Below are 72,089 nucleotides of genomic sequence, written 5' to 3' on the forward strand. Positions count from 1 at the left end.
CTTTCAGACGAAGAACAGCAATAAAAGCGCTGTTCCTTTGTTTTTTGTGTGTTTTTTGCTGTGCATAACTAATTTTGTGTCATGGATGGATATCCCATATCCCTTGTTTTTCAATTTTATATGAAAAATTTTCACAATAATATAGCATTCCTACTGCAGTAGAATATTACTAGTTTTTTGCTTGTTTTTTTTTAAGTACTTGTACGGCCAATAAAATGTATATAGTAAGAAAAGTTAATATATAATATATTCCACTAAGACTTTAGATGTCTATTACAGTTCACTTGTATTGTTGGTCTGTTGTCTCAATGTTTTACACTTTTTCCTCTACAATATTTTCAAAAACAAATTGTCTTGTTACACTGAGACAATGTTCAGGCCTTGTGGTCATAAAAGAATTGAGTACCGATTTTGATACTCAGACTCAGAAATCAACCAATCTAATTACCTGATTTGGCGTTTCGAGCACAAGTTTTGTACTTCTGAGTACTGAGTTAAGTTTTAGGACCCGAAGCCCTGATATATCAAGCATCTTTTGGCTATTTTTGTCATTGGGTTGCTGTCTCATTAATGTATACAGCACATCTCTTTTTATTTATAGGTACGTCTAGAAAGAAAATTGTGGTGTTTTAATGTTACTGCTAGACATACTTGATTACTTCATTGATATAATCTTGACTGAGGGTTAATAAGGTCACCTGTCAATATAAATGTACAATAACTTATATCTTTTCCATATTCTAAAATAATAACAAAGAGATTCAAATTTATTTAACTTTTATTTTCATCATTTCATGTGATAACGATTCAACCTTCATCAGAAGATCTGAACACAAGTACTACCACATATATATATCATAATATATATAATATTTATATAAGCCGATATCGACCTATCACAGGCAATTCACCCCTCCTGAACCTCAGCACCACACCCTATGAGGTAAAAATGATTATGATTTGGTAAGGATTTGAGTGTAATGTCTCCATATAACATGACAGAATTTGAGGCCCAGGAGGGGTTGTCATAAAAAAATAATAAACTGATACTGGCAGTGTCACCTGTTGCACCAAATATAATGTCATGATTTTACAGGTAAATGAGGTCACCAGGTGTATTTGTCTTAAATCATCTATGTATTACTGTATTGTCCAAAACTTTACTATTGATGGATAAGGCATATAAATCACATATATTTAATTTTTTTTAATAACAAGTGTAAATGTATTCTGTTTTAAGTTTTAAGAAAATTCCTGATTTTTATCATTTAAAATGGAAAAAAATGCAAGAAACTATATATCATCCAGTCATCCTATGAAAGTCTGTTTTGTAGATTTAAGTACATACATTCAATTTTTAAAATCATTCATTCATTCAAATTCTGGAAAAAAGATGGACAAATCATCCCTGATTAAAGGGATATAAGTAATATGGGTGAACACTAAAAACACAAAAAAAATATTATTATATAGTTGTAATTTTTGACACTTTCTATATATTTTGCATGTTGAACAATAAGTTAACAACCCAAATGAAGATCTTGTGGTTAAATTCATTCTGGATCAAACTCTATTTTCCTCAATTAAGTGTTAACAAATTTTACTATTTCTTATTTTTCCCCACATTAATGAATTTTCAGTATTCAAGAATAACAATCTGTGTCATTATTTGCTTAAAAGAAAAGAGAATTGTTCACATGTATTGCTAACTCCCACTAACAGCACCAAAACACAACTTGCGCACACTTACACAAAACCCATATACACTACACATCACTCATACACATCCAAACATATGATAACAATACATTTTAGTACAAATAAATATGTTTAAAGCTTTTGCACCATGGTAAATCAAATTTATTGTAGCACTAAACATAAGAATGATACTGACCAATATCATAGCACTTAATTTATATGTAAAAGTTATCTAATGCAATAAAATTGATCTAAATTCACACTGTGCTTTGAACATGAATAGTAAATTGTTGATCTGATTCAAATATTCAACCAACTTTTTTTAATAAAATTGATCAATGCGATACAAATACTTTTGTACTGCCCCCTCTCCCCAAAAAAAGTGTCAATAAATTAAATTTTCCATCATCATTTGAAATATTTGTGTAAAAACTTTGTTAATACCATAAGGCTTTTTCTGCTATAATTATCTGAAATTTCCCTAATTAAAGCTTTTAAGAGTTCTAATAATTTCATTTTTAGAAATTGAAAGTATAAAGTGTGCATTTCAAAATATTTTGAGTTAGTAAGTAAAGGATTTACAGAAGGATTTCATATTTCTACCCTGATGGGGACTAACAACAGCGCCTGAGTTACAATTATTTCATCTTTGGCTTTCTAACAACATGAAAAAAAACCCAATGCCATGTGGAAATTATGTCATTAATTTTATATTTCTTTTCTATCAATTATTTTACTGTTATTTTGAGTTAGCTTTTAAAATCATTGACCTGGAATGTTTTTTTATGAAAAATAAAAAAAAAATTTAAATTCTAAATACAATCCATTTTATAAGTTTTGCCTTCAATGCTTTAACGAATTTCTGTTCACCAACTCATTAAAATACAATTACTATATTTGAATAGAAGATTCCATGCCCTTTAATTCTTAAATTGAATAAGCTTCTATAGCCTTAGTCCTAAAGTTGAATAAAAGTTCATTGCCTTTAATCCTAAAGATGAATAAGCTTCCATAGCCTTTAATAAAAAAAATTGAATTAGCTTTCATAGCCTTTAATCCAAAAATTGAATAAGCTTTCATAGCCTTAAATCCATAAGCTCAAAATAAACAAAGATTGAATATACATTTGATGTTTTAAATAATGTAAAATATATGACAAATTTTCGCATGGCATTAAATGAATGAGCTTTGGACAAAGTTGGAAACTTTTTACCATCATCTACAACAACAGTATATGATATGTACAATGAAAGAACATCAGGCTTTCATGGAAAGTGACTAACCCATCTACTGACAGATAGATTTTTTCCAAAATTCTAGAAATAATATTATGTACCCTGAGCTCATCTACACATGTCTATGTCAGCTTGAGGTATGGAAATAATGCTGAATAATTTCTAATACTAACACTGTTGAATTTCTTCTCCATTCAAATGATATACAATGAATAACAATAAAATGTTACGAGATTTAATCTCAATAATGTAAATGATGGTAAACATTCAACAATCAACAGATATTCAACAATTATTTTACATCACTAACATATTTACAAATTATAATAATTAGCTAATTACAATATCTTACAAAACAAGAAATCTGTACATCAGTAACATAAAAACAATGCTTAACATTTAAATAAACAAGAGTAACTTCCCCTTGTTCAATACAAATAAATACTAAATCACAACTCGGCCCTGAAGAGGATGAAGAATAAATCCCGTGAGAGAATACCCGTAGTCAGCCGTCCCATCTTCTGATTGATACAAACATTGTTCCTGAGTGATAACTGGCCTTTAGCCGCCATTTACAAATGTTTTTGTGTCATGGATGATCAAACACTCACACACAGGCAGCCATACGCACAACCATAAAATACTGTATAAATAATAAATAGCACCATCACATTTCTAGAAGAATTTAAGTCTGAAATGAAAAGAAAAGATTTACTTTAAAGTTAGTTTTAAAATATGTATATTTACAATCATTCATAACTACAGTGCTGAATACAGGATGTTTAAAATGTAAATACTTTATTTCTTTAAATTTTTTTAGTACAATGTGTGCTTTTCTTTGTTTAAAAGATTAAATAAATAATTAAAAAGTCAAAACAAAATTCTGCATATCTGCAGTTTAAGCTAATATAGAATGATCTGACTAAAATAGCTTAATCGGGCTATACAAAATTATCTCCCTTGGCATTTTAAAAATAAATGAAGAATGACACAGATGCCCTGCTAGTAAATATGCAAATTCTACAATTTTTCAATTTACAAAGGGACATAACTCAAGACTTGGGAAAGTGACACCACCCAAATTCGAATTTGATTTGTGTTTGGTGGTATTAAGCATTGTGTATAAGTTTCATAACATTTGGTTGAGGCAAACTATAGTTAGATTGCGGAAATGGTAAAATTTAGCAATTTTTCCATTTTTAAAGGGGCATAGCTCGAGAACGGTGCAAATTCAAACTTGATCTGTGTTTGGTGGTAATAAGCATTGTCTATAAGTTTCATAACATTTGGTTGAAGCAAACTAAAGTTAGAGAATAGAAACTTATTTTGGAACGAACGAACATACTGCAAGATGGACAAGAATAAAACTTAATGCCCACTCGACTGTGGCAAGGGCATAAAAAATGAAATTTCAGTGTCTCACTTATCTACTATTTTGTAGACATAATAGGAAAGAGCTTATTATATTGCAATAATTTTTGACTGTAAATTGTTAAATTCACGATAAAAGTTAAAATTTGATACCTAAATATTCAGATTTCTTTCTTCATTATGCCTGTAAAGTTTTAGATTGTATTTCCAAGTATTTTTGCAGATATTGAAATTTTATTTGACAAGTGTCAAATAGAGATAATAATCAAGCTATACAAACTCCATCTATGGAAATAACAGACCTGAAAAAGTGTATGTTTTTCTATATTATGTATTCTTTTCCATAACATTTTAACAATCAATTACATGTGTTAGCTTACCTGCTAGGAATTTGAACAAGAGTCTGAGTCTGAACTGTCCAATTCTTTCCGCCGTTTACTTTTGTAAACATGATCATGATCTACACTTTGAACTGAACCTAAAAATGCAAAAAAAATACTTAGAATTACAAAATAATGTATGTTATAAATTGTCTACCTTGTAAGAAATAGTATCATTTTGAATTGTTTTACTATGATATATAATTTCTTTCATTCAATTTGTTCTGTTATACTTAATTGGAAAGAGAATAAGCATGAAAGACAGTGAAACTATGTGACAAACACTTCTTATCTCCCTTTGATAGTAATTTTCTATTTACCTGGAATAGGAGTATGAACTTCCACTTTAACTGTTGCATGAGCTGTTACCCTGGTAACATGTGTTGATTGAGGTGTTGATGATACAGAGGCTGGTGGTGTAGTCTAAAATTAAAGAAAATTTATTAATTTTTTTTAACACAATTTTATAAATGGATGAATAAAACTGAAAAAAAAACAACAAAGGTTTATTTGATTTTGGATAGAGAAATCAACATTTTCATTGATATGGGATAAGATAAGAATGAATGAAACTTGACAAAATTGATACTGACAAATCAATCTTTTGATGCTGTAGCACATGATCAGTTCTTCGAATATTTGATTTAAAGTATAATTACATATAATTTTGAGTTATAGTGTAATTACATATAATTTTGAATTATAGTGTAATGTCATATAAAAGTTCCAAAATCATAATATAACTCTAAGATCATAGTACAGTTCTCAGACCATATCACCAGTACCACTAGGAGAATTATTACTTGTACAATTCATTGAAAACATAGAGCTACCACTGTTTGTTTTCTGTGGATAATGTGGACTGAATATCATTGGAATGACTGCTCATTCATCAAAAATAAATACCTACAATGAAACAGATCATCAAATGTGTACTTATCAGGAGCAACACAACAGGTGCCTTTAGTGGAGCAGGATCTGCTTACCCATCAAGAGAAACTGAGATCAACCCCAGTTTCTCTTCCAACTTAACAGGTTTGAATGTCCATTGGTATCTTCTGCCTCTTTTTTTACATGACCTTTTATGACCTTAAAATCCAATGTTATACTTACATGTCTACTACTGCTGTTACTGCTATGAGTCCCGCCCATTGGGACTGTTGTTGTTTCTACCACTACTTCAGGTTCTACGATTATTTCATGTGATGAATACTGTGTTGGTTCTTCTGATATTGTGGTCAGAGAAATATCAGATGGTATCCTTGGATACAGTCGCCTGCTAGGTCTACTCTTTCTGGTCTTTTTGATTGGTTTAGGTGAAGGTTCAGGAGATGGTGTAGGTATTCGATCCCCATCATCTTTTGGTCGAACCTTTAAACAACAGATTTTGTGTGATTAATGTCATTCTGACCTATACAAAAAAATCACAGTGAAATATTGAACTTTATTCCAATAGATGAAATTCATGAGCAAGAAAATTTTCTTTGAAAAGTTATTTTTTTCTTATCTATTTATTTCTCCATGTGATATTTTCCTGTTTATTCTCTTAATTTACAAATGATTTATGACATGTCTATGAAACAACATACATATCTTTTTTATTTAAAGGATCTATTTTAGATAATATTAAAAAGAAAAGATAACTAAAAAAAACAAGAAAATGCCCATAAATTAGAATATACCAAGACCTATTAAAATTATTTTTATCTCAGCTTATGTAATCATCACTTACACTATCTGCATGTAAAAAATAACCATAAAGTGTTATTAAAGTATTATTTTTTTACTGAAAAAACCTAAAATAAGGTCATGACATTTATTTGTACTTACCTCCCCTTTTGGTCCCAAAATAGACAGCAAAACAGGAAGAAGCACCAGTCCATTCAAAAGACCAATTACAACAAGACCAGCCAATACATTGAAGAAATATCTGAAAGACAAATAATATAGTATGAAACTTGATGAACTTTAACGTGTTATAGTATACAGAGTAAAGCATCTCCTGCAACAGCAGAAATGTTAACATCTACACAGAGCTAATGTTCTAACATGTTAAAGTATATAGAGTAAAGCATCTCCTGCAGAAATGTTAACATCTAGACAGAGCTAATGTTCTAACAAGTACAGCATTGCTATGCATACAACAAGGTTATTTCTGTATACCCAAAATTTTTCAAATTGTATTTGATTTTCATTATATGGTACACATATTAAGAAACAAGTTTTAAAAATAAACTAATAAATTTAGTTGAAAGCAGTTTGTTATAAAAAATAAAACTAACATTTCCAAATTCCTTCACTTGTGTACACACTGACAGTAAATACATGACCTACTGCAAGAAAACTGGATCTGATATTTTATGTTTTTTTCCATTTGATTTTATGTTTCCAATTGCTAAGCCAAGGTCACCAGTATAGAGTAACATGGCAGTGTACTAGGGGTTAATGTAGCGAGAACACATCAAATCTACATACAAATGTTTACAATAAACACTGGAGGCATATTCACTCAATGAAAGAGAAATTTATTACCAGCAACTAAATCATATGTTTGACAACCAAAACTTCTTATTAAATAGAAAATTAACCCAAATAGTGCCTCTATTCCATCAGAATTTGAAGGCAACATTTTTAAGACATTAAAAAGTGTGTTAAGAGGTAGTTTTGACATTGATAGAGACCATGAAGGTATCTAGTATAAACAGACCACACAGTTTTCTACACAGTACAATATTAAATGCCATCCAAATCGCATCATATCATGGCACATTGCCAAACGCCCTCTATCTGATTGTTGATTAAACTGAATAATTCAACTACAGATTATGAAAATACTTATGATCAGTAGACCACCCTAGTCAATGCACTACTGAATCTAAATCACTGCAAATTACATTGCATAAATATTATCTGCTTTAACATTTTTCTTAATTTGAAGACATCTAGTGGAAACCATTTAAACAATTATCTCTCTGAAAAAAGGGGGGAATGTGGTGGGATATAAAAGGCAACACTTGTTTTCTTATCTTAGTTTGACTTTTTATGAAATAAAATTCTTTACTTATATTTTCTGCACCTGTCAGAACTTTTTGCATTTAATAAACCTTATGAATCTTTATGCCTTGTTTTTATTATCATTTAGCATTATTTTTATTCATTTAGAAAACAGATAAAGAAAAAAATCTTGCAAGTGACTAAAAACTACAATTGCAGGCAGGTTTTACACTTGTTTGACATAATCGTGATTTACCTAAATAATTCAACTTTTTGTACTTTTCCTTTTTTTGTCAAAATATAGGAGTTTTCTTTTTCTGTGCAAGTTAAACCTTTTATATGGGTCAAGCCTGTCTCTGTCTGACAATGGGAGTAGTAGACTAAATGGCTTTTAATGCGACCATTGTAAAACAAGTGTTCTCCATAATTAATGTGAAGGATGAATATCCGGCGTGACCCTTCAGGGCACTGATCACCTGTGGACCAGTTGTCACAAAGTGACCACCTTGATTATATGACCTCTACAATGCAGGTGAAAATGTTGAAGAGATAAAATATTACGACTGTCATACTATGATGATCATATCTATAACATGAACATGTTAAGAGACCTGACATACATTCCACTGTCATGAAATATTAATGTAAGGCAAGAAGCAACTATGTAGAGAAAATATTTCAGTATCTCAATATATAACATCTATATTAGATCTATTCATGTATTAGAAAGTTCACAAGACAAACTGATTAATGGGAATTGCTTCAACAGTACTTAGTTTGAACATTCATACCTAAAACTTTCTAATTCTTTAAAAAAAACCAAATCAAACAAAAATCCTGTCTTCCTATATATAACAGGAGCAAACAAGAAATTTTAACCAAATAATTTCAATTATTGAATTTAGAGAAATCTACATCTGCTTAAATTATTTTTTATTTAAAGACCTGCTTATATCATAAATTTGCATGTACTGTTTAATTTTCATAAAATTAAAAGTTGATCAGCTGTACTAAACATGACCCTTAGCCAGAAACACGGTTAATAATTGTAGTCTGCAGTAATTGAGAAAACATTAATTTAATAAAAGTAAAGACCTCCAGGTATAAGCTTATGTTCAGCAGGTAGAAACAGGATAAGCCATCACATACTTTATCATCAAAACCTAACGTGCAACTTCTGCAGATGTTGAATAAACAAATTACTTTTTTGATTTGATGAAGAAACTCCCATCTGTTTAAATGCAATGTAAATTTCTGGTAATTTCATTTCCATTTTAACCTTTCCCTAACAATTTGTGTATGTGTGTGGTCCTATTCAGTCCATATCTTAACATGGTCCAGCTAAAAACATAACTTTTTTTTATATCTTCTTGATTTCCCCAATAAAAAATAAACAGTAATATTTTAGTACAAGGTAATATAAAACATTTGGTAGAAGTTTAAGTACACATAAAAAGTTCAAAGTGCTTACTTCAAAGGAAAAAATAGGTTTTTTGGACAAAATAGTTTTCTTCATTGCCTTCATTAAAAAAAATTTTTAGTATTGAATATTTATATAAATTGACCTTGTTTAAAATGTTCAGTTAAACTTAAAAATACACCTTTTCCAGAAGTTACAATAAGTGATGCCCCTTTTTTAGGCTTACCTTTTTTATTGGGGGTAACACCACCATGAGAATTGAAGATAACTTAATATAGAACTTTTGTGAGAAGAGAATACTATAGGAATCTGTTGATGAAAACAGATATATGTACATTGTACATAGTTAGAACTTAATATAGAACTTTTGTGAGAAGAGAATACTATAGGAATCTGTTGATGAAAACAGATATATGTACATTGTACATAATTAAAACTTAATATAGAACTTTTGTGAGAAGAGAATACTATAGGAATCTGTTGATGAAAACAGATATATGTACATTGTATGTAATTATACTGGATTACTATTCCTTCATTCAACATTTTGATGATTTTAATTCAATAAAAAATTAACAAGCTGAGTCATGACATATGGAGATAAGGTATTTCATATAATAGTGAAGAAAATATCAGGCTTACACTCAATTTATTATACACCATTCATGAAAGTTAACCAAATCGGGTGTTCCTATCAAATACTAGCGCCACTCAGCTTTGCGTACTGACAACAAATATTCATTCTTACTGTATTTCAATCAAATCTTAACTTTATTTAATAAAGTGACGAAAAAGTATGAAATGAAAAGATGTAACATATGGATTAGGAAATATTTGGCCGAGTTATCAGGTTAAATGGTTTAAAGTTTTATAGCTCCAGAATAAAGTGTATATGGTTGAGAAAGTTTGTAAAGAGGTTTTGGGTGGTCTGTAAGTAATTACCACTGAGCAAAATAGCCAAGGACAAGTTTGATGTTACACGCTTGGCCGATTTTGTCACAATTGTCCCTTTGTCAATCTGTACTTCCTTCACAAATGATTAGTCCAATAGAGAAAATTTTAATTAATCACATAAGCCTTCAAACATCTTAATAAAGCTTGTATGATTTCCTAATATAAGAAACTTTAATACAAGGTGCATTACTTTTTCCTTTTCTCAGAGAGAGGGTTGAAACCGAATTCAAATAATAAGACCATATGAAAGGTGTCTTTGATCCATCAAATTACCTGTGATCATTCAACAAAGAAAAAGGTAAAATTTATCCCATCATCAAAATTTTATTACACAAAAAAAAAACTTCTCAATTGAAATTTATTAGATTCCAATATAAAATGTCACAAAAAATCTGTTAATATGAACATGTAAAAATAAAAAATCTTTTCTAATATTAAGCATTAGGAGACCTCACATGCAGACACTGACAATATTTGTCACATACTATGAATATAAAGTGCAAGCTTACATATCCTACATTTATAGAAAAGACAGAAGTCCCTCTTCACCAAAATTAGTTCCCTTGTTCTAATTTTTCTGATTATCCAAGATTTCCAACAATTAAAATAAACCATGTCTTAAATTTGATAGCAGATTTACAAGTAATAAACCATTTTATTTTACAATATAAACAGCTCAAAAATACAATTCAAATATGAAAAAAGAAATATGTTTTTTTCTTCATAAGATGGAAACCCAATGAAATAAACACAAAGACGAAATCTAGAGGTCAACTTGCAACAATAAAAACACATGAACAATAAAAACACATGGACAATAAAAACACATGTTTATACAATATGTTAAGCTCTAAATGGTTTTGGGTCTAAAAATGGAATAAATTAAACAGTAACTAACCAAGATTTTGCAAATGTTTGATATTTGTCAGTAATCCTATTTAATTTATCAATAAATCATTATCATTAAAATATTACACCACTATTCCCCTTTAAAATGAAATAAAATGCTTCGCTGGGCGCAGCTTGATACGACCGCAGAGGTCGAACCCTGAACAGTTGGGGCAAGTATGGACACAACATTCAAGCTTGATACAGCTCTGAATTTGGATTGTGATTAAATATTTGACACAGCATAGGTTTCTGACACAGAAAGAATGTGGTCTAAGAACTTCAATTTTTTTAATTTACCTATTATGGTCCAATGTCCAAAATCAAAATACATGGTTAGATTCAGCATATCAAAGAACCCCATATATTCAATTTTTGTTGAAATCAAACAAAGTTTAATTTTGGACCCCAACTTGGACAAACTTGAAAACTGGTCCCATAATCAAAAATCTAAACACATGTTTAGATTCAGCATATCAAAGTACCCGAAGAATTCAATTTTTGTTAAAATCAAACTAAGTTTAATTTTGGACCCTTTGGACCTTAATGTAGACAAATTTAAAAAACGGGACCCTAAATTAAAAATCTAAAAACACAGTTAGATTTGGCATATCAAAGAACCCCAATAATTCAATTTTTGATGAAATCAAACAAAGTTTAATTTTGGACCCTTTTGACCTCAATATGAACCAATTTGATAGCGGGCCCACAAATAAAAAATCTAAATACATGGTAAGATTCAGCATATCAAAGAACCCCATATATTCAATTTTTGTTGAAATCAAACAAAGTTTAATTTTGGACCCCAATTTGGACCAACTTGAAAACTGGGCCAAAAATCTAAAATCTAAATACATGTTTAGATTCAGCATATCAAAGAACCCCATATATTCAATTTTTGTTGAAATCAAACAAAGTTTAATTTTGGACCCCAACTTGGACCAACTTGAAAACTGGGCCCATAATCAAAAATCTAAACACATGTTTAGATTCAGCATATCAAAGAACCCTAAGAATTCAATTTTTGTTAAAATCAAACTATGTTTAATTTTGGACCCTTTGGACCTTAATGTAGACAAATTTAAAAAACGGGACCCAAAATTAAAAATCTAAATACACGGTTAGATTCGGCATATCAAAGAACCCCAATAATTCAATTTTTGATGAAATCAAACAAAGTTTAATTTTGGACCCTTTGGACCTCAATGTGGACCAATTTAAAAACGGGGCCCAAAATCCAAAAACTTAATACACGGTTAGATTCAGCATATTAAAGAACCCCAAGAATTCAAGAATAAAACCCCATTGAAATTGATCAAGAAATAAGCAATTTATACGAAGTATCTTCTTTTGCACAATACTGTGCAATTGAATATTTCTTGCTATTGCGCAATACTGTACAATTGACAATTTCTTGCTATTGCGCAATATTGTGCTATTGGATATTTCTTGCTATTGCGCAATACTGTTAAATTGAAGATTTCTTGCTATTGCGCAATACTGTGCAATTGAAGATTTCTTGCTATTGTGCAATACTGTGCAATTGAAAATTTCTTGCTATTGCACAATACTTATTATATAATAATTTACACATCCTGTTTGGTGTGTATCTCCTACCATATCATTATTATTTGCTTTTAAATATAAATCAGAAATAACCAACTTAAAATGGAAAATTTTAAAAGAAAAAAAAAAGGAAAAAAAGAAAAAAAAAAAAAAAAAAAAATCCCCCTCCCCCAATTTTTTGAACCCCCTTATGATTCATCACCCCCAAACTCAATCCCAGCCTTCCCTTTGTGGTATGGTACCTTGCAGTACAATTTCAGAGAGATCCATACACTTGAACACAAGTTATTGTCTGGAAACTAGAAAAATGCTTATTTTTGGCCCCTTTTTGGCCCCCAATTCCTAAACGTTTCGGGCAATTACCCCCAAACTCAATTCCAGCTTTCCCTTTGTGATATGGAACCTTGTAGTACAATTTCAGAAATATCCAAACACTTACACACAAGTTATTGTCATGAAACTAGAAAAATGCTTGTTTTTTGCCCCTTTTTTGGCCCCTAATTCCTAAAATTTTGAGGCAATTACCCCCAAAATCAATTACAGCCTTCCCTTTGTGATATGGAACCTTGTGGTACAATGTCAGAGAGATCCATACACTTACACACAAGTTATTGTCTGAAAGTTACAAAAATGCTTATTTTTGGCCCCTTTTTGGCCCCTAATTCCTTAACTGTTGGTACCATAACCCCCAAAATCAATCCCAACCTTCCTTTTGTGGTATTGAACCTTATGGTGAAATTTCATGGAGATCCATTCACTTAAACTAAAGTTAGAGTGCGAAAACCAATGTGTCTTCGGACGACGCCGGACGACGCCGGACGACGACGACGACGACGACGACGACGACGACAACGACGACGACGACGACGACGACGCCAACGTCATACCAATATACGACCAAAAAATTTTTAATTTTTGCGGTCGTATAAAAATACTCAGAACAGATTTATGAAAAACAATATTTGGAATTTGTTGTATTACTTATAAGTTAGCTAAAACATATTTAACCTATTATTGTCACTAATGCGTTTTGATTTTGTTTGTTGATTTTTGGACAAAATAAAAAAAATAGCCCCATTTTTCTTATCTTTTTTTCATGATGGCATATGATACAATATCAAAAATAACAAATTATCATCTCATAACCACAAGTGTAATCATCCAATGGAACAGATTTTTTGAAGGATTAATTAACACTAATTAGAAATTGTATAACCTTTCTAGAAAGCAAATACAGTGAATAAATTTGATTTCTTATGTATCAGTTTCCATTTTCAATTTGTATTTCGTTGAGTATTTATTCATTATTCCACAGAAATGAGACATTTGCCTGTTTATTTAAAGACATTTATAGAACACCAAAGTCAGTGACAGTACAAGCAATGATTTCAGACCGTAAAACACAAATACAGACCTGTACCATTGATATCAGATAAAATATACTTTCCAACTATGTGATTATGTTTTAAACAGATCCAGATCATAGATATAAGAAGATGTGGTATGAGTGCCAATGAGACAACTCTCCAATTTATAAAAGTAAACCAATATAGGTCAGGGTACGGTCTTCAACACGGGGCCTTGGCTCACACCGAACAGAAAGCTATAAAGGGCCCCAAAAATTACTAGTGTAAAACCATTCAAACCAGAAAACCAACAGTCTAATCTATATAAAAAACGAGAAACGATAAACACTTATGAACCACATCAACAAACGACCATATTTTCATCAATTTTTATCATTGAAGCAGCACAAATATCTATATCAATGTAAGAATTGTAACACCACCGTTTTACATTTCATTCTGCACCATTTCATTTTTGTTTTTGTGATATTTCATTTTAAACACGAAATTTTATAAAGACCAAAAATACCACAAGGAACAAACTTTCAAATCTGCTTTAAATTCATTAAATTATTTCAGCATTTCAATCCATTTCAATCTGGCTGACCTGTTTATATATGTTTGAATGATTCATCCAAATAGTTAAAACAGGGTATTTCTTTTTCTAAAAACTAAATAAGGTAAATGAAAATGAAAACTTACTTTACAATGAATTCAAATTCTGCTCCGACAAGCATAATAATTCCCATAAAAGTAGATATAGCTCCATGTATAACTGGAGCAAGTGTGTGTTCTAACGACATTCCCATTCGCTTGTTCCGAGATCCAATTGCAGTTAAAAATCCCTGAAAAAAAAACCCCACAAAATTTATTGTATATAGTTTTGAAATTATTCTTTCAGTCTACAAAATTCAATATTTTGATACAAATACAGATATATGTATTCCTAATATTTAGATACTCTTCTTATTACGAAAATATATTTAGATATTTCTCCTTTAATTTATTAAATATTTCAAATGAAATCAAGTTTAAATATGGAAGTAAGAACTATGAAGATTTAAAATGATATTCAAAGAGTCTCAACTTACCACAGAAATATGTACTGTAAACTCAACTCCAATTCCAGCAGTAATGATTAGAATAACAGCAGGAACGGCACTGAGTTTTATATCACATAATCCCATTAATCCAAATAATTCCACAATAATCACTGTCAGGACCACAACCTGTATACAACAAACATTAAATTAGATTTGACAACAAAAACATATATTTCAAACTTTGTAAATTTTCCAAATTTTTGAGCAGACTCAATTACTTTATTTCAGAATGACAATTTCAATCTTGTCCAAAACATTTAATTCTGCCCCCACATAACAAGCCATTAACAAATAAAAAAAAATCCAATAACATCATTAATAAAGCAAAAACTCCTTCCTTAACACTCCATTTTTTTCTCAACAAATTATTTTCCTCCCAAAACTCAATGTTTGACTAAATAAAATAAATGAAATAAAGAGAATTGTACTTACAATAATACTGGCAAGCCATGGGTTCATGAGAACAACTGTGAGCACAATGAACGTAACAATGAGAATACACAGGATAGCCAGAGAGAGGTACAGTCGAAGTTTGATATACTGCTCCCAGAATGTAAATGGTATTCCATTAGGATAGTTTGGTAATCCACGGTCTGTATAAGTATCACATATTTCTCTCATTGCTTTAATTGTCTCTAGAATCGCTTCCGTTGTTGACAAGTTGCTCAAATAAAATGGAATCTGGGCATAAATCAATGGCTGAGCTTTTGGTACTGAAACAACAGATAACAGAGTATAAGATCCTTTATTAAATCTTCATAAATCAGCTGTAAAACTTAGTAAGCTTAAATTAAGTATCCCTCCTTTAACAGCACACTTATTATATTTAACATCCTAATGCACAATGCTTGTCAAAAAAAAACATAAAAAAAAACATAAATTGTCAAGTGCCTGTGTATAAGCTTACTGATGTTACAAAAATAAAGTTAATAAAAAAATGTAACTCACTTTTATGATCATATATATCATAAGAATCATGGACCCACTGGGAAGGAATTGGATGGAAGTCAGCCATTGATGCAGCATATGTCATAGCATCGTTAGATACCCATGCAGTCAGATAATTATAAAATGCTTCAGTGTTGATCACACCATCATCATTCACAAGTTTGTTCTGGAACACCTACAGTCAAAATACATTGGTATTATTATATAATTCTAACAGATAACTAATTTTCCTTAGTTACGGTTTTTCATTATCAACTGTTGAAACTGTTCATCATTTAAAACTTTCTCAATACTCTATACTATTTCAACATGTAATAATACTCAAATGTAAAAGATGTTAAAATTTGTCTTTACTTAAAATTGTATTCTGATGAATATTAAAATAAACAAAAAGTGATATTCAGTTACCTTGGTTTTGTCTGTAGGATTATCAAGATCTCCTGTCTGTAACATAAGTTTGTAACCAAGTATAGCTTTGTCTGAGGCATTGTAGTACCAACCATCAGCATGTATCCTCCTCTCCGACACCTCTCTCTCAAAAACTACCTGGATATCTGTAAATGGATTTGAATTGATTGATCTGACTAAGGAGTTGCATATTTATTCAACATTTTAGGAACAGACATTAAATGTATTATTTCACTGTCAAATTAAATAATCTCTGTATTAAACATATTACAACAATACACACTGAAATAGTATATGAACACAGTCATAATGTGAAGAATTGCATACCTTTGAGCCAGTCTCTGAACATATCAAGCCAGAAATCTGGCATAGAGTTGTCTTGTTTCTTGATAATATTATCAACTGTTTGGAAAGCTCGGTGGTAATCTCTTAGTAGATGTTGGTTATTTGGATAATCAAAACCATCCTGAAATAAAAAATAAATAATAAAGAAAATTTTCAAAATTAAGAATACATGGATTTTATCATCTGACCCATCTCTTGTTCATATTAGTCCAACATGGACACAAATCTTATAACTTTTTTAAAAAAGCATGAAAACAAGGACGAAATAATATTAAAAGTAACATACTTTGTCTTTATCAAAGCTGAACTGTTTCATTATAAATCTTCCAAAATATCATTATCTTGACTTCAGTCATAAATCATGCATAGAAACCTTAATAAATACTAACCTTTGTAACCATATAAACATTGTAAAAACCAAAGTATTTGGACTGTGCTTTTAGAAATTTGTATTCATTTGTATCTTTTGGTACGACATCTGTCAGGTCTAGTCCATCCTTAACTTGTGCTGTTCCATAAATTCCAATAAATAAAAGTACCAAGAATCCAACAATTGTAAAAACCTGAAAAAAAGGAATTTTTACACTTTTTTGTCCCTCATTTTTCTTTAAAAATAAACCATGAAAGTCTGTAGACAGTTGTCATAAAATAGTATTAAAACTTTTACGTTTTGCAAAAAGCCTGGGTATTTCAAAAGACTACTTTTATAGATCCTCATAAAAACTATCTATTGATAATCACAAGTTCATTTAGAAGACATAAACATAAATTAAAAAATAATACATGCATCAATGAATTTCACATTAAAAGTTTTTAAGAAACAGAGCATACTTTATAAGGCATTTAATGTAAACAATTTTCTAGAGTCTTCTTGTGTTTACTGATTTTTTGTTTCATTAAAGAAAACGTAATACCTGCACCTTTGGAGTATAGATTAACAGAAAACACAATACCTGCACATTTCGATTTACAAAGCCACATGCTGCAAGTAGATTGGATTTCAAAGAAAATCTAATTGCCAAGAAACAGTAAAGGAAAAAATGCACATTTATACACAAAGTGCTGCACATTCACTTTAGTTCCTATAGTAGATTGGAAATACAGGAGCATTCTCTCTTTCTCCCTCTCCATAAATATATTCATGTATAATTATACATATGAAAACTACAGTTTTCTGTAAGTTTAGAGTATTACTCTGTAGCTTCTGACTTTTTATAATCACTTACATTGACCCATTTCTTCTGTAAAAAAGTATTACTCTGTAGCTTCTGACTTTTTATAATCACTTACCTTGACCCATTGCTTCTGTAAAAAAGTATTACTCTGTAGCTTCTGACTTTTTATAATCACTTACCTTGACCCATTTTTTCTGTAAAAAAGTATTACTCTGTAGCTTCTGACTTTTTATAATCACTTACCTTGACCCATTTCTTCTGTAAAAAAGGAATATAATGTTGTTTTGCCAGTGAGGTAAAGGTTGCTGTCAGACATTTCTTCTGAGCCATGGCAAATGTTTGGTGGCATGAGATCCCCTCTTCTGGAGTAAGACATTGTCTTGACGATGAACTGGTGGTTTCTATAATTACATTTACTTTCATGGTTAGTGTTGAAATTTAACAGAACACAGCTACATTTTTAGCATGTAATAACTATATTGTATTTATGTATATTTCATTAGTACACATTAAAAGTGCATATTGTAATTGTGTACTTCTATGTGAAATATTAAAATAACTATAATCATAAATTCTTAATAAAACAATCGTGGTATAAATGAATCATTTCTTCTGTCACTAGGATTTAATAATATATTGTTTGTAAGGTGCACTTTTATAACCTGACAAGTTCCAGCTGACAGTTGTACTATTAAACATTTGTAATACTAGACTACATGAGTAAAAATAATAAAGATCTCACATTGACAGGTACAAAAACGTTGAGAACTAGTAAAACTGGTATTTATTTTAAAATAAGAAGACAGAAAATCACAGTAAATAGGCATAAATTTGAACATACCTGTAGCTAGTTGTCCTCTTGGTACAAAGACACCTTCATTAGGGGCTAGACTTGTTACTGTATGTATACCATCAGGAGCAGTCTGGGTAACAGTGTTGTGAAGTGCTGATGAAGCATAACTGGGGGGAGGACTAGGACTGTACTGGGGTGGACTGTAACTTGGTGGCGGGCTTTGGTCACGGGACTGGAAGTCATGCTGTGGTTGTAACTGCATTACCAAGTTTCTGGTATCAGCAAAACTAAAATAAAAAGTTCAAAATCAACAACTTGCAATTCATAGGACTTTTGATTTATTCAATGAAGCACCAAAAAGATATTCAAATAAACTTTGATATTACTTTTTTCTTTTTTTATGTTAATTAAAATGAAATTAACTCTTTGGATTTTCTGGATTTTGATTGTACACAAGGAATATAGATAATAAACTGACCTTTGAAAGCAACAGAAGATGTCGATTCTTTTGTCATCTTTTCTTTGGAGATCCATGCTACATATAGCAGGATAGACTAGAACTATTGAGGCTAAATTAAACAGGATCAAAATAGCTGCCTGTAATACAAATAGTATCAAGTCAAAAAGGACAACACCACAGATTAACATACAAACGTGTAATTAGCTAGGTATCTATCCATTGTTCATTAATTAATCCAATGTTTTGGTGGGTTAAATAAATTATCCAGATACTGAAAAAGAGTCAGAGAGACGTAATACAAACTCGAAAAAATAAAATCAAATTAACTTCAAATATTTTGTTATCAGAAGTCTAATTTTTTTATCTGTTTAAATCAGTAAAACTAACTGAGTATTTCCAACCAAACAATTCTTGCTAAAAAAGATAAAGATTATATAATCAAATGTTAGTTTATTGTTCACCTACCTGTAAAGAGAATGCCCTCAAGGCAGGAATTGGTATGATAGCTGCTGTAAAGAAAGCCAGCATATTGTTGAAGGATGTCAGTAAAATTGTCACACCAGTTCTCTTTAAACATTCCCCTGTTTGCTCCTGCAAATGGAAATATTCAAATCAATTAAACTAAATATTCGTATTGAGAAAAATTTATTCCAAAGTAATAGTAATATTTTTGATAATTGCATCATAAGGATGACTTGGAACTGAATGTGAATGTACCAAATTAACTGTAAATTCCGAATAATTCATCTTCACTAGCAATCACTCTACACATATCTTGTACTTACACTTAATGGAATATTTTTCTTTTCAGCGTTTTCAGAATATGTATGAGCAATGAGGAACATATCATCCACACCTAATCCCAGTGCTAGAAATGGTATGATCTGTGTAGTGGCTGCATTGAATGGTATCCCTAGAACACAGCAGATTCCGAGCCCAGCCGCTACAGATAAAGCTATCAGCAGTACCCCAGCAATCCCTATACCACTCTGTGATTGCACTGCATTGTTCCATTTCAACAAAGATACACAGGCATATATAATCTGTAATATAAAACATGTTCCTGGTTAGGTTAATTAATATATTGAGAAAAATAGATACTGTGGATGTCTGACAGAAATTTTACAATTTATACAGAATTCATATTTTCTTTCCATGTGTTATGGAATAGATATATATAATCTAAGTAAATTAAGAATTTTGAAAAAAAACCCCAAATAATCTGATGTCTGCTCTGCTTGAATGTTCTTTATCAGGTATCCTTGAGTCCAATAGTTTGGAAAGCCAGAAATATCAATGTCTGACAGCACAAGAGTCTAAACAGCCTAAACTGTCTACAGTTATATTTGCCTGAAGGAGTTGCAACTTTTTGTACAGTTACATAATTTTAAACTGGAAATATAATTTCAAATCATGTCAATATCACAGAACTGACTACAGGGAAGATGGTACACTCAATGAACCTGTCATATTTGTTTTCTGTGATATATAGGTTGATTAAACTGAAAATAATGGACTTTATCTGTTTATGAATACATTCCCTATTTGGTTTGAAAATTTCTTTTCAATGGTTGATTTTGTATGCATTTCATGTGTTTTTCACTATTAAACTTACCATAAGTATGTAACCAACTTACCATAAGTATGTAACCAACTTACCATAAGTATGTAACCAACTTACCATAAGTATGTAACCAACTTACCATGAGTATGTAACCAACTTACCATAAGTATGTAACCAACTTACCATGAGTATATAACCAACTTACCATAAGTATGTAACCAACTTACCATAAGTATGTAACCAAATGCCACTCTCACAACACTAATACCAGAAAACTCTGTCATCATGTCCAGTAGTGAGGTAGTAGCAAACGCATACACAGAATCAGACGTGTTCTGGGCTCCGGTCATACCAGATACAACCTAAAGCAAAACAAGTCATATAATGTCAGGTGTTAATTTAAATTTTGGTGACACTGCAAAAAAAATTTGTTAATACTCCACAGAAGTGTGAACAAATATGGATATACAGCATAAGCGAAAAAATATACTACTAAAATTCATCTACAATATATCATATAAAACTCATTATATTGTTATATACACACAAATACAAAACCACATTCCCCATAAACTAAATGATGAAAGAGGAGGAATTTGTGAAATCTAATGACAAATTTATACATAAAGTATATTTTTGTATTCTTTGACAGTTATTGCAGAAGACCCAAGCTATATCCATCCATTAAAAAGATATCAACATTCAATATTTACAACTGTTTTTTTAACTATAACATGGATGTCTTAAAGAGGGATACATACTTCTATAAACTTTCTTTGCCAAGTTTCCAAGACCTGCTTGGCTTTATCTTGGCTCCATTCAATACTGTGTACTTTGTAGTCATCCTGCCAGAACTCATACAGAGATTTCTCTGCCATTAACTGGACAACTGACTGCATTGCTTCAGCTCTGTAACATAAAGTACATATTAAAGTTACTTGGACAACTGACTGCATTACTTCATCTCTGTAACATAAAGTACATGTTAAAGTTACTTGGACAACTGACTGCATTGCTACAGCTCTGTAACATAAAGTACATATTAAAGTTACTTGGACAACATAGACTGCATTGCTTCAGCTCTGCAACACAGAATAAAGTACATATTAAAATCTTTACAATTTTTCATCCAAAGAATTTACCATTGGTTGGAAGTTAAGCCCACCTAGTCAAGATGCTTTGGTCGCATTTTTTGGGGGAACTATTTAAATTACCATGTATATGAGATTTTTTTTTTAGTATCAAATCCATGACTGGTGTTTAAATGGATTATAAAACTGAAAAGTTTTATTTAGTGTTCATCATTTTTATCTTTTGAATATTTACACACATTTAATATATGTAATACTTTCTATTCAAGTCAGGATTTTTTTCAATTCCTAATACTGATGAAAGTATTTTGATAAAAATAAACTGATAGAGTGGGTCAATGTAAAATAAGTTAGGCTATACTTTAGAATGAATTTGTATAGAGAATTGGCAAGAGACAATTGTACTGATTACCCAATAGAAAAAACTCATCCTTTATAGATACTGTCACCTATACAATGTGACCATCAACCTACTGACAACGGTAATCACTTAAATCATTTTCAACTATCTGACCCATTTTAAGTTTATTCAAAAAACTTTCTATTCAACTAAAAAATTCCATAGCGAAAATATTTACATATATTTTCAGTGTAAGGGTAAAGAGAACATAAATCTAGATTGTTGATGTAAACAATGAACACTAAAATCAAACCTATATTTTCATTACATGGTTTTTCTTTTTGAAACACTTACAATTTTTGGCAAGGATATTCACTCTTTCTGTAACAACAAGTTACATTTTTTTGCCAAAATCAATAAAACTGTTGACCTCATTTGTCTATCTTGACCTACCTGACAATATGGCCAGTTTTATTTTTCTTTGCCCCTCCAACTATTAAATCTTCATGCCACTGCATTAAATTTTCAGCAAATCCAGTGCATCCATTAGTTAATTCAGCTCCAATGTCTGGGATCTAAAATAACATACTTTACATTTCTATCATGCCATATTTCAGTTTTATCACTAAAATGTACCACTAGGATAATTTTATTTAAAAAAAAAAATACATTAAGAGACCACATGAGGGTTATGTTTTTGTGATAGGTTAAGCCATTTCTTTTCCATATTTCATGGTATGACAAAATTAAACTTACTAAATGCACTATCAATTACATTACTTCATTCAAGAAACTTAGCATGACTTGCAATTTGAAAAATATTAAAAATTATAGTTCTATTTAAAAAGTTGATATTGAGCTTATTAAAATTGACACCAATATAAATTCTTTTTATAAGATTATGAATTTGTCTTTCATAAAACGAGAGCTTTTCATCTAAGATTTGTTCTTTCTTTGTTCACATATCCATTGTAAAGTAATTTTGATGAGTAAATTTTTTGGGTGTAGGTTTCATGATTTAACTAGGAGATAAAACATAGTGGTAGGTTTGACCATCTTAATTACACCCTGTGTAACATAATACCAGAGTCAATAACTTCTAAACATTCCAACTTTATACAATTGTTCACCCTTTAAAAAACATGGTGGGTGTTGAATGTACATAAAAAAGTCACAATGATCATCTATAAACCAAGGGTCGGTTCAATGTTCAAAGACTTTAACCATAAAAACATGGAAATTAAAGCCCTATTGTAAAGTAGTCTCGATAACTTTGCCTAATTAACTGTAGATCCTTACAAAGCAGAAGTCCTTATTAAAGACAACATTCAACATTGTCTAAAATATCTTTTTGATAAATGTTTTCCTTTGCACTGCCTGTTCATCATATTTCAAATTAAAACGTCTGGTATACCTGTTCTATTCAATTCAAAATATGTCACAAGGTCATAGAGGTCATTGCAACAACTACCATCAGTTACTTTATAGTCAGTGATACTAACAAATACACATGAATGGAAATGCTCTTAGATTTCACTGCATAAACAAACTCTTGCATGTCAGTATATGTGTTAGTAAATCTGTTGTGAGGGTGGTATATATTTACATACGTCATGTTGGAATACATGCATTTTGTCAGACCAATTTGTACTTGAAGGGACACAGAACCTTCTCGTAATATTTGATGAATATATCCTTAGGCAGATAAGTGATTGTTCTGGAATAACTGACCTTGATAAATCCTATTTGTTAACTTGAATTAGATGTGAAAAAAATTTGCCTTTTTTTCCTATTAACTAAACAAAAAGTGTATTTACCAAGCCAGAGTGCTTGTTAGGAGCTGAATCTGGGCACTGGGTTTCTGTCGGATCTAAACATGGTCTCTCCTGGTACCCTGTGGTAATACCAGCCTGCAATAAATATTCAACCTTTTTTTAAGTCTGACAAAACATATGTAACTTAGTTCTGAAACAGAATTATTCTACTAATAAACAGTGTTTGGGATGCATTGTAATTCAAATATTCCAAAGGCTAACTGAAAAAAAATAATGATTATTGCAACTAAGATGAACTACATACAAGACTATCTGTAACTGAAGTACTGTTGAAGATTAAACTTGTTTAGTTCATTATTTTATCTATCTATTCTGTCATTTTTTTACCTTGCAGAATGTTGATTAGGGCATGCATGTAGCTTGTACTACTATTAAAATAAATGAAATCTTTGAAGTGCAAATGTATGAAAAAGTGACATTAAGGTGACCACAATTTACAGTAAGCAATTCTATGTGTGTGGTTGATTGATAAGTTTTCACAAGCGATTTGTCATCGCTTCCACATTATGTAACAAAATGACTTTAAATGTTGGTAATTTGTTACCCCACAGTAACATAGTACAAAAACATATCAATAATAAAATTTATTAATAAAATGCACGAATTGAGACTCTTTATTCAGATCAAACATATTAAAGAGGTAAATGACAGCATGAACGAAGATATAAGGATGTCAATATCTAATTAGCATAATATATATTAAACTTTGTACTTGTTGTATCCCAGATCATAAAAATTACCTCTTTCATTATTTCCTTCATCAATTCCACCTTTGGAATCATTTCTGCATTATTGTTCTCTATGTATTCTATAAGACTTTGAGGGTCTAAACTCTTCCATTTTAGAGGTGGAATAGGTCTAAAAATTAACAAAGGAAATCTATCAACAATTAGCGCATAAAACCAACTTCATATGTTTTCTCCCAAATAACTGTAAAATAATCCGCCTGTAAGCTGTGTATTTGGCAAGTTTTGAAACTGGGAATTTAAATGCTATAAACTAGATTTCCTCAAATGATTTCTGGTAATATACATCACATAATATTTAAGAGCTGCAAAAATGAGAAAATTGAATAATTTCAGCATCAAGCCAAAAATTAACACAAGTGTTTTCCTAAAACTGATTATTTGGAGTTAAGTGGTTAACTGCCATACTTTAATCATATTTTCTTGTTTCAGGGAAATTAAATATGTATTACAAATATTTACAGAAAAATAAATTATATTTCCTTCAGTTATGAGAACATATTAAGTTACAATTTAGAAATTTATTATGAAATTTATCTATGAAGAATGAATGATGTCTTTTTTTTGTGTTCTCTGATTGTTGGCTTTTTGACTCATATATCCCTTTCTTCATTTGACATTTATTCCAATGAAGATACTACATCTTTTGAATCCTTTTTTCTTAATAAAATTATATTTTAACATCTTAACTCATTCCTTATCAAGTCTATTATAATGGGAGGTAAAAAAATTTTTTTATGATATACAATAGGTAAAATGCATCTCTTTAATTTACCCCATCGCCATTCAAACGATACTTGATGATGTAACAATAGATTCCCCTTTATGGTTCAGCTATAAAATTCAGTTTACATCATAATAGGAGTTTATAACATCTGAAATAATATTTTTGTTAAATCCCTTTTGGATATTTTAGTAATCAGATAAGACATAAATTTATTTATTCAAGTCTGAAATACAAAAAATGATTTAAATACAGATATCAAGCCCTCCCATGGATTTAAATTTATGGGAAGATTTAGATTTAGTGAAATGCAATGTAAATATATAAGTTTGTAATTAAAATAATGAATTACTTGGGTGAATTTCTTGTGGGGTATGAAAGGCAAGTTAGTATTTAACAGAAATGCTGACAGAATAATCACAAAATATTACTGAAATATTATTCTATTTTATTTTTTTATGCATCTGATCTATTAATTTTTTACAGAAAAAAAACATGATTGAAGGAAATTTAGTACGTTTGTCTGACTTTATTGTAAAAAGATATATTTCATCATTTCTTGTAAAGTTTTGGAAAGATGGTGTAAGATTTTATCCTAAGTCAAATCTCAGCTATCTTGTTATTAGAGCTTAGAAAAGAACTTCAAAGAAGACTAAAACAGTAAAAAATGAATTTATTCTGCCATAAAGAAATAAATCTTTATTGATAAAAGTCAAAGAAATATGTGTCATAATCGGATATTTTATTTTGAGCACAACAGTAAATCACCTTCATTTGAAACAACAACAAATGTTTCAAGTCTGACCAAAATCACAGGTGTATATAGAAGACCACCCACTTTGTCTTATCATTTATGCCTACAGCATAATACAAGATATTTCCTTCCAAATTTTTCCTAGTTTACCACGTTTCATTCATTAACTACAGTTAAATCTCTTTCCCCAGAAACTTTATTGATTCTATACAGAGATAATCAAAGAACATCAAGGGGATGGAGGAAATTTACTACTCCAAAGTAAACACAAGCAGGTTGTTGTTTGTCAAAATCAAATTTAACATTCATAATTCATTGCCTTTGTTCACATTCATTTTATTTATGCAGATTGAAAATAAAATTCATAATTCAAATAGCATATATTGTTTCATCAATGAAGAATTTCACTTCATGCACCAATATACAAGCAACTTATAAAACATTTGAAAATATTCTTTCATTTTTGTAAGAAAGGATAGGTTGAATTATTTGTTTCTAGTTTTGATATCAGAACATTTCAATTCTATGTGCAAACTTTTTGAGGTGAACACTCATCTTCTGTTTTCATTAAATACAACAAAATAGATTTTCCTGGATAATTTGTTTTCAATTACTAATCTACCACTAAAATATAGATGCTCCAAGTGCAGAAATTTGTCTTATTCATTAGTACCGGTATGTTCGGTATTTTTCGTTACATGGAATGAGGTTCATTTTCAAAATTTAATATTTAAGACCAAATGAACTTCAACCTTTCTCTTTTTAAATGTGTTTCAAAAATATATACTCATAATCGACTGGACATGTTCTATGGGTAAAATAAACTTATAGAATGTAAACTTCCTGAATTTTACAAGAATATAATGGAAAACTACTTTACTGTCATAATACACTACATATACTGCAAGTTTAATCATTTCTTTGGAAACTTGCCCTACCTGAAGTTCAATTAAAAATTCCACAAACATTTTATTTCTACCTACTAAATTAATGTTATGAAGCATTCAATTGTTGATCACACATTTTAGAAGGCCTGTACCCCAGATGACCACCCAGGATGGTAAATATCGTGCCAGGAATTTAGGACAGAAGAGTACCAATGTCAGATTTAATCATTCGACAGATGCCAGGAGGGATAATTAACCAAGCTTTCCTTAATGTTACATAAGGTTAACAAGCTCGCATATGTAACACAGTTTTCATCAGCAAGTGCTTTGTAAAATCATCACTCTGTAAAAGAGAATTGTTTCACAAAATATTCACAATTCACATTTGTAAACATTTGTGCAGGTGCTCCTTCATGTTTAAGAGAAAGAGAGAAGTTCTTTATTAATAACAGGGTGTCAACATAGATTTCAATTGATACTAGCTCCAACAACTGCTCAAAGTGAGATTTTACTCAACACACATAGAACTGTTGTATTTATTTGTCAACAAGTTCTCTTTTACTGTATCATCATTTTTTATTATAATAAAAGATTTTGCAGATTTAAAAAAGAAATATACAAGGAACTTAATTAACTTGTCCTAATAATAAAACTTTGACTTCAAATTCATCTGGCTATTTTGAGGAGTGGAAACCAGCATGAAGATGGAGGTGATTATCTACTTGTTTATAGTTACTTACAATGTTGTCCAGACTGAATTATGTGGACCAAGAACTTTAGCACCATCCCAAAAACAATCCAGTGGTGTAATAATCACACAAGGTGTTATTTTTTGGATGATCTGAAGAAAAATAATACATGTAAGAAATAAACAAGACATAGAAGAATAAGAAAATTCATTTTTGCACATATGTTCATTCCCATTAAAAAAAGAGTGGAAAGAATGTAAAATTAGTTACTCCCTAGTGATATAGACAATGAACACATTACATAATCAATGCTATTAATATCCTAAGTTACTCATTTATTCCTTTGGTGATTTTAAAAAAAAACATAGTTTACTACAAAATCAGTACAGTCTCACATACATAAGAAAATTCAAAATAAGGGAGATAACTCATGAAATAAAAAGCATAATACTTACTCCATCAATAAATGTGTCATCAAAAATAGGGAATTCAGCTAAATAACATATATCATTAAATTTCCATGTCCTGAAAAAGAAAACAATATTTGTTTTATTATTAGAAATAATATGCAATGGTTCTATTTCTTATTTTCCAAACTCAAGAATGTATTACCCACAGCAGTGGACAGATTATACAAACATCTGCCTAGATTGATTGTTCTTGAAGTACATTACAAAAATAAAACTAAGAATTTATTTGACTCATTTTCTCCAATATAAGTATTTGAGGTTGTTTTTTTTTATCTACTTACGTTTCAAAGAGGTCTACTTCTATCTCTGTAACTCTCAGTAATGTTTCTAAATGTAGTAATAAAGATTTTTGTGTTAAGATATTTGATCCTTCTTTTGGTGTTTGAATAACAAGTTCACTGGTGGTTCCACTACCAACACCTACGGTGGCCTTTGTATAAGCTAATTCTTCCTCTAATCTGCCACCCGCTGTGGAAAAAACAAAAGTTTTATTAAAATTTAACATCAAATAAGTAAACAGAATAGTTTTATATCAGCACTGTAATAAATAAAAATAAAGGACCGAATAACATATTGCTTTCCAGCTTTATTCAAAATCCACATGCACCCTGCAAAATATGAATAAATTCGGGAATCTGGATGCATGTATACCTGAGGGGAGAGGCCCTTCCTTGACAGTACATTTCTGAAAACTCCTCACATGGCATAACATTGTTTTCACTTAAACCCTTAAATCTAACATCAGAAGATGGTCAAACAGTCATGAATTTCCAGTTTTGTCAATGAAAATTATAGCAGATTGACAAGTAGATTCAAAATAATGATGACATTTTCACTTTCAATGTTATCAAATGATTTCTCTTCCTGACACAAAAACTGGACTCAATTATAGGGTATAGAATAAACAATACAGTTAAGCATTGTTTATATAAAACAAAGTATGGAGAGCAATTCCTGTTAAAGAGAAACAAAGACATTCTGAGATATCCCCTTCTCCCTGGAAATCTGATCAGGAGTCCGAAGAGAAATAAAGACATTCATTCTGAAATATCTCCCTGTAAATTTGATCTGGAGCCAGAAGAGAAACAAAGACATTCTGAGATATCCCCCTCTCCCTGGAAATCTGATCAGGAGTCAGATCAATTTAATACTGATTATACTCACATTTACTCCTCACCGAGCAGGCATTCCAAAGGGAATAAATTATTATTATATTTTATTATAAGATTACCATGAAAATTGTTGTTTCAATACAGCATATGATAAAATGTTGCCTGTTTTTCTACAATCTGTATGTTAACTGGTTATGATCTTACAGGAGAAGTGCACTTAATTTGTATTCAGTCTTTCAAATACTAGTTACAGAGAGAAATTATTTAAAAATTTGTGAATGTCATTGAATTTTGAAATATTTACTTTATACACATAGCACAGAACCAATATTTAGTTAAGAAGGAGTACAATAGCGGAAATATTATGACAATGACCTCGGTAAAGTTTTGGATGACTGCCTTTAATATGATTGGATGACAGAACTAGCTGTGTGTGGCCCAGTGTTTGATGTAGACTAAAATGTCATATGTTTTTGTATGTACCTTGTACATAGTAAGTGCATTTTACACAAATCCCTTTTTACAACAGAAAAACAAATAGAAGTAAACCTTGGTATGTTGAATCTCAGTCCAATTACAAACTTTCTTCTCCTTCACTCTGCTCATTAAATTACTTCTTACAATTTCACATTTTATTTTTATGGAATATTCTTAAATTCTTTAATCACTCAGATTTTCCAGTCAAACTAACTTCAAAAAAAATGTCCAGAAAAAAAGTTGTTTAATCAGTGGCTCTTGGTGCAACCATTTTAAATTATTATTTGTATTTTCCCTCTTAACCTATTTATTGTATAACTTGCCCTCTTTCAACTTTCTTACAAACAATAAACTTTATGTTTTTTTGGAACAAGTGATGTATGAAAACCTTCAAAAAATTTAATTAAATATTTTAACAGCATAGTTTAAATTGACATTGTCATGCAAGAAAGCTAAGCATTATTCAAAAATACCATTTCTCAAGGAAAATTTCATTCATTCACCTCAACCAAAGTACAACCATTTACTATGACTAATTGATAGATCAATCCACATGCAAAATACATTTTATTCAAATCTAAATTTTAAAGTTCTGACAAAGAAAGTTGACGGACTTTATTGAATGGAGAAGAAAAGTTAGTACAAATGTTTGGCAGTAATTGGAGATTTGGCATGCAACACATTCATTGTGTTTAGTGAGGCAGTAAGATCTCACATCATGTTCCTGTGTATATGCTACCTTGAGGGTGGTACCCTTAACACTTGTGTATTTTCTTTTTATTTTGTGGGTTTGCCATTATAATTTTTTTTCAAAACACAAATCGAAACTTCTGTTTGAGAACAAAATATCTATTTTGATCATTTAATACTCCTGCTTTTTGATATAACAATTTGACTCGGTAAACTTGCTAAAGAGCTTTATATAATCATTTGGTATTTTCTATTTTAAACACCTTTTTGTGAAGTGTTGGTGTTGTCATGTTTCATTTGGAACTGTCAAGATTCATGTATGATACCCTTTTTTTTGCTTTTTGCTATCATCTGACTAATGCATACGTCTCACCTACTTACATCACAACATCATTCATACAAGTTTCTCTAAATTTCAAAAGCTAAAGCAATCAGCTTGTCAGCATATTTTTTTAAACTCCCAAGGTATAAAAATGAACATTTTCAAAGATATAAAGTTTCTTATATTTCTACACAATGATAAGACCTACATCTACCACAAATTTTGAGAGAAGATGTAAATTTTTCACCAAAAAAATGAACTTTCATCCATGTATCCAAAGAGAATTTGTTTTAACATTTCCCGACATGGCAGGGATGAATCAAGATCCACCACATTTGTAAACATTTTACATGTTTGTGTGTAATTATACCTGATTTCATTCTAATAGCAATAAATAACATTTATTACCCATTAATTATATTCCATCTTACTTGAGATACTAGTTGGGCACAATGGTATAGGTATGATGGTTAAAAAAGATCATGGCCTTTGGCCAAAAATTGAAGAGCAAAAAAATTCCTCGGCATACCACCATTCCTACTAAATGCATTGCACAAAGGTAGTATCTGCAAATCTCAACAAGACAAAAGTAAGATATAAAATTACATAGGAACACCAACACAAGGGATATGCAAGTTAACTGTAAATGTCTAATTATTATCTAGATAACTAAACATTACTACACGGGTGGTCTGTGGTGTAAAACAAAAAAAAAATCAGTGTGATTTTAACCTGAGAACATTTACTGGGTATATATGGTGTTGTCATCATGGCTAATGTAAATTATCTGTCATTCAACCAAGACAGGACAAAGGTTGTTACCATTTATACATGCTCTACTGGCCACCATGTTCCGCTGATTCATGGAAAATTTCGAATATTTTCAATAAAATGGGAAGATATTTATTTGAGCTTCAGGTTTAAGAACTGTTTACTGATTAAGTATCTTTGGGATTTTGTCTTTTTCTTTTTAGTTAAACATTTTCTAGAAAGTTATGAGGACTAGTATTAGCTATTATATATATATATATTTACATATATACAAGTCATAAATAAAAAACAATATTCTTAAGTCACAAAGCTTCGTCAAAATAAAGTTAACAATAAAAATATCTTACGTTTCAATAATAATAACATTATTCTAAATTAATTCTACATCTAAAATTACTTTGATGGAGGGAGGAAAACAAAATTTAGAAAAAATGACCAATACAACATACTATGTGCTGTAAAAAGTAGACAACAACAGAGCAATCTGCATGTATATACATAAATAAATATTTAAAGACATACATTTGACAGTCCATTACTGGACTTTTGACAATTAATTTCAGGTCTCAGAGAGTGAGTTTGTAAGCTGGAACCTCCTCCCAAAATATTCAGCTAGAGATTGACAATTTTGATTTGGGGGGTACTCTTAAAATATGTATGTGTGTACCTCCAGTCTAATGAATGCAGCACTGAAGATATGTTAAACAGATTCATGAGAAAGAGACAATTCCAAATATACAAAACACATAGATTATTTAAAACTCCCATGTTTCAAAAAACATCCGTTCTTTTGACATAAGACCAAGAATAAATTTAAGATGACCTCATTTCCAAAACAAATGTATTGAAATATGAAAATGTACACAAAGGGATGAATAACTTTTTTTTCACAAAAACATCAAAATAATTGTTTGTCAGTACATTACTTAGACTGGGGATAATGTCCTAAGAAAAATTCAAACTTACAACAAACTTATCTATGTGGAAACTTTATGGTTAAAATAGATGTAGAACCTCTATGTCAACGACACATGTCATGGAAGAGAAATCTAAGGACCAAATAATGTGGACAGTTCACCATAAACAACCTTGTGGCTTTCTTTTTCTTTCTTTGGGAGTTGTGTTTTTTGTATTTGTTTATGAACAGGACACTAAAAGGTACACATTTACAACCTGAGGCCATTTATGTTCAAATTTCACCTTGCTTTCAATATAAAATTGTGAAACTTGTTATATCATGGTTTATAGGAACACTGCATTTAATGAAAAATCTCCTTATATTCATAAGAAGTTATTAAACAAAAGCTAAAACAAAGCACAGAAATACAAAAAAAAACAGTTCTTTCAAAAGATCAAAATTATCTCCCTTTATTATACCATATCTATGACAGATTAACCCATTTCTGATTTACCTAGTATTGTAAACATCATTCTGTGTGTTAAGCATAAACTCTACTAAATTCTAAACAGAATTTAATGAAAATTGCACAGCACTTTTATTACTTATCAAAATTATCCCATTATAACTCAAGCAACAGGAGATGCAGATTAAAGGAAAGTTGAAAATAAAATACAAATTCTTTACAATTTCATTAATTATCAATATTGTCCAGAATTTGACTGATCTGTCGACATGAGCTAGAATTTTAATGGTAAAAGGTCATACACACAATAGTTATCTAGTACTGTGTAATGAGAGCTACCTCCTAATGATTATAACAAATCCTACAGATATTTTCATAGTTCATTTTTTGTGAACTCAGTGTATATCTGTCTTAATGAAAAGAATGTATATACCAGAATTGAAATGTTTTTCTGTCATTTCTTAACAGAATAATCAGTAGATACCGCATTGTTGGCAATCACTTTAAACTAATGATAAAAAATTTCTCAGAAAGTAATATTAACCTTAAGTTTGTGTTTATCATTAGAAGAACTTTAAGAAAGGCCAAATAATTATCTACAAAAGCAAACCAGGATAATGTGTAGATGTATAAGATACAAAATCTTCTGAAAGCAGGATTACAGGGGCATTTCCATGATTTTTTATTTCTCATTATTGAAGATATAACATTTATTTTGAAGATTTTATACGAAAATTTATATATATCGTGAAAAACATGCTATTTAAAAAAAATTACGATCAAAGGGAAGAGGGAGTATATATCCTCTGGAAATGACTTTGTCTGTTACACAACTGAATACTGAAATGAAGACCAGTCAAAGCAGGAAAGACGAAAACTTCTATTTCTTTTTGTGCATCTTACAATATTTTTCTAAACATTTCTTAAAAAAAATAATAATTGAATCTGTAGATATGTACTTTGTCACTTCTATGTGTGTTACATTCATCTAGTTAGAAGAATTTTGTTACAACCAATCTAGTTTGAGGAATAGCTCTTGGAGATATTTCCTGACCTGAAGTCAAATCAAAATGGTATTAGCATTCTATCAATACTTACTTCAGGGTATATCAGTTATCAAAAGATAGTTGCCCTTTTAAGGAAAATAAAGCATTATTCTATAAAAAATTGTACAGAAAAACAATTCCCTTATTGGTTGTAAATATGAACCTTCCATATACAACAATTTTCAATATAAACAGGGACAGGTTTTACTAAAATAAAATGTATATAAAATAAACTGTGTATTTAAGTAACTTTTATTATGTGTAATTACGGGAAATCTTTTCCCTCCATGAGTCTATAAGCCTATTCAACATGACACAAATAATATCTCCTCTTTCATTTAAAGTTAAGATTTCATCCCTTGGAAAGAAAATTGGTATTCATTAACAAAAGTTGGTCACACTATCATTGACCTAGGTAGAAGTATTTGATTCATTCAGCCATAAAAACCTCCATCAAGTGTAATACTAGTACACAAATTACAATTGTCATCAGAGGAATCCAGGTCAAACAACATTAACAACATATTTATATCACTGCAGATGATCTTAAAACCCTCTTTCACTATTTTATCTGATCTTGACAGGAGAGAAAGCAAAAAAAAAAATCTTGAAATGCAAAACCACAACAAAAACTATTTTACTTATACAGTTAAAAATCCTGGAACAAATTTATGTATACTGTTTGATGTACATTTTAATTGATTGATTGTAGGTTGCTTAACATCCAGAGGCAAATATATCATGCATGTTCAGGACAAGATCTGCATCTTACACACACCCATATATATATATATATATATATATATATATATAATATAAAGCTACAATGAAGTACAAAAACACTTCAATAAATTAAACAATGCATATATTACTAGCAAAATGAAAAATAGAGAAAATCAAGATAATTAATATACCTCTGATAAAATATGAAAAACCATATATAATTCTTACATATTCCTCTTTGAGCCATTATAATAAAGTATATGCTTTAATTTAGAAATTTTATTGTAGATTTTACATTATGTAAGAAATTCTGAAGTTATTTCTGATTTCTGGTGTAAAATTCATTTGTAGATGATAACACAAAAATATTTGTATTCCAACTGAAGCAGAATTTATATCTCACACATGCCCAAGCCATCAAAACTTTAATCAAAAAGATTGCAAGAACAGACTTTGTGTATAACACTAAATAATGCACTGGATATGTTGTTTACAAAGTATACTACTATATAATTATTATATGCGTTTTGGCTTTATGATTTTATTATTAACTAGAAAGATGTGTTCAACATAAAACAGTTGTAAAATATTACTATCAGCAAAAAATCTTTCTTTGCATGCTGTTAAATGTTTTACAACAAAACCAGTTTTATACAGAAAAGGTAACGACAGTCCTCCTTCCCCATTGAAAAAAAAACCAACACAAATATAAAACTGCCTTTTAGATTCTCGTATTAAAATGTTCTAAACCATGTGCAATTAAAATGAAGACCACCAAGAATTTAATATTCCAAACTTATTCATGCTTATTGAACGCAATGATACTAATGTTTCTTTCCAACTGCATTTTCTTAAAACTCTCGCAAAACATCCAGTTGCCTTCCAACTATACCATCCCCACGGACTTCAATTAAGTAAAATACGTATGACCCTAAAGGTGACATAAATATATCATTCGGATTTTTTTCAAATCTCCAGAGATTACCTAAAAATTGCTTAATTAAACAAAAATTGTTAATATGTCGGTTAAAAACATACAAAAAATAGATGTATAGTTTTCCCATGAAGAAATTGCTAAGGTTAGAGGTTTGCATAAAGAACCCGTATGCAGAAGACCTCCCAAGAAAACGGTAATCTCGTTACCAAAATATCTGATTAAGATGAACTGATAATGCACTATTGTTATTTTTGTAATTAATATTTGACTTTTTTGTTACCAAATCTTGTTGAAAAAGGAGTGCCAATCTGATATTACACAAATGCTCCAAAGTTAGTTTAGAGAATATTGATAATTTGCAAGGTAGATGTAATCACGTCCTTTGTTTATCGATTTTATCACAACCAATCTAATGACTTTAATGAGCGGGAATAATCAAACTTATGACCAGTGAGTGTGCGATTGTTCGACTATAACCGTCAACAATCTCTGATGATTTCAGCGTTCCTAATATAACAGACGAGACCACACACAGTCAAGATCAAATTTCTAGGTCACAAAACAAGATGGCGGCTTACTTGCTTTATCAATCCAAGCGATGTTTGTGAATGAATATGCTGGCTCACATTAAACATAACAAATGTAAGAAGATGAAAATAGACATTTAACACGATTACTTACCTTCTACCCAAAGAGCTTCAACATCAGTTTCAAATTTGACCAGTTTGAATCCGATGCAACACAACGACAACAATAGTAATCCCATAAACAAAACTTTCCCACAATGTAATTGTATGAAACAACCAATACTGAACATATAATCTTGAAGATGCCATCGTACCCACAACGCACATTTATTCCCGTCAGCTTTACCCTGCAATATAAAAAGAAATTGTAGCCGGACGCACAATATATTGATGGTCAGATTATAACTTCTAAATAATAAATTGGGGAAACAAAAACATATTCAAAGTGGATGAAGTTAAACAAATTTTTCTGTCATGCAATGGACCATCTGAGATAACAGTTAAACTTCTGGAACTAAGATTTCATTTTGCCATCAAAAAAGTATGCCAAAAAGTATGGATAAATCTAACTTCATTATTATGTGATGTTGTAATAGATGACATTACCCTAGGGCTAAAACACACATCAATTCACAATGTTTTAATATACATGGAATTTCTTCTAACAAATGTAATTTTTCTCCACTAATGAACTACACAACATGTTATGTTATTACAGAAAAAGAACTCACAGAGAGTTGTGATAGAAATGAGGTCATGGAGATGCCTCGCTTCACATACCTTTTTGACTTGTTTATACGCTATCCTGGCATCCACAAAACTAGTCCTCGTTAACAAATCCTCATCAATTTGTGAATTAGTGCCCCTCCTTCGAATACTCATGATTTCCCGTTTTTGAAGGGGGAATTCACAAAATAAACTATGTCATTTGAATGCTATTCGAACCCACGTGGAATGTTGTTCGGTTTATACACTTTAAATTAACATTGATGTTATTATCACACAGTTTGAAATGCATGTAAGTACATCTTTATATTAGAAAATTTCTTCATAATTCTGAAGTCCTCATAGAAGATAAAATCCAAACAAAACACTGTAAGCTCCATACATCCGATATCATTCTTTGCGAACTTCAAGACTCCCGATTTTTGGTTAAGCTCCGCCTCCTCGTAATGACTGACAAGATGATATCGTGTTTGTCTGTTATCGGATTGGCCAGATTTAAATAGGATTGCTCAAGTAACAGCAGCTTACATTAGTTGCTAAGCAACAGTTCACCACAGTGCGCGGACCACACAAGATGCGAGAACTACCACAGCGTTAAATAAACGGCATATTTTCTAAAGGAATCCCGTACTTAATTGCTGTGTAAGACCGACTACAAATGTCACAAGCCAGTGAGTTTGTCACACAAAGAGAAACTTGTAGTTTAATGAACTAAATCTTTGCTTACTGAATTATCGTGATTATCAAGCCCACCGGATATATTAAGCAAATAGATTTCTTATGAAAAGGCAGTATTTTTTTTTCAAATTTTACAAATCATATCTGCTATTGTGTAATTGTCTAATGTGTTACAGTCGATCTTCTAGTTCAATATTACGAATTAATTCAGAGACCTTCTATATTACATTAAAACTAATGTAATTAAAATGACAGATGCTAATAAATTACACGTCGTATTGCCGTACAACCTGGGCGGGCTGTCACGCTGACGTATCTTTAAATACCTCGTGAAAACAACAAACCCTTAGTTTTTGTAGAGATTGATTATAAAAGACCGTATAAAACTGAAGTGGTCTTGTACGAAAATCTCCAAATGTAAATACGTGAATTATTTTATTTGCTATTAAAATATTTGCTCTTTATGGACATGGGAATTGTTAGAAATTAAAGGTAAAGCACAAGTGAAAACAAAAAAAAAAAGTAACCAAAATCAACTGAAGCAAGGTAGAAATACTTCAACAATTTTCTTTCTGATTTTTGCTTCTTTCAAAGAGAGAGAGAGTAACTAAATAACATTTTAACACTCTACCGAAAATTAGGTAAGTTTTAAAAATGTAAAATGTTATATGATTTAGGGAGATGCGAGATGAACGTTAGTGAAACAACAACACAACAACTCAAGTTAAGGAAACTAGATCTTTAAATATCACAAAGACATTCAAAACATTACCGTATAAAAGCCAGTTGTACCGAGACTTCCGAAAACCCACTTTCTATAAAGATATAAAATGAATCAAAAATTAAAATAGCCGGTTTGCCAGGGAAGTTGCTTAATCAATGGTAAATGTTTGAGTTGTACTTTTAAATATATGGAAACATAAAATGGAAAAAAAAGGTAAAAGTCTCAAATGGCCGGGTTGCTATACTTGTGACTAAATTTTGCTAAAAAATTACTAAGTTTCAAAGTTTCAAAAATGAAAAAAAATAATCGAACGATTCCGTAAAAACAGGTGCACACCTTCAACATATGTGTCATCTTTCTGTGAAGATTCATGGGTTTGGGTTGAAAACTATAGGAGTTGATTACACAAAACGTATACCCTATTTCATAAATTTTGCTGGAAAAAAACGAAGTCTCCAAGCTCAATATAACCTCAAAATGAGGAAGGCGTTGTCAAAGGTAACAAAGGGGGTGACAATAGAGAGGCAGAAGATTACAAAGGGATATTCAGACTCATTAGTCGAAAACAATCTGACAACGCCATGAATAAAAAACGACAAAAAAGCCAAAAGACAAACAAGTCTACAAAGCACAACATAAACAACTAATGACTTAGAAACACTAACCCAATCAAAAATTGTCGGTGATCTCAGGTGCTACGGAAGGTATGCAGATCCTACTCCACATAAGGCACCTATCGTGTTGCTCATGAAAGAACAAATTCGTTTATGTCACATAAGAGGAAAAGACAACCGGATTGTGGTTACGACAATTGGATCATATCCATCGTCATCTGTGAGAAATATAATCATAACGGCCAACCAACTGGTGATGGCATCCTTGAAATTGTCGATGGGATACTTCAACTTCACCACTTGGAATCCTTGGTTTAAAAGCTTCATTGTAACAACCCCCGTGATAGGAATTGCAAGCTCTGGAATATCGTTTCAACTCGGAGATATATACTCCAAATGCAGGCGCTGTTGGAATTCTATATAGAAACAGAAAGTTCACAATTAAAAAGCAGATAATATTACAGTTTAAAAGCAGCTTTATAGGAATATACTGACAGCAATGGAAGTTAGCATTTTCACAATCCCCCATTAGATAGGAATAATAATAGGAAATTGGAAAAAGATAAGACATGCTGAAATATCTAATGCACTGATTATTACTAAATACTTTTGAACGTTTATTTGATCATTAAATACGAGAAAGTTCCGTTGATCAATGAACCAAGAAAATATAGTCAAAAAACAAATACATCCTTACAATAATTCTACAGCCAAACTTTAACTATTTCATTCAGTAATTAAAAGATCTCCTTATACTGAGTTAAGGACAGGGAAAAAAATTATGTAGACGAAACAAACCATACTTTTTTGTTAACAAGATATGTATTATCCAAACAATGTTCGCCGTCGATGCCGCAGGATTTTCACACGTATGTCTGACAGTAGAGACTAATATCAAGAGAGGATCTTAATCCAATCGTCTCTTATACGAAATACTGTAAGCCTAAATCCATAAATTGGTAACACAACTTGGGTTCAGTTGAAGATTATGCCCGGCAATGGGCTAAACGCATAAAAGAAGACCTGAATACTATTAATCTTTCCGAAAGAGTTAAGGCTGTAAGTACGTTGATAACAGAGTAGGCCCGGTAAGACCCCTTTTTGGCCTCAAAATATAGCATTTCAAATTTGTTAAAAATGTGAACTTTTAGCTATTCATTGGAAAGAAGAATACCTTTGTTACATAAATATGGACTGTTTTGACAATACAATGCCCATGCATCATGTACTAGCATCATTAATTCATGCAAAATTACTGAAATCTTCACAATTTTAGCATTTGTGCTTATTTTTAGAAGGTTTTTGTCTAAAATGGAAGTGGCCGCATTCGTGTTCAGTCCCAACCTTTATATATGTTATGTATCATCATCAAATACAACATATATTTGAATATTAAGACTGAACACAAGTGACGTTTTGTGGCATATTTAATAGATTTTTCATATTTAAGCTTGAATCTAGGCGTCTTTAATGACCAAATCAGTTCAATCTTTTACATAAACTAATTGAATCGACTGAAGAAGACACTTTTAAATAAGTGTTTAAAATATGTCAAAAATCCTTCATCAGATGTACTTCAAATTTTAGGCCAAAATAAGCCTCTACCAGACCTTCTCCTTAGAATAAAAAGAAGGAATGGGTCTATCAACATTCATGTTAAATTTATCTTGAAAGAACGAAACCTTGTTAAGCACATAGCCTAACCCCATGACAAATATGTTCTTGTCATAGCAGATAAAGTCCTGAAAAACATCAGTTTTGTGTGCAAATCACATTACATAAACTGCTTGATAACGGAATTTGGTATTGACAATTCACTTGTAAACTCGATATATACTCCCAACAACACTTACGAAAGAGGAAATTCTAAACTATCATAAGTCTGTTCTATGTTCTTTTGGAATTTCAACCGAAGATGAAGAATTGGGTCTTCCATCAATGCACTGGATGCCAAATTACATGAATGTCCCTCAAACAACGTCACATTTGTTGGTCAGCAAATTACATGTACTTCACGAGACCTCTTTCAAATCTATTAACATCAATTAAATCCAGGCTTTAAAGTAACTGAAAATATCTACACTAGGGGAGATGTAAATCAGAGTAGATACTCAAATATTCCAAAGATCTGTTAGAGCAGCTACACTCTAAGTATTTGCCCACTTGCAACAGTATGAAACATTTGACTTCTCTACCCTTTACACCAGTATTCTCCATTCTAAACTTTATTATAGACAATAGTAGTTTAAAACAGTAGGGGAACCAACTGTGTTCGTCTTCTTGCCCACTTGTATTATTCATATGGGGCTGACTTTAAACATGAGCTTCTTAGAAAGAACTAGATATCATTGAGATGGGAGCCATCTCTGTGGGCCCCGCTGTGAATAATGTGTGGTAAAAAATTTGTGTCTTTATCATTGGACATGGGGTTGTCAAATGAAACCAAAGTTTTTGACCTTGACCTTTGACCTAGGAAGTTGTACATAAATTATGACACACCCTCTGGTGTTGGTTTATATACATATCAAGTATAAACTTTGAAATCATAACGGTTCTCAAGATAGAGAGCGGACACGATCTTTACCATAGGACATGGGGTTGTCAACTAAAACCAAATTTTTTGACCTTGACCTTTGACCTAGGAAGTTGAACATACATTATGACACACCCTCTGGTGTTGGTTAATATACATGTCAAGTATAAACTTTGAAATCATATCGGTTCTCTAGATATAGAGCGGACACGATTTGTTACGTACGGACAGACGGACGGACGGACTGATCACATTAGGGCGGCCGCCATTCGGCGGGGCCCTAATGAAAAGAAGCTAGCATTATTAATTAACTTCACTTTTGCATGATGCCCTCCCACTAAAAAAATACAAAACTATTTTGAATGCATCGATCCCATCGAACTTGAAATACAGGTTACCATATATACCGATAAGTCTGCCTCATATTTTGTCTTACATCTAGAAATTAGGGGAATCGAGGGTCAGTTGAGAACAAATCTTTACGACAAAAGGGTTGATTTCAGCTTCCTAATTTTTAACTTTCCATTTCTATGTAGCAACATTTAATCAGCGCTTGCAGTTAATACGTTATTCAAGATCATTCAAGAGCTTGCGTTTCCAACATGATTTACTTGATATAGGGTTAATACTGCTTATAAAGAAGTTATCGAAAAAAGGAAAATAACAAAGGAAAATTCAAAACGGAAAGTCCTTTATCAAATGGCAAAACCAAAAGCTCAAACACATAAAACGAATGGAAAACAAGTCATATTCCTGACTTGGTACAGGCATTTCCTTATGTAGAAAATAGTGGATTAAACCTGGTTTTAGAGCTAGCTAAACCTCTCACTTATATTACAGTCTCATAGAATTCCATTACAACAAAATGTATATTGACAACAATGTGTGAGCAAAACAAACATGGAACCATGGGTTCCAAGTGCTAAAGCTGAGGTCGTCCCTTCAAAAGTTTTACGGACGCCTTTTCGCCTTGGTTGGCAGTTATAGAATATCTATCTTTTTTCCAATTGTCATATCAACAATCCCGTCCTCTAGATTAAGACATCATCGCATTAGACTTAGTATCACCTAAGTTGTACTTAAAATGATCAACATGACGGGTGTCACTCGTGGAGCGAATTTGCCTATCCTTAGATAACCCAATGTTTTGCGGGGTTTGTGTTGCTCAGTCTTTAGTTATTTATGAAGTGTCTAGGGACTTGTTTGTCCTTTCGTCTGCATTTTTTTGTGCTGGACAATGCTATGGCAAAAAAAAAACAAGAAGACAAATAACAGTATACAAAACACAACATAGAAGACTAAAGACTGAGCAACACGAACCCTACGAAAATCCAGGGGTGATCTCAGGTGCTCCAGAAGGTTGAGCAGATCCTGCTCCTGTGGCATCCGTTTAACGTGTAGGGAAAGAATAAAGAGTTCTAGCAGACAAGCTCAATAACTGAGCCAGAAGCAGCAAAGCAAACAACATCACATATTGGAATTTGACAAGTGAAAAAACCTATCAAAGACACTTGAGTACCAAATGATTAGATGGACTTTGCATTCAAGGAAACTTGCTAATTCAAAAAATGCGTATCTGATTTTCAACCTGTGGGAAACCCCTTGAAGGTGAATACACCAGACAATTTAAAGATTAATTCTATAGACAATAAAGGCCAAGACAACGTCGAGGAACGACACAGACAGCACACCTACAGAAGCAATGATAACCATAGAAACCTTAAAAAATATCATCGAAATCCGCTTTTAAAAAAATGGTATACACACCAAAATCAAAAACAGTCGAACAATTGCTCAGTCAGGATTACCATAAAATCATATGCCTCTTCACAAGTGGCTACGCAAAGATGGCTATGGTTTTAAAGAAACCTTAGTCCAATAGATTCCTTGTAAGCAGCATGATGTAAGCTGAAACCCTCTTTCAAAGAATTCATGATAGGAAACGAAGATCTGGAATATCGTATCAACTGGCAGATATATATACTCTATATGCATATTTTTTTTTTAACGAAAACAAATATCTTTATTCACGCATTTCCTGATATATAAATTAATAAGAAGCCCAGGTGGCATACTTATATACCATATGCAGATTCTGCTTAGAAATGGAATGTTCACACTAGGAAAATTTTCTTGTCGAAAAGTTTAGCTCTTACTGTAAATTTCTAGATATAAGTAGATTTGATGGAGACCCTGTATCTGTTGTATGCTCTATTTCAAGTTCATTAGGATACAAGCGCTCAACATAGAATCATTAGTTACACAGTGTCCTAGTGATCTAATTCGATGTCAATAAATTCGAAGCTCGAGCCCCATATGGAATTACTGGCCCCGTTTTTAGTGCATTAGGCCACTAACACGCTGTGTAACGAATTTATCTTACTGACTGTCTGAGTATGGGTAATTAAGACGTTGTTGTAAACCTAGAAATGACAATTTTAAGTCAACATTCAATTATTTACAGTGAGAAAGTCTCCAAAACATGTTTTTGTCTAAAAGCATGAAAGATTACAAATATGTATGTTTACAATGTAGTTAAATTTGAGAACACCTTATTGTTTTTTTTAAAGGAACGTTACTCTACTACTAACTGTGTATTTAAAAAAAAACTACGCCCACTAACCGTGTATTTAATATAAAACACGCCCACTAACCGTGTATTTAATATAAAACACGCCCACTAACCTTATATTAAACATACACGGTTCCTACGTGTTGGCTCTTAACCAGTGGTATAATTAGACGTGTACAGGAGGTGAGACAATTTGAATTATTCAGTAAGCGAACATCATCTTTATAGTGGAACGTGAAAGTGCAGGACAGTGTTAGCTTCTTTTCATTCTTCTTGACAAATCCAATAAAGAAGCAGATCGATAAAAGAGATACAAGAATGCCGACCTTTAATTGAAAATCACGTCCATCAAACGCAACAAATGTGTTATTAATAACAAAAACATCGGATTCGCACCACCTCTAGAGTAGGTAACCATGTCATCCCCGGTTCTCATTGATGATAAAATAGATGTTAATAATCTTGAAGATTTCGTTGAGCATTTAATAGACCCAGAAATATAACATTACTTGTTTAGACACTTATGTAAAAGAGAGGCGAAAGATACCAAAGGGACATTCAAACTCATAAGTTAAAAATAAACTGAAAACGCCATGGCTAAAAAAAAGACCAACAGGCTAACAACAGTACTCAGCACACAACATAGAAAACTAAAGACTGAGCAACATATAACTTATGTTCAGTATAGTAAAGGGAGCTTCAGTTCTTCATCTTTAGTTGAAATTCTGAATGACTATATAACATATCTATTATTGTTAAGGATTTCATCTTAAATGTATTGCAGTATTGGGTTACTAACGAATTGTCAACGTATTTTTTCTCTAAGACTTATGAAACAGTTCATACGAAGTGATATGTTTGAGGCTTTGCCTACAGGAAAAATATTATATTTGTCAATGTGGAAAGGCATGTAATTAATATTTGGGTGTAGCATGAGTGTCCTAAGATCCATTCAGTTTTTTTTTAAATTCTGATTTAACCTTTACTGTTTAGTCCATTTTTTGTTAAATCCTTTTGGCGTGGCTCGGTATTTATACATCCCGTCATTGTGTTATGGTCTTTTTTGTATTCTTGTCTTTCATTTTCGCTATGGGCTTTGTCTAAAGAGAGTCTATATGCAATTTTGTTTTCCTTTGTTGACATAGTTTGTTTTATAGTGATTAAGATTTATAACATAATGTTGACTGCTGTACCCCAATTTTTGACATTTTTACCTATTATGTCTGTTTGTTTTGCTCACACATTGTTGTCAATATAATGGAATTCTATGCGACAGTCATGGAAGTGAGAGGTTAAGCTAGCTATAAAACCAGGTTTAATCCACCATTTTCTACATAAAGAAATGCCTGTGCAAAGTCAGGAATATGACAGTTGTTTTCCATAGGTCGTTTTATTTGTTTGAGCTTTAAATTTTGCAATTTGATAGGGGACTTTCCGTTTTGAATTTTCCTTGGAGTTCAAATTTATTGTTATTTTACTTTTTTCTGTATCAACGAACTCATACTAAACCAAATTACAAGTGTATCCCCGTATTCTATATCACGTTTTTACCATCGTGTGGCACAATCCTAGGGAGACTTCATTATTATTTTGAAGTTGTGTTTTAAAATGCTTTATTTAGGCTTAAAGTATTATAATGGTTATTTGGCCAACACATTTCGTAATGTTAAAAATGCAATATCAACAGTTAAAAACATAAATTTGAACCGGCATAGGTGCCATCAGGGGGTTTAGACTGGAAGTCTTCAATACTAGTGATTGATGAGAGGATCAATGGATGAAGGACATTTAAGAAAGGATCACGTTTGGAGTAATCTCTTTCAACGTCAATAGATCTGAAAGATTTTGATTGGGAATATCCGAGATGATAGTTGAATGTTTGTATTCAATTGAATGAGTAGACATCTACTTTAGTAAAACCTCGTTCAGAAGATTCCTTATGACCAGCAACCCTCTATCAATGATATATGTAAGTGAACAAATGCTTAACATAACAAACCGACGAGAAACTGTCCAAATTTACAGAAAATTGACTAGATTAAAGATTCAGATGAAGTCATCTTATTTCTGCACACATAACGTGAGGACATATAATAGAAACCTTATAACGTTAAGATGATATCCCTAAACATACAGAATATCTGCCTCCTACACGACAGACTTGGAAGTTCCACAAAATCGTGGAAACAGAATCTAACACCGTCGACGTGCAAGATTTAAAGAAACATTAAAAATTTAAGACCTTTCCACTACAGATGTCACATGTAATACATGTTTAAACTTCATCTTTACAAATATTCGATTTATATGTAAGAGGTAAGTCCGTACATAGCAATAGTATACCGAGGTTCAAACTTATAAATCCTCTTGTTAATTGATAATGAAAATCTTTTCAAATTTGATACACATTATTTGAAAATAAGAGAAATATTTTGTAGTTTAAGACTAACGGTTTGATATACAGGAACTATTTTAAAATCAAACCGTGTCTTCTAAATCGGACCATATAGAAGCGTAGGTAGAAAAAAATCTGTCAATTGTTGACGCATACTGAATAAATATATGCTCGTAATAAGTGGTATTTTTCTATTTTGACTTTTTTGCGGTAATTATGAAAAACAATATTTCAAATAATACACAGAAAATTCGTAAAAACAACTTTGGTTCATCGATTTAAAGTGACATGAAAGTTATATTGCTGGACATGAATCTCCGTTGTCAAACTTGTTTCAATGCACATTATACGAAATGATAACTGTTGACCATAACCATGTCTTGTTAGGACGATAAAAATCAAGTCAAGTACTTTTGGGTGACCATTGTACACATTATTCTCTTTTATAAACTTATGTCTAGGTTTTAAAAATCTCAGGCAAACACCCTAAACAAAATGATGCTAATAATTAGGAAATTTATTAATTAACTACAGAAGGCACTAAGGGACGGTACAGCATGGCAATGTTGTGAAATATGGCTCTTGAATGTAAATAGACCAACATTATTTGGTTTAGTTGCTTATGAAATATGAACATAATTGGCATATTATCCTCGTGTCTGATGCAGAGGGATCATTATATCTTGTAAGATGACCCGACTAGAGGCACCAAAGGACATTCTAAATGAGATGTCCATGTGCACATAACACTGAAAAAAACCATCCGTACACATATTGAAGTGTATTACTTGCTCTTCTAATTCATGATACAAATGTTCAAAACTGTTATTGTTGGCAGAAGCTGACCTGTTTATAAGATCCATATTATGATGAAATATTTCATTCATGTAAAAATTTGTTGACTCCAAATATGCTTCCTTTAGTATTGGCAGAAAAAAATCTAGGTGCAGTAATGGTTATTCTCAAATATTTTCAATCGTAACGAAGAACAACCAATATGGGCGCCATTAATAGAAGAACTATGTTTGATATGCCTTCCTACAGTGTAGAATCACAAAATATACTAGTAATGATATTATAAACATTTTAATCCTATACCAGTGTTTAATCATCAACATTGTTTAGAATATTCTCGTTTTCTTGAATAGCCATCAATGAAACCAACCCTCGTTGAATAAGGAAGCCGCACGTTTGTTGCAACAGTGTGTCCATCAAACATTAGTACGTTCTCAATAAAAAATACAACCATTTATTTCTGTAAATGGGTTCCTGATAAAAAAATGTTGAACTTTATTTAAAATTTGGAGATACAGTAATCAAAGTTTAAACAAAAGTTTTTTTATATATATTTTTTGGGGTTATAGTTTAATTTCTGCTTAATCATATTATATTTTTGTCCCCCCGCGCAACACGTTGCGGGGGGGCATAAAAATACCGGGTGTCCGTCCGTCCGTCCGCCATCACGTGTACAATTCTTGCCATATTTTTATGAAACTTATATCATATGTTTATATTATCAATGTCTTGGACGAGTTCGAAAACCAGGGCCGATCAATTATATTTAAAAGAGTTATGCCCCTTGGAAATATTAATTATATGGAAAATTGCATCGTTAGCGCTCTCATGTGTACAATTCTTTCAAGATTTTTATGAAACTTTTATCATAGGTTTATATCAGCAATGTCTTGGACGAGTTTGAAAATTTGTGCCGATTTATTATTTTTAAAAGAGTTATGCCCCTTGGAAACATAAACTATATGGAGAATTCCATTCTTAGCGCTCTCGTGTGTACAGTTCTTGCCAGAAATTTATGAAACTTAAAAAATAGGTTTATATCAGCAATGTCTTGAACGAATTCGAAAATCAGGGCCGATCAATTATTTTTAAAAGAGTTATGCCCTTGGAAACATTAACTATATGGAAAATTGCATGGTGAGCGCTCTCATGTGTACAATTCTTTCAAGATTTTTATGAAACTTTTATCATAGGTTTATATCAGCAATGTCTTGGACGAGTTTGAAAATTTGTGCCGATTTATTATTTTTAAAAGAGTTATGCCCCTTGGAAACATAAACTATATGGAGAATTCCATTCTTAGCGCTCTCGTGTGTACAGTTCTTGCCAGAAATTTATGAAACTTAAAAAATAGGTTTATATCAGCAATGTCTTGAACGAATTCGAAAATCAGGGCCGATCAATTATTTTTAAAAGAGTTATGCCCTTGGAAACATTAACTATATGGAAAATTGCATGGTGAGCGCTCTCATGTGTACAATTCTTACCAGATTTTCAAGAAACTTATATCATTGGTTATATCATCAATGCCTTGGACGAGTTCGAAAACCAGGGCCGATCAATTATTTTCAAAAGAGATATGCCCTTGGAAATATTATTCATATGGAAAATTGCATCGTTAGCGCTCTCATGTGTACAATTCTTACAAGAATTTTTTGAAACTAATATCATAGGTTTATATAAGCAATGTCTTGGACGAGTTTGAAAATTAGTGCCGATTTATTATTTTTAATAATACTTATGTTATATTTAATTTTATTTATGTTAAAGTTATGCCCTTTGAAACATAAACTATATGGAGAATTGCATTGTTTGCGCTCTCATGTGTACAATTCTTGCCAGAAATTTATGAAACATAAAACATAGGTTTATATCAGCAATGTCTTGGACAAGTTCGAAAATCAGTCCCGATCCACAATTTAAAAAAAAATTATGCCCATTGGAAATATTAATTATATGGAAAATTGCCTTATGAGCGCTCTAATGTGTACAATTCTTACCAGATTTTTATGAAATTTATATTATAGGTTTATATCGACAATTTGACACTTTCTAAAATAAGTTCTGAATAAATATTTTCAATGAGTTATGCCATAAGAAATATTAATTATAAAAGAAATCACATTGCATTTGCTCTGAAGCCTTCATTTCTCTAAGATATTTATTAAAATTTTCATATATGTCCTTGTATCTTGAATAGATAAAATATGTGCAACGCGGGGGACATTGGAACTCTGTTCTTTTATTTTATTTTACCAGTTTTTAAATACTGTTTAATCTGAACTATAATAAGTTGATTACCAAAAAATAATAAAGACCACCACGGATTAACTTAATACATACTTCTACATCGAGATCTGACAAAACATATGTTGTAATTTTTAAGGGGAATATAATAAAGGGTCTGCATTTTTGGGATACAATTCACGGTAATCTGAAATATTGGATCACGATTTTGGATTTTCAAGCAACCCCTTTTTCAGTTTTTCAATATATATAAACCTGTTAACCGCCGTCCATTACTTTCCAACCTAACAATTATTCACCATTTACTGAGTAATAGTATCAAAATCAAATCATTCGAGATAAAATGTCGCCCATGTGGTACAGCGCAAACTAAACCTTTCATAATACTCCACTCTATATAAAATTTGGACAAAATCTCGTAAATTAGACGTATTATCAGTGGTATCCTCTTGTTTGAATTTTATGTTCAAGATGTTTATAATCATCTGTCCATTTAGTAAGATAGCCTCTGACATCAGAAAAGTAAATATCTTAAAACAAAGGGTTATATTTGGAATACGAATCTGACCCCCTAAGTATATTCAGACATCTCCAAATTGTTTGATATTCAAACCTCAAAGAATTGGAAGAATTCAATTATTAAAAGTCTCCGGTAATAATTTCGAAGTCACCCAATCTACTGTTTTCCTCCGTACAGTTGTCCTATATTTTTTTTAATAAACAATCTGGATTTTTTTTTTCATGATAAATATTTTATCTTACTAGCTTTGCGTTATATATCGTTGTTCTCTAAAATAACCTCATCATAGATATCAGGATTTTTGTTTTGTACGCCAGACGCGCGAACAGAGTTTCAACATTTATTTTCAATAATTTTCATTGTCCAAGAGGAAGGGTCGGTATCCCCTGAAGCAGTCTTCTAATCTTAACTGAATGTTATTCAAATCTATACTGAAATCCGGGACTCAAGATTAATGGGAATGCAAATCTGAAATGGGACTACAGTACGTTAAAATTCTAGGAATTACTGATTCGGTTGATCTTGATAGAATAATCAAATAAAATTACAAGCCCGACTTTAAATGTTATCGATAACACTTTCAAAAGATAGTAAAAACAGTAGCTCACCTGTTTTGGAAAAATTACCATCCCAAAAACTTTGTTTATATCTCAAGTTAACCAATTGTTTTTGTCTTTTCCTTGTCCAGATGAGAATATGTTATGTAATTTAACAAATAACATGTATGCATTTATCTCAGATGATAAACCATTTAAGGTTAAACGAGATCTATTATCTCTAGATTATTGTACACGGTTGGATATAAATTATATATCTTAAACTGAAACTAAAATGGGTAAGAAGGTTGCATAACTCAAATTTAAAATGGGTTAGATTAGTCTCTTTAGCAAATAAATTGCATAGAACAAAGCTATTTGGACCATAAAACATAATAAAATAAATTTTAGCAAGTCTTTGCTGCCTGGAAAAGTTTAAACTAGTTTTCAAAACAAAGGTCTGCATGCTACAATATGGAAGAAAGAGGAGGTATGATTTGGTTCAAATTTGGCCCTAAAATCAAATATATTTAAAAATATCTCAGATTTTCAGAATTAAATGTTGACTGTAAACTATGTTCTTAAAAAAAAATACCCATTTCACGAGTAATACAGCCATTAAATGATAGTGAATTCAGTAAAGTGGTTAAATCATAAAACATGTTGAAAATTTGATTTGTAATTTTTATTTTACTACTTCTATTGCCTAGATTGAATATTGTTCTGCAATGTTTATAATCATACTGCTTGTGTGTTATATGCATCTCCCTTATAGATAAACAGAGCAATATCATGTTACTTCAAGATTCAAAACAACTTATCAATTGAGACCAAATGTTTTAGAATATTACTGAAAAGTACTCATTAACAAGAGGCTCTCAAGAGCCTGAATCGCTCACCTGTATTTCAGAAGAGAAGATTTTTAAATGTTAGCAAACTTGATGAACAAATTGTGTAAAATTGTCTTTAAAGGGCAATAACTCCTTAAGGGGTCAATTGACAATTTTGGTCATATTAACTTTTTTGTAGATCTTACTTTGCTGAACATTATTGCTGCTTACAGTTTATATATATCTATAATAATATTCAAAATAATAACAAAAAACTGCAAAATTTTGTTAAAACTACCAATTAGGTGGCAGCAACCCAACAATGGGTTGTTCTATTCGTCTGATAATTTCAGGGCCCATAGATCTTGACCAATAAAAAATTTGACCCCATGTCACATTTGCTCTAAAAGATTTAGTTTTTGAGATATAAGCCAAAAACTGCATTTGACCCTAATGTTCTATTTTTAGCCATGGCGGCCATGTTTGTCAATGGATACAAACTTCGGATATAATTTATAAACAAGATACCCTAAGGAACATTTAATTAAAGTTGGAAGGTAATTGGCCCAGTAGTTTCAGAGGAGAAGATTTTTAAATGTTAGCAAACTTGATGAACAAATTGTGTAAAATTGTCTTTAAAGGGCAATAACTCCTTAAGGGGTCAATTGACAATTATGGTCATATTAACTTTTTTGTAGATCTCACTTTGCTGAACATTATTGCTGCTTACAGTTTATATATATCTATAATAATATTCACAATTATAACAAATAAAATGAACCGCTGGGCGCAGCTTGATATGACCGCAGAGGACAAACCCTGAACAGTTGGGGCAAGTATGGACACAACATTCAAGCTTGATACAGAACTGAATTAGGATTGTGATTAAATATTTGACACAGCATAGTTTTCTGACACAGAATGAATGTGGTCTAAGAACTTAAAAAATTTTAATTTACCTATTCAAACCATATCGTTATTATTTGCTTTTATATATAAATCAGAAATAACCAATCTAAAATGGAAAATTTTAAAGAAAAAAAAAGGAAAAAAAAATCCCTCCCTGAAATTTTTTGAACCCCTTATGATTCATCATACCCAAACTCAATCCCAGCCTTCCCTTTGTGGTATGGTACCTTGCAGTACAATTTCAGAGAGATCCATACACTTGAACACAAGTTATTGTCTGGAAACTAGAATAAACTGCTTCGCTGAGCGCAGCTGAATACGCCCGCAGAGGTCTAACCCTGAACAGTTGGGGCAAAAATGGACACAATATTCAAGCTTGATACAGGTCTGAATTTGGATTGTAATTAAATATTTGACATACATCTATTATAGGTTTCTGAATAAATGTAGTCAAAGAACTTGAAGTTGGTTATATGAATTGAATTTATATTCAATTAAAGATTTCTTGCTGTTGTGCAATAGTGACACTGTGCTGATGCGCAATACTTAGTAAATCTGTTGTCAGACTATAAACAAATAAAATTTATAAAATTCTAAAGGGAGCTTACATCAATAGATATAAACAGTTCACCAAAGTTTCATACGATTGCTGAAGCATTTTCGAGTTTTTGTCTGAAAACTGGAAAATCACCCCTTTTTTAATGAATAAACCCCATAATTCGGAAATGTAAAATCTAAAATTTATAAAATTCTAAAGGGAGCTTACATCAATAGATATCAACAATTCATCAAAGTTTCATGAGAACTGCTGAAAGCATTTTTGAGTTATTGTCCGAAAACTGGAAAATCCCCCTTTTTTTTATGAATAAAACCCCATAACTCTTTTTTTTATGAATAAAACCCCATAACTCGGAAACGTAAAATCTAAAATTTATAAAAATCCAAAGGGAGCTCATGTCAATAGATATAAACAATTAACCAAAATTTCTTGCAAGTTGGTGAAAGCATTCTTGTGTTATTGTCCGAAAACTGGAAAATCCCCCTTTTTTCAATGAATAAAACCCCATAACTCGGAAACGTAAAATCTAAAATTTATAAAAAACGAAAGGAAGCTCACGTCAATAGATATAAACAATTCACCAAAGTTTTAAGCAAATTGGTTAAAGCGTTTTTGAGTTAATGTCCGACATGTTGACGACGGACGGACGGACGTACAACGGTATACCATAATACGTCCCGTAAACGGGCGTATAAAAATGCTTGTTTTTAGGCCCCTTTTGGCCCCAAATTCCTAAATATTTAGGGCAATTACCCCCAAACTCAAACCCAGCTTTCCCTTTGTGATATGGAACCTTGTAGTACAATTTCATAAAGATCCATACACTTACACACAAGTTATTGTCCTGAAACTAGAAAAATGCTTTGTTCTTTGCCCCTTTTTGGCCCCTTATTCCTAAAATTTTGAGGCAATTACCCCAAAAATCAATCCCAGCCTTCCCTTTGTGGTATGGTACCTTGCAGAACAATTTCAGAGAGATCTATACACTTGAACACAAGTTATTGTCTGGAAACTAGAAAAATGCTTTTTTTTGGTCCCTTTTTGGCCCCTTGTTCCTAAAAGTTTTGAGCAATTACCCCCAAACTCAATTCCAGCTTTCCCTTTGTGATATGGAACCTTGTAGTACAATTTCAAAAAGATCCATACACTTACACACAAGTTATTGTCATGAAACTAGAAAACTGCTTGTTTTTTGCCCCTTTTGGCCCCTAATTCCTAAAATTTTGAGGCAATTACCCCCAAAATCAATCCCAGCATTCTCTTTGTGATATGGAACCTTGTGGTACAATGTCAGAGAGATCCATACACTTACACACAAGTTATTGTCATGAAACTAAAAAAAATGCTTGTTTTTTTGCCCCTTTTTGGCCCCTAATTCCTAAAATTTGGAGGCAATTACCCCCAAAATCAATCCCAGCATTCCCTTTGTGATATGGAACCTTGTGGTACAATGTCAGAGAGATCCATACACTTACACACAAGTTATTGTCATGAAACTAAAAAAAATGCTTGTTTTTTTGCCCCTTTTTGGCCCCTAATTCCTAAAATTTGGAGGCAATTACCCCCAAAATCAATCCCAGCATTCCCTTTGTGATATGGAACCTTGTGGTACAATGTCAGAGAGATCCATACACTAACACACAAGTTATGTCTGGAAGTTACAAAAATGCTTATTTTTGGCCCCTTTTTGGCCCCTAATTCCTTAACAGTTGGTACCATAACCCCCAAAATCAATCCCCACCTTCCTTTTGTGGTATTGAACCTTATGGTAAAATTTCTAAAAGTTCCATTCACTTAAACTAAAGTAAGAGTGCGAAAACCAATGTGTCTTCGGACAACGACGACGCCAACGTCATACCAATATACGACCACAAAATTTTTTTGCGGTCGTTTAAAACTGCAAAATTTTGTTAAAACTACCAATTCGGTGGCAGCAACCCAACAATGGGTTGTTCAATTCGTCTGAAAATTTCAGAGCTGATAGATCTTGACCAATTGAACAATTTTACCCCATGTCAGATATGCTCTAAAAGCTTTAGTTTTTGAAATATAAGCCAAAAACTGCATTTGACCCCTATGTTCTATTTTTAGCCATGGAGGCCATGTTTGTCAATGGATCAAAACTTCGGATACAATTTATAAACTAGATACCCTAAGGACCATTTAGTTAAAGTTTGAAGGTATTTGGCCCAGTAGTTTCAGAGGAGAAGATTTTTGAAATAGTTTATGACGACGACAGACGACGGACGCCAAGTGATGGCAAAAGCTCACATGGGGCCCTTCGTGCCCCGGTGAGCTAAAAAGGTGGTAAAAATCTATGTCTGTTTGTTTTGCTCACACATTGTTGTCAATATAATGGAATTCCATATGACTGTCATACAAGTGAGAAGTTTAGCTAGCTATAAAACCAGGGTTAATCCACCATTTTCTACACAAGGAAATGCCTGTACCAAGTCAGGAATATGACAGTTGTTTACCATTCGTTTGATATGTCTGAGCTTTTGATTTTGCCATTTGATAAGAACTTTTCGTTTTGAGTTTTCCTTGGAGTTCGGTATTTTTGTTATTTTATTTTTCAGTATTGATGTGATAGAGAAAAGAAAGTCTCAAGCTTTGCAACCCTTCAATATAAGCATCTTATTTGAAGAAAGGTTGAAAGGACATGTATAAAGTATTGAAAGAAAATTATGTCCTATTTTAACCAAAGAAAAAATTAGAAGATAATTCAAAAGCGATTGGTATTAACTGGTACAAAATACACAAGATACATAAAACTTGGCTCGTGCAAATATAAAACTATCCATAGAATTTTTGAACTTGTACACTCCTTTATAAAATGAAGATATACAATATTTATATATGAACATATGAACACTTTGCACAGAACATCCAGACCATACAACATTTACTTTGGTGCTGTCATATTCTCTCCGACATGCATTAAACCAATGTTTTTAATGGCATGTATTGAGCTACCTTTGAACATCAATATTATTTCATTTGGTATATTTGAATGTATTAACTAGAATTTCGTATTTAAAAATTAAGCTTATTTTGTTTAAAAAATACTATATTTATTTGAAGAAAGTTAAAAGGATGTAGTGCATAGTTCAAATGTGAGAATAATCTATCCAAGGCAAATCTAAACTTATTTGAAAAGAACATAACAAATACTTGAGACACTGGTTGTATTTTATGAGATCCCCTCCCCCATATTTAAATCAGGATTTCCCTTTTTGCAATTTTCACAATTACTAAGGTTCAGACTCCTGTGTAGCTGGTTACATGTCCCTTTTATATATTCAGCCCCCATACCCTTGATAAATCATAGGTTTAACATTCTTGATTAAGGTTAATTCAGCAGTTTTCAAAAGAAGCAAAGTTGGTGGGTCATGCATGTGTTTTAACTAAAAATTTCAGTAGTATTTTCGTAACATTCATACATTTTCAATATGAATATTGTAAAGGGGTAGGTTCGATACGGCCCTTATTTCTAGCTACAATTTCAAATTAGGATATATTGACCAATATTGCACAATTGTTTGATATGCTAAAAGCCAAATATCTTTTTACCAATACTTATGGGACAAACAATTTGGGAATATAAAACCCATAACCAATGCTAAAGAAGTGTTAAGGAACATATATGTCATTTATAACAATATCAGTATTCAAACGCAAGTGAAGATAAAACAACATGCAAAATATTTCTATATAAATTCTGAAAATAAATGAAGTCAAATGACATTGAACACAATTTCCAATAATATGAAAGTGAACTAACATGCAAAACAAGATATCTTACCTTGTTTTATTCATCTGTACTTTTTAATTTTTACTGTAGTGGTTCAACTCTTATTTTAGATTCTTGGTTGTATCATTAACTTCAATTCAGGAATTGAAGCAGTTATCAAATCCTATGGAATAGTTTCATCAAATATTCATAAAAACAATTCTCTATTTTTGACTGACATTCAGTAGAAACAACCAGCCTACTGCAGCTGCGAATATTTCATAATAATGGATGGATGCACAGGTAAACAAGCATTCTATGAGTATTGCCTGGCAATACATAGTCCCTTACTGGTTAAATTTCATCGTACTGGAACAAAATGCTAACTTAATCTATAACTTGTCATGATGTAAACTATATAAAAAATATCAAGTCAATATCTTCAAGCATGACAAAAACAAATGTGGAAAATTGATTATTTGAGTGAATTTTCTAAGTCCAAGGACCATAACTCTGCACAAAATCATCAGACCGGAACAAAATTCGAACTTGATCTGTTACTTGTCATGATAAAACTATATACCAATCATCAATCTTCAAGCATGACAAAAAAAAGTGCGGAAAACTGATTTTTTGAGTGAATTTTCATGTTATTTGTGGTTTCTTCAATAAGCTTTCATTTCAATTTCAAAGTAAACATAGATAAAGTAAAGTTATGAAAATGTTTTGATGGTTTAAATGACAAATTCCATTTATCACATTATATTAAAGAAAACTTTTAAGTTATGCTTGTATCTTTCTACTATGTGTGTTTGTTATGATATTGAATGAAAGTATAGACACATGTATATATTTGAAACTGTTATATTAACTCATTCTTGTCAAGAGTAATATACATTTGTATAATACATATTTAAGACACATCCAACCATTAAACATATTACATAAAATCACTCTTCATAAGACTAACTAGCTCTGCAAGAATCCCCAAACACCAGAGCTTAATCTTACCTTCCTCTCGAATTTATTCCCAATGAAACCAAAATTATGACATATTCCCTTCAAGTAGAAAAGAATAACCCATGTGCAACTTCATACTTAAGATATTCATAAAGCACTATAAAAATGCCTTTTAGTATCAGTTCTGATTAAAATAACATGAATCTAGACTTTGCAAATGTTATCAAAGGGAAGTAACTCTAACATGTTTGCTGAGACTCCTATGTAAGCACATCAACAACAACAATATGCCACAAGTTGAATTGTTGTAATGCATTATACAACTCTTCTGTAGGTGTATGATACTACTTGACATTATTGGTTTGATGTGTTTAAAGCCCAATGTCTCTTTACTGATACTTATGGGACAAACAATTTGGGAACATAAAACCCACAACAGATGCTGAAGAAGTGAAAGGACCATAAAAATTAAAACTTAACCATAGCTCCTCTACATTTCATGAAGACCATGAAATTCATAAAGATGTATAATCACAAGTTTTATGACTCTAGTTAGTTTTTCCCCTAACAATGAACTCAACAATTAATTTGAATTCATGAATGAATGAAATGAAGGTGAGAGCTACCTACTTTAATGGGTGAATGATATGCCCTTATCATATGATTTTTAAGCCTCCTTCATTCCAAAGCTTCTTATGACTGACAAACTCTTACAGTATTTTGGTGAAATTTCTTGGAAAAATAAATTTTATGATACAATCTACAATTTGGTACGATCTTTTAATGAATAGCAGAGCAGACAGCAGAACACTTCCAGAAAGGTCTCAGTAATACAGATTTATATGGATGCTAAACTGTATTCTGAAAAGTCTGCATTCGTAACAAACAATAAAGTATAGGCATATACAGAAAGTAGAACATATATAGACAAACCACACTAACACAAAAAAAAAACAAATTAATATGTATTATGCAATTGTAGTATGAACAATACCCATCCATATGAAATAAATTCATATTTTGTTTGCAAAATGACCCCAGAACTAAACAAGAACAATAAACAGCTGCGCCATGAGCGCATGATACGCCCGTCGTCTTGTGTGTGAATTTTTTTACAAAAGACTCAATATCTCTAAAATAAAATTTTCAATCAAAACCAAAAAGTATATAAATCTTTAGATTAATATAACTAAGAAGTGTGTAAAATTTTAAGCAATAATCATAAATCGTTTTTGAGATACGGCGCAACATGTGAAAACCCCCCTTTTAAAAAAAAAAAAAGTCAATATCTCTAAAATAAAACTTTGAATCAAAACCAATAAGCATTCTGAGAGTATTGCATGGCAATACATAGTCCCCTACCGGGTAAAAATTCATTATACTGGAACAAAATGCTAACTTGTTCTATAACTTGTCATGGTGTAAACAAAAAGAAAATATCAAGTCAATATCTTCAAGCATGACTAAAAACACCGTGGAAAACTGAATATATGAGTGAATTTTTTCAAGTCCAAGGACCATAACTCTGCACAAAATTATCAAACCGAAACAAAAATTTGAACTTGATCTGTAACTTGTCATGATAAAACTATATACCAATTGTCAATCAATATCTTCAAGCATGATGACATTAGATATGATTAATAGTTCTCTATCATTAGATATGATGTAATACAATGTATATCTATTTTCAAATTACAATCAAATATAATTAATAGTTCCAAATATTTTTTCTTTCATTTGTCACAAACTAATATAGATTTGTAACTTATCTATATAATGTCAACAACTTTTATCTACACAATGTAATGTAATGAAATATATACCTTAATAAAAATAGATTATTATCTAAATAAAGGATTTCACTTAATAAAAAAAAATATATATATATATATATGTAGCATTCAGAAAATTAGTTTATACAAAATAACATATAAATCTGCCACAAAATTCCTCAAACAATTTACCAAAGAATGTCTTTTAAAAAATGAGTGATCTCCCTTTGTACAGATTATATGGTTTAACATAGTACTCTAACATTAGTTATGGAGTTTTTTTATGGACCATAACGCTGGACTTAATCATCAGACCGGAACAAAATTCGAACTTGATCTATAACTTGTCATGACAAGAGTGCACACACTGAAATGTCTCGCCTTCTTGACTAACCATTGATATTATGTTGATAGTCCTAAATGAAAGCTTTACTACAACTATTACATAAACTTAACATGATCCAAGAAAAAGAAGTCAAGGTCATATAAACCAAACGAGAAATACATGTACACCTTACAATCATTCAATACACTAAATATAGTTGACCTATTGCTTATAGTTTCTAAGAAACAGACTTAACCAAGAAAACTAAACATTGACCAATGAATCTTGAAAATGAGGTCAAGGTCAGATGAACAATGCCAGGCAGACATGAACAGCTTACAATCCTTCCATACAACAAATATAGCTGACCTATAGCTTATAATTTAAGAAAAACAGACTGAAACACATAAACTTAACACTGAGCAATGAACCGTGAAAATGAGGTCAATTTCAAATAAAACCTGCGAGACTGACATGTACATCATAGAATATTTCCATACACCAAATATAGTCGACTTATTGCATATATAGTTATTATAGTATAAGAAAAAAGACCAAAACTCAAAAACTTAACTTTGACCACTGAACCATGAAAATGAGGTCAAAGTCAGATGACACCTGCCAGTTGGACATGTACACCTTACAATCATTCCATACACCAAATATAGTAGACCTATTGCATAAAGTATAAGAAAAAAGGACCAAAACACAAAAACTTAACTATAACCACTGAACCATGAAAATGAGGTCAAGGTCAGATGACACCTGCCAGCTAGACATGTACACCTTACAATCATTCCATACACCAAATATAGTAGACCTATTGCATACAGTATGAAGAAAACACACCAAAACACAAAAACTTAACTATAACCACTGAACCATGAAAATGAGGTCAAGGTCAGATGACACCTGCCAGTTGGACATGTACACCTTACAGTCCTTCCATACACCGAATATACTAGACCTATTGCTTATAGTATCTGAGATATGGACTTGACCACCAAAACTTAACCTTGTTCACTGATCCATGAAATGAGGTCGAGGTCAAGCGAAAACTGTCTGACAGGCATGAGGAACTTGCAAGGTACGCATATACCAAATATGGTTATACTATTACTTATAATAAGAGAGAATTTAACATTACAAAAATCTTAACTTTCTTTTCAAGTAGTCACTGAACCATGAAAATGAGGTCAAGGACATTGGACATGTGACTGATGGAAACTTCGTAACATGAGGCATCCATATACAAAGTATGAAGCATCCAGGTCTTCCACCTTCTAAAATATAAAGCTTTTAAGAAGTTAGCTAACGCTGCCGCCGCCGGATCACTATCCCTTTGTCGAGCTTTCTGCGACAAAAGTCGCAGGCTCGACAATAAAACTATATACAAAATACCAAATCAATATCTTCAAGAACGAAGAAAAAAAGTGTGGAAAGCGGAGTTGCCGGACTGACAGATGGACAGACGGACAGACAGAAAAGTGCAAACCTAAAGTCCCCTTCGACTTCGTCGGTAGGGGACTAAAAAGTATATAGATCTTAAGATCAATATAATTAAGAAGTGTGTAAAATTTTAAGCAATAATCATAAATTGTTTTTGAGATACAGCGCGACATGTGAAAAACCCCTCCCCCTTTTTTACAAAATACTCAATAACTCAAAAATAAAATTTTGAATCATCACCAAAAAGTATACAGATCTTAAGATTAATATAACTAAGAAGTGTGTAAAGTTTTAAGCAATAATCATAAATTGTTTTTGAGAAACGGCGCGACATGTGAAAAAAAACACACACCTGTTTTAGTTACTAAGTCCCGTAACTCAAAAAGTTTTAATCTTATTTTCTCACCAAAAAGTATACAGATCGTTTGACCATCATAAGAAACAACTATGTTAAGTTTCATGAAATTTGGATAAGTTGTTCTCAAGTTACGGTGCGACATGTTTACGACATTTGTATACCATAATACGTCCCGTCAAAATTTGGACGGGCGTATAAAAATTGCTTGTTTTTTCCACCAAAATTCACTCTATAGTCCAACAAATGTCATCAACATTTTTTATATCATTTTTATGCAATTCTGGTTCGGACTTTTTTGTTCATACAAGAACATGCCATAACACTATTTGCCCTGGTCATTGATTCTTTCTACTGACTAATACAACAGATCACTAGGAAATTCTACAATATTAAAAATTCTTGCAGATTTCTTATTTTACACTTTGAATCAGATTACAACTCTGATCATAAAGTCTAGGATATTATTTCAATACTTTTTCAATATAAACTATGAAAAATGTGATGTTATATTTTTATTTAGAAAAAAACCTCTTATGGTGATGACAATTGTCTTTGACACTGTTCTTGATCCTGCTTCAGATGTGTCAAAATATATAAGATTACTGACATGTACTTGCCATTGTATATTACACAAAAATATGCAGACACAAATATATTTTCACATTGTATTTGTTCACGTACAACGACAAATGCACATTACAAACATTGTGTTATGCACCAATTCTTTTGTTTTTATAATTTCCATTCATTTCTTTCATGCAATCTGACATTCACTTTGACCAGTTCTCAGTATATAACTAAAGCATATATTATCTTTTAAATTTACAAATACTTAAAACAGAAAACAGAAAACAACTAAAAATATTGTGCAGTCTTAGCAGGATAAATGTTTTATGATGACATGTTTCTCCACAGAATGAATGATAAATGGTTTCTATTGTTTTATCACCAAAATATTAACAACTTTGAGAATAAATTATGTAACATGAAATGTCTAACAACAATTATATGATTTAACTGTATAGGTCATCGTCACCATCGTCCTGGAAATTTCCTCCTCCTGAACCACCTTGGTTTGGCTGACTTGATCCTCCACTTCCGGGGAAGCTGTAATACAAAGTATAATCAATTAAGGGTAAATCTATGAACCTGAGGTCATGAGTCCTTAAATAATGTAAAAATATGCATAATAAGAGGCCCAGATTGGTCATTTGTAAAAACGAGTTGTAAGCTGATACGTAAATAGATCTATCAAACCTTAATTAACCCTACCTGAAATTTCCACCGAATCCACGACTCTGTTGAAGAGTCTGAGCAAACATTTCATATTTTCTGATATCATTATCACTAACAGATCTTCTTGCAAATTTCATGGCTTCTTCAAAATGAGCTCTTGTGATTTCTGGAACTGGATCATAATCTTCGGTTTCCTAAAAGATAAGGTTCATTCAAATTAAACAGTTTAATATTGCGTTCATTTAGCTTTCTGCAAAAAGGAAAAAATTTACAGTTTGCATAAAATGGCAGTCTGAGTAACTTTTTCTTTTAAGAAATTAATTTAAACAGAATAAAATGCTTCGCCAAGCACAGCTTGATACGAACGCAGAGGTCAAACCCTGAACAGTTGGGGCAAGTTTGGACACAATATTCAAGCTTGATACTGTCTGAATTTGGATTGTAATTATTTTTTTTCAGGAAAAATGTATAATTTCAGAGAGATCCATAAACTTTAACACAAGTTATTGTCTGGAAACTAGAAAAATGCTTGTTTTTGGCCCCTTTGGCCAGTAATTCCTTAACTGTTGGTACCATAACCCCCAAAATTAATCCCAACCTTCCTTTTGTGGTATTGAACCTTCTGGTAGAACCTTTCATAGAGATCCATTCACTTAAAACTAAAGTTATTGTCCGGAAACCAAATTCATCTTCGGACGACGACATAACATTATATGAACGCAAATTTTCAATTCTATCAATTAATACTATGATGACTCAAACTAAGTCAGTGAAGTAATCTTGTACATTTCTAAATAGCTTAATGAAAGTTTAACTACAAATTGACAAATTTCCCTTTAATTATAATAAACTGTTAACACAGAGATATGTCTCGCCTTTTTGTACTTTTGATAATGCAAATGTTGGAATTAAAATAGCAATAACATGTAAGTTATGCAAATATTCAAAGTCAATGAACCATGACTGAAGGTACATGGCTAAACAATCTCCATGGAAATGAGATATGCCAAGGCTTATACAACTGCATACCAAATATCATTGACTTACCACTAGTGGTTCCCCATAAACTGACCTAATCACAAACTAATACATGTAAACTAAGCAAAAATTTCAAAGTCAATAGACCATGACTGAGGGGGCAGGGCCAAAATATCTCCATGGAAATGAGATGTGCCAGTGCTTATACAACTGCATACCAAATATCATTGACCAACCACTAGTGGTTCACCTTAAACTCACAAACTAATACATTGTTGACGCCGACGCCGCCGGAAACAGCATACCTATGTCTCGCTTTTTGACTCCCGTCAAGGCGAGACAAAAAGCAGTTGTTTTGATGTAACAGTATTAAAACAATCTAATCTACAAATAAAGACAGCAATGGTCATTTCAATTATACAGTTCAAAGAGAAGTAAAGCTGAACTACTGTACTAAACTATTATTCCTAACTTACCATATCTGCATCAGGATTTGCTTGTCTTTCTCTTTCGTTTCTGATTTCTGCTTCAATAGCCTGTCTGATAGCTAATTTACAAGCTCGTTGACAAATTTCTGTTAAATCTGCACCACTGAAACCTTCTGTTACCTTTGCTAAGTATTCTAAATCGATATCCTGAAAAAATTCATCAGAATTTATCAAAAGGATTTTTAAAAACACTGTCCTTTTCTTAAATGAATAGGGCAAACACCTAGGCATAACATTCAGGTAAGACTTATAGAAATGGGAAACATATTGGCACAACGTTCAGGAAAGACTTATAGAAATGGGAAACCTATATATCTATCATAATGTTCAGTTAAGACTTATAGAAATGGGAAACCTATATATCTACCATAACGTTCAGGTAAGACTTATAGAAATTGGAACCCTATATATCTATCATAACGTTCAGGTAAGACTTATAAACATGGGAAACCTATATATCTATCATAACGTTCAGGTAAAATGGGAAACCTATATATCTATCATAACGTTCAGGTAAGACTTATAGACATGGGAAACCTATATATCTATCATAAAGTTCAAGTAAGACTTATAGAAATGGGAAACCTATATATCTATCATAACGTTCAGGTAAGACTTACAGAAATGGGAACCCTATATATCTATCATAAAGTTCAAGTAAGACTTATAGAAATGGGAACCCTATATATCTATCATAATGTTCAGGTAAGACTTACAGAAATGGGAAACCTATATATCTATCATAACGTTCAAGTAAGACTTACAGACATGGGAAACCTATATATCTATCATAACGTTCAGCCAAGACTTATAGACATGGGAAACCTATATATCTATCATATCGTTCAGGTAAGACTTATAGACATGGGAACCCTATATATCTATCATAATGTTCAGGTAAGACTTATAGACATGGGAAACCTATATATCTATCATATCGTTCAGGTGAGACTTATAAACATGGGAAACCTCTATATCTATCATAACGTTCAGGTAAGACTTATAGAAATGGGAAACCTATATATCTATCATAACGTTCAGGTAAGACTTACAGACATGGGAAGCCTATATATCTATCATAACGTTCAGGTAAGACTTATAGAAATGGGAACCCTATATATCTATCATAAAGTTCAGGTAAGACTTATAGAAATGGGAACCCTATATATCTATCATAACGTTCAGGTAAAATGGGAAACCTATATATCTATCATAATGTTCAGGTAAGACTTACAGACATGGGAAACTTATATATCTATCATAACGTTCAGGTAAGACTTATAGAAATGGGAACCCTATATATCTATCATAACGTTCAGGTAAAATGGGAAACCTATACATCTATCATAATGTTCAGGTAAGACTTATAGAAATGGGAAACCTATATATCTATCATAACGTTCAGGTAAGACTTATAAACATGGGAAACCTATATATATATCATAACGTTCAGGTAAGACTTATAGAAATGGGAACCCTATATATCTATCATAACGTTCAGGTAAGACTTATAAACATGGGAAACCTATATATCTATCATAACGTTCAGGTAAGACTTACAGACATGGGAACCCTATATATCTATCATAACATTCAGGTAAGGCTTACAGGCATGGGAACCCTATATATCTATCATAACATTCAGGTAAGACTTACATACATGGGAACCCTATATATCTATCATAACATTCAGGTAAGACTTACAGACATGGGAACCCTATATATCTATCATAACGTTCAGGTAAGACTTACAGACATGGGAAACCTATATATCTATCATAACGTTCAGGTAAGACTTATAGAAATGGGAACCCTATATATCTATCATAACGTTCAGGTAAGACTTATAGAAATGGGAAACCTATATATCTATCATAACGTTCAGGTAAAATGGGAAACCTATATATCTATCATAATGTTCAGGTAAGACTTATAGAAATGGGAACCCTATATATCTATCATAACGTTCAGGTAAGACTTATAGAAATGGGAACCCTATATATCTATCATAACGTTCAGGTAAGACTTACAGACATGGGAAACCTATATATCTATCATAACGTTCAGGTAAGACTTACAGACATGGGAAACCTATATATCTATCATAACGTTCAGGTAAGACATACAGACATGGGAAACCTATATATCTATCATAACGTTCAGTTAAGACTTATAGAAATGGGAAACCTATATATCTAACATAACGTTCAGGTAAAATGGGAAACCTATATATCTATCATAACGTTCAGTTAAGACTTATAGAAATGGGAAACCTATATATCTATCATAACGTTCAGGTAAGACTTATAGAAATGGGAACCCTATATATCTATCATAACGTTCAGGTAAGACTTATAGAAATGGGAACCCTATATATCTATCATAACGTTCAGGTAAAATGGGAAACCTATATATCTATCATAATGTTCAGGTAAGACTTATAGAAATGGGAACCCTATATATCTATCATAACGTTCAGGTAAGACTTATAGAAACGGGAACCCTATATATCTATCATAATGTTCAGGTAAGACTTATAGAAATGGGAACCCTATATATCTATCATAACGTTCAGGTAAGACTTACAGACATGGGAAACCTATATATCTATCATAACGTTCAGGTAAGACTTACAGACATGGGAAACCTATATATCTATCATAACGTTCAGGTAAGACTTACAGACATGGGAAACCTATATATCTATCATAACGTTCAGTTAAGACTTATAGAAATGGGAAACCTATATATCTAACATAACGTTCAGGTAAAATGGGAAACCTATATATCTATCATAACGTTCAGTTAAGACTTATAGAAATGGGAAACCTATATATCTATCATAACGTTCAGGTAAGACTTATAGAAATGGGAACCCTATATATCTATCATAACGTTCAGGTAAAATGGGAAACCTATATATCTATCATAATGTTCAGGTAAGACTTATAGAAATGGGAACCCTATATATCTATCATAACGTTCAGGTAAGACTTATAGAAACGGGAACCCTATATATCTATCATAATGTTCAGGTAAGACTTATAGAAATGGGAACCCTATATATCTATATCTATATATAGGGTCTAGAATTCAGCCTAACATTGTTAGAGTAGACATGATTTTCCAAGTCTTCCTGAACTTGTAATGTAACCTGTACTATTGTTCTCTCATATCTAGGCAACACCACCTAGTATATAGCAGTGGCCTTATCCCCTCATCTTAACTTCAGTTGATAAAAATAAGTCTTCATTTTTGGAGGTGTTATCTTCTCGTATTGAATAAGGATAACAAACCACAATAGATGAAGTGTTATAAGTGTACAGGAGTAATAATCTACTCATCTCATTTAGCATAACTGCAGCATACTATCTTAAGTCAAAAGTCTCAAAAAAAAAAGAAAAGATTTTTAGATACTAGATATTTGCATGCAAAAATTTCATAAAAATCTTAGAGACCACCAATTTATAAACTTTTTACCTCAACATTTATTTAAATATATTTCAGAGTAATATTACTTTTCAGTTTTCACTTAACAACAATATGCAATGACAGTTTAAACTGTAAGTTTACTAACAGCACAACTACTGATTTCATATGTATTAACCATATATATTTACCCTAGAAATAGGTGACTTTCTCAAGTTTGCTTTAAGAATCTGTATTCTTGACTTAAGATCTGGTAAGGGAATATAGATAAGCTGATCAAGACGTCCAGGTCTGAGTATGGCAGGATCTATGATGTCTGGTCTGTAAAAATAGGCATCAATGTGACAATTTTCCAGGAAAATTATTTTTGAAGTATTTATTATCTGGGATTTTATTTTTCTCCATTATCCTCTACATCTTCAATCTCATGAAAAATCAGTTTCATATAATATCTGTAATTTTTCTTAATTGTTAACAACAAATGATACTGGATAATAAATGCAATTTTTGAATAATAACTATTTTCTGTATGGTGGTCTTATCATCTACATGTTTAAAGCTTTCAGAAAATATCTACATTAATTTGAAAACCAGGATCTAACTACTCCAGAAGATAAAGAACATTTTAGATCTAAAAATACACAGCGAGCTACGTCACCAAAATTAGATTGAAAGGAAGTGACAAAAATATCAAAAGTCAGCTTCTTATATGAATTATCATGTACAAAACAAATGATTGTACAGAAGGTCTATTTACCTGTTAGTTGCACCAATAATAAAGACGTTTTTCTTTGCACTCATACCATCCATTTCTGTCAGAAGCTGATTTATAACTCTGTCTGCAGCTCCACCTATAATTAAGGATAAAAATAAATCAGACTGTTTCTTCAGATCCATAATTCAGTTTTAGAACCTTACCATTGTAAAAGATAATTTCATTTACATTAGGTTTATATCTCTTTGAAGTAGGCAATATAGACCTTATATTAGTATGCAGTAACATGAATACTATGAATAGTCATAATACATGCCATGGATTAGTATATAGATAGTAAATAATTGTGGTTAGATATGGAAAAAATATGTTATGAAAAAGCCGTATAATCGGTAAACTCTTTGTATGAATTAAGTATTCTTTAATAGAAAACAGGTGAAGAGGGTGTAAAGTCCTGACATAGATAGGCACAAAGAAAGATTACTTTTATTTTAGTAAATGATCTAAATGTTGGAATTTAAATGTGATGATTCAATTTTATGTGACAATTGCTACTTTTTGCAAAAAAGTCTTGAGTTTCAACCTCATTCTGATCATTTCTTTAAAGAATTTTTCAGTATTCTGTTGAAGAATGGGCACTACTTTACTTGGTTTAGGTGAAGACATGTAGCAAGTCAATTTATGTCATATCATGGAAAACCAACAGGGATCATGTTCTTTCAAAGGGGGAAGTTTAAGCTTAATTTGGTGAAGGTTGTACATATGATTCAAAAGAATAGGACAGAACATGAGCATTTTGCAAGTGTATACTGGAAACTTAAAAAAATGTTTTGGTGTGTCCTAATGTAAATAATGTTCTAAGAAATTAACATAACATTTGTAGTACAACAACATACACAAATAATATTTCTTAACCAAAAATTCCACTGTGACTATAAGAGATAGCTGTGACAGGGGAGACAATTCAGTGCTGTTTACAGGATCTAACTTACCTCCATCACCACTGTTTCCACCTCGAGCCTTAGCTATGGAGTCTAATTCATCAAAGAACAAAACACAAGGAGCCGCAGATCTAGCCTGAATTCCAATCAAATTATAAGATTATACCCTCTGTTTGTCAGTTTTAAATTGATCCAACATTAATATACAGTAAGAGGATAATGACTGTACCAACACTAGAACAGGTGACTTTCAATTATTTTCAAATTTGACAAAACTGCAATACCTTTAATAAATGAATGAGTATGCAAATGGAAATTTCATGAAGATAACCCCAAACTTTCTAAAAACTGGTCTAAATTTGTGTTTAGAGAACCTTTTCTATTGATTAAATCATAAAAGATTGTCAACAACTGACAATGCATTAATTATAACAGTCATTATCATCCTCTGGCAAGCAACGTTACATTCATGATGCAGTGAAGCAAGGACATACAGCAGGGCTAATACAGCCAAGCTACATACCTCCATCTCCTGCATTGCCTCCTCTAGACTTAGCTATGGAGTCTAACTCATCGAAGAACAGGACACATGGTGCTGCCTGTCTTGCCTGACATGTGGTAATTAAACAATTCATTTATTAAATATTAAATAAAAAAATACAATATATCATTGTATGTTTTGTGCTTAGTTTAAGAAAACATTCAGTCTAACATACATTTACATATTGGAGCTGAAAATTGACACATATCTTAACTGCATGTCATAATATGAGATTGACATTCTATTTATTCCGTGCTTATGTCATTATTTTTTCTTTCTTAAACGTGAGATGTAAAACATACAGGCCCGGTACAAATCATTTCTATCTTACACGTTTGTAGAATAAGTAGTAAATTTATATAGAAACATATTGTAAGCATCACAAGGTTTCATCAATCAAAGGCTGTATATCTCTGTGTTTCCCAAATGTTAATACTGCCAATACCATTGTACTGCTGGTGGTGTATAGTAAACAATGCAGATACATATTGTGGCATTTATGTTGTACTTGTCTGTAATAGTAATAGTTTTGTAACAAGTTTAATTAGTTATTGTATCATTAATGACCTCTTACCTTATCAAATATTTCTCTGACATTAGCTTCAGATTCTCCAAACCACATGGTTAACAATTCTGGTCCTTTGATAGAAATAAAATTAGCCTGACATTCATTAGCTATAGCTTTGGCTAGTAGAGTTTTACCACATCCTGGTGGTCCATAAAACAATACTCCTTTTGATGGTGTCATACCAAACTTCAAAAACTTCTCTGGATGTTCAACTGGATACTATAAATATAAAAATTCATATTATAAACATTACAATGCTATTAGTTTTGAACAAAAAAGAGAAAATTTTAAATCCTATGAAAATATGTAGTTGTATTTACAAGCAAACATTATTTAATTTTCAATTTATCTTTATTTTTGTCCACTTTACTGACTTTCCATGTATCTATGATCATCCCATATTTCTAGCGAGAACATTTTAAGAATATATTCATCATAAATCGTTCTTTTTGTTGAAATTCATACTACATTTCATAAAATCTGACAGGACTTGGTTTTCCTGTATAGTTGTGTGTTTAAAAACAGTTACTAACTTGTGTTTACATACAAGACTTGCATGATCCTATACATACATACATGTTTTATTTTGGCCTTACCTGTACAAGTTCCTGTAATTCTTTTTTTACATTTTCTAGACCACCAACATCATCCCAGCTAACATTAGGTACTTCAACTGATGTTTCTCTAAGAGCACTTGGATTACTCTTGCTAAGGGCCCACTGTATAAACAGAAATATTATATAACTTTGTGACCTATATATTACCAACATCTTATTTCATTAATATTCTATTATTAAAATGTGAACATTGTACAAAGTATAAAGAAATTAAAATCCAATCAGGAATGATATAGAGTTGACTGACAGACAAATGAAATAGAATTTTCCACCATTTGCAGTTACAGTTTCATTTACATTTATTGAGTTTTGTCCTCAATAAAAGCATGAAACAAACCAATTTGATAGTAAAAGTCTACAATTGAAATGATACATACATGTAAATATTCTTACCCTGAAATCATCCATTGTTACAGCCAATGCATCCAATACTTCAGCATCAATCGAAATGATACATAAATATTCTTACCCTGAAATCATCCATTGTTACAGCCAATGCATCCAATACTTCAGCATCAATCAAAATGATACATAAATATTCTTACCCTGAAATCATCCATTGTTACAGCCAATGCATCCAATACTTCAGCATCAATAGATTCGTCCTCCAGATCAATAAGATCCATTTTCTCTCTGATTTGTTGTAAAGCAGCTTCTGAACACAAAGCAGCTAAATCAGCTCCTACATGTCCATGTGTTTCTGATGCTACCTGTTCTAAATCTACATCATCAGCTAATTTCATGTTCTTTGTATGAATTCTCAGAATTTCTAATCTTCCTGTGGCATCAGGTATTCCTATATCTACTTCTCTGTCAAAACGACCTACAAGGAAAAAGTGGTTTCTGAATGAGATGAAATAGTTTGTGATAAATAATTCAGGAAATCTTCAGTTTCAATTAAATTTCTGTTCAACAGACCCAGTGGCTGTTGTAATATAACTGAACATCGGACATAATTGAAGAACGGTAGAAGCCATGCTACCCAAATTTGTTATTGATCTGAGTTTTGTAGTAATAAGTATTGTGTATAAGTTTCATAACATTTGGTTGAGGCAAACTTAAGTTAGAGAACGGAAACGAAAAATTCAGCAATTTGTCCTTTAGTAAAGGGGCATAACTCTAGAATGGTTAAAGTGACACCACCAAAATTCAAACTTGATCTGCATTTTGTGGTAATAAGCATTG

At 31.5% G+C, this 72,089-nt stretch overlaps 2 protein-coding genes across 4 annotated transcripts in view; both read right to left on the bottom strand.

The window, feature by feature from the left end:
* Nucleotides 1–760: 760 nt before the first annotated feature.
* On the bottom strand, nt 761–37,285 carry LOC127735798 (protein patched homolog 1-like). Its single transcript, XM_052246166.1, has 27 exons — nt 36,934–37,285; nt 36,308–36,500; nt 28,466–28,652; nt 28,170–28,239; nt 27,766–27,866; nt 24,655–24,772; nt 23,897–23,989; nt 22,533–22,654; nt 21,410–21,557; nt 20,876–21,010; nt 19,870–20,127; nt 19,550–19,675; nt 19,103–19,221; nt 18,673–18,911; nt 18,075–18,232; nt 17,046–17,219; nt 16,639–16,777; nt 16,312–16,457; nt 15,904–16,078; nt 15,388–15,668; nt 14,944–15,081; nt 14,555–14,697; nt 6,515–6,614; nt 5,798–6,055; nt 5,005–5,107; nt 4,685–4,782; nt 761–3,624 (listed from the first exon to the last, which is right to left on the bottom strand). Exons 1-26 carry the CDS (start codon nt 37,033–37,035, stop codon nt 4,688–4,690), a joined length of 3,921 nt encoding a protein of 1,306 aa, XP_052102126.1. The 5' UTR covers nt 37,036–37,285; the 3' UTR covers nt 761–3,624; nt 4,685–4,687.
* A 24,605-nt stretch (nt 37,286–61,890) lies between these two features.
* Nucleotides 61,891–72,089, bottom strand: part of LOC127735817 (transitional endoplasmic reticulum ATPase) — a 25,748-nt gene continuing 15,549 nt past the window's right edge. For 2 of the 3 annotated variants that reach the window (XM_052246198.1, XM_052246215.1), the window contains exons 10-18: nt 71,450–71,727; nt 70,884–71,006; nt 70,294–70,506; nt 69,702–69,786; nt 68,280–68,373; nt 67,714–67,843; nt 64,082–64,240; nt 62,664–62,821; nt 61,891–62,498 (exon numbers count right to left, since the gene is read on the bottom strand). In XM_052246198.1, the coding sequence (XP_052102158.1) occupies nt 62,405–62,498; nt 62,664–62,821; nt 64,082–64,240; nt 67,714–67,843; nt 68,280–68,373; nt 69,702–69,786; nt 70,294–70,506; nt 70,884–71,006; nt 71,450–71,727 (1,334 nt within the window). In that variant the 3' untranslated portion in view covers nt 61,891–62,404. Of the gene's footprint in view, nt 62,499–62,663; nt 62,822–64,081; nt 64,241–67,713; nt 67,844–68,279; nt 68,374–69,229; nt 69,315–69,701; nt 69,787–70,293; nt 70,507–70,883; nt 71,007–71,449; nt 71,728–72,089 lie in introns of all 3 variants that reach the window. The other variant, XM_052246207.1, reaches the window with a different exon arrangement.

The sequence above is a fragment of the Mytilus californianus genome, unplaced genomic scaffold, assembly GCF_021869535.1.
Source record: "Mytilus californianus isolate M0D057914Y unplaced genomic scaffold, xbMytCali1.0.p SCAF_1, whole genome shotgun sequence".
NCBI classification, from domain to species: domain Eukaryota; kingdom Metazoa; phylum Mollusca; class Bivalvia; order Mytilida; family Mytilidae; genus Mytilus; species Mytilus californianus.

Excerpts from the sequence above, each read along its gene's own strand:
- LOC127735798 (XM_052246166.1), bottom strand. The coding sequence starts at position 37,035 with ATGAGTATTCGAAGGAGGGGCACTAATTCACAAATTGATGAGGATTTG. Across the intron at positions 27,867-28,169 it reads ATGACACATTTATTGATGGA|ATCATCCAAAAAATAACACC; the intron begins GTAAGTATTATG and ends ATTTTTCTTCAG. Across the intron at positions 21,558-22,532 it reads AAAACTGGCCATATTGTCAG|AGCTGAAGCAATGCAGTCAG; the intron begins GTAGGTCAAGAT and ends TTTATGTTACAG.